General features: G+C 45.2%; 8 protein-coding genes across 10 annotated transcripts; 1 reads left to right on the top strand and 7 right to left on the bottom strand.

Moving 5' to 3' along the window:
• Positions 1 to 732: 732 nt before the first annotated feature.
• On the bottom strand, positions 733 to 2,063 carry LOC105941403 (uncharacterized). Its single transcript, XM_023154368.3, has one exon. The coding sequence runs from the start codon at positions 2,054 to 2,056 to the stop codon at positions 1,334 to 1,336; it is 723 nt and encodes a 240-aa protein (XP_023010136.3). The 5' UTR covers positions 2,057 to 2,063; the 3' UTR covers positions 733 to 1,333.
• A 6,376-nt stretch (positions 2,064 to 8,439) lies between these two features.
• LOC101475631 (uncharacterized) lies at positions 8,440 to 9,438 on the bottom strand. The gene has a single exon (XM_004570656.2). It carries the CDS (start codon positions 9,436 to 9,438, stop codon positions 8,710 to 8,712), a length of 729 nt encoding a protein of 242 aa, XP_004570713.2. The 3' UTR covers positions 8,440 to 8,709.
• Positions 9,439 to 11,777: 2,339 nt separating this feature from the next.
• Positions 11,778 to 13,527, bottom strand: LOC101467261 (uncharacterized). Its single transcript, XM_004570626.3, has one exon. The coding sequence runs from the start codon at positions 13,277 to 13,279 to the stop codon at positions 12,476 to 12,478; it is 804 nt and encodes a 267-aa protein (XP_004570683.2). The 5' UTR covers positions 13,280 to 13,527; the 3' UTR covers positions 11,778 to 12,475.
• A 120-nt stretch (positions 13,528 to 13,647) lies between these two features.
• slc22a15 (solute carrier family 22 member 15) lies at positions 13,648 to 31,774 on the bottom strand. Of its 2 annotated transcripts, XM_024804639.2 has the most exons (13): positions 31,580 to 31,770; positions 30,321 to 30,461; positions 30,099 to 30,231; positions 28,518 to 28,682; positions 28,289 to 28,418; positions 27,491 to 27,551; positions 26,689 to 26,855; positions 21,262 to 21,402; positions 20,306 to 20,391; positions 19,476 to 19,584; positions 19,001 to 19,073; positions 16,001 to 16,159; positions 13,648 to 15,863 (listed from the first exon to the last, which is right to left on the bottom strand). In XM_024804639.2, the coding sequence occupies exons 1-13, from the start codon at positions 31,679 to 31,681 to the stop codon at positions 15,819 to 15,821; spliced, it is 1,512 nt and encodes a 503-aa protein (XP_024660407.2). In that variant the 5' UTR covers positions 31,682 to 31,770; the 3' UTR covers positions 13,648 to 15,818. The 2 variants fall into 2 exon arrangements, 1 of the variants encoding a protein (XP_024660407.2); XR_013101308.1 differs by lacking the exon at positions 13,648 to 15,863 and having other exon boundaries at positions 16,022 to 16,159; positions 18,873 to 19,073; positions 31,580 to 31,774.
• A 44-nt stretch (positions 31,775 to 31,818) lies between these two features.
• On the bottom strand, positions 31,819 to 33,950 carry LOC101466958 (uncharacterized). Its single transcript, XM_004570625.6, has one exon. The coding sequence runs from the start codon at positions 33,750 to 33,752 to the stop codon at positions 32,859 to 32,861; it is 894 nt and encodes a 297-aa protein (XP_004570682.3). The 5' UTR covers positions 33,753 to 33,950; the 3' UTR covers positions 31,819 to 32,858.
• Positions 33,951 to 36,635: 2,685 nt separating this feature from the next.
• LOC101466701 (uncharacterized) lies at positions 36,636 to 37,907 on the bottom strand. The gene has a single exon (XM_004570624.3). The coding sequence runs from the start codon at positions 37,679 to 37,681 to the stop codon at positions 36,860 to 36,862; it is 822 nt and encodes a 273-aa protein (XP_004570681.2). The 5' UTR covers positions 37,682 to 37,907; the 3' UTR covers positions 36,636 to 36,859.
• Positions 37,908 to 38,801: 894 nt separating this feature from the next.
• kif11 (kinesin family member 11) lies at positions 38,802 to 52,158 on the bottom strand. Of its 2 annotated transcripts, none has more exons than XM_004570623.4 (27): positions 51,976 to 52,158; positions 51,720 to 51,830; positions 49,491 to 49,620; positions 48,544 to 48,641; positions 48,355 to 48,433; positions 47,429 to 47,614; positions 47,221 to 47,345; positions 47,044 to 47,134; positions 46,820 to 46,965; positions 46,571 to 46,667; positions 46,233 to 46,328; positions 45,942 to 46,030; positions 45,752 to 45,839; positions 45,300 to 45,373; positions 45,093 to 45,207; positions 44,814 to 44,885; positions 42,874 to 43,009; positions 42,475 to 42,647; positions 42,272 to 42,397; positions 42,015 to 42,173; positions 40,448 to 40,587; positions 40,203 to 40,363; positions 40,003 to 40,121; positions 39,644 to 39,866; positions 39,402 to 39,568; positions 39,193 to 39,303; positions 38,802 to 39,067 (listed from the first exon to the last, which is right to left on the bottom strand). In XM_004570623.4, the coding sequence occupies exons 2-27, from the start codon at positions 51,791 to 51,793 to the stop codon at positions 38,957 to 38,959; spliced, it is 3,186 nt and encodes a 1,061-aa protein (XP_004570680.2). In that variant the 5' UTR covers positions 51,794 to 51,830; positions 51,976 to 52,158; the 3' UTR covers positions 38,802 to 38,956. The 2 variants fall into 2 exon arrangements, with proteins under 2 accessions (XP_004570680.2, XP_076747518.1); XM_076891403.1 differs by having other exon boundaries at positions 51,720 to 51,808.
• A 13,226-nt stretch (positions 52,159 to 65,384) lies between these two features.
• Positions 65,385 to 66,948, top strand: LOC101466115 (E3 SUMO-protein ligase EGR2-like). The gene is made up of 2 exons (XM_004570622.2): positions 65,385 to 65,743; positions 65,854 to 66,948. The coding sequence occupies exons 1-2, from the start codon at positions 65,587 to 65,589 to the stop codon at positions 66,879 to 66,881; spliced, it is 1,185 nt and encodes a 394-aa protein (XP_004570679.1). The 5' UTR covers positions 65,385 to 65,586; the 3' UTR covers positions 66,882 to 66,948.
• Positions 66,949 to 68,330: the final 1,382 nt, after the last annotated feature.

Below are 68,330 nucleotides of genomic sequence, written 5' to 3'. Positions count from 1 at the left end.
AAAAAGCTCCTAAAACAGTCAGTGATCACTGTTGACCTCCCTCGGCTTTTATTACCGCTAATCATTTATTTAAGCTCAGTTTTTAAAACTTTAGGATGTAACTACAGCCCAGCCCATGCAGCAGTATATGAATGACTAACCTCGTAGTCATTCATATACTGCTATTAAAGTGTCTTGTGCCTCACTACGGCACAAGACACTTTAACACCCACTCACACAATGTACAGTCTCAGATTTTCTTATATTTCCAGATTGTTTTATTTTAGTTACTTAATCTATAGAATCCACTCACTTACTATAATGTCCTCCTTGTATATGTTCACTTACTGTATATAATGTTCTCTTTTTGCACCGTCGAGGAGCATTGTGTTGTACTCGTATAACTACTCATGTGACAAATAAAGAATCTTGGGTCTTGAATGAAGCTGACTAACATGAGGAAATCTCTCTTCTAACATGTTTATGGTCAGCGATAAAACTTTAAATTGGAAATGCTCACACAAAGCAGAGTTTTTCTGCAAATCGAAGTATTTTATTCCAGTAAAGTGGAAATTAAAGAAATCTATGAAAGTCAGAGTGGTACGGCTCATCAGGACCGAACAATGAACAATCATTTTAAAAACATGAAATAATTAAAGATAAATAAATACTTTCTAATTACTTTCTAAACACGATCTGTATAAGAGTTGCAGGAAGAAAGGACACTTCAGGCAAGAATCATTTTTCAAAGGTGAGTTTTAAATGCAAAGTTCAAAGAAATAAAAAATCATGGAAAATATTGAACCCTGAAGGCACTTCACAGAAAATATAAATAAAGACAGAGATGAAAAAAACAGTCTGACACAAGAAAGTCAGACATATAAAACCACAGACCTGAGGGGGCGAAACTAACTCGGCGCTACGAACACGAAGGACGGAAAACTGACAAAAACAGGAAGTGAAAACATCAAAGGTGCAGAAAACACAAATCACCATAATGAGTAATGATGAAAGAGGAACTAATATATCAATGACAAGTGCAGACAAGGGAGATACAAAAACTCTAAAAAAGACAAGAAATGATTTAAAGAAAAACTACAAACATGGCCGACCATGATGATCATTAGTGTGGAAATAAAGCAGAAACGTTTTACAAGCTAACAAACATCAACTTTGGTTTAAGGAGAGCAGACAGGCTTTAATCTTCATCAGGAAATCAAAGCAGATACTCGACTTTAAACTGCATCATCATCATCATCACTTTTACTGCATTTACAGACGTGGAGCGTCTCTCGTTTCTGCCTCAACAGGTGGACGACCACAAAGACCCCCGCGACCCCAGAGGTCACAGCGCCTAAACTCCATTTGTAATCTGGGCCTTTGTTAGCGGTTCACTCTCTGTATCGTCACTGACCGTCATCGGTGATGATGAAGATGGAAAGGAAGGCATTTGGAAGAGTGGGTTAGAGAGAGGTTTGCTGTCTCTCGCACTCACTGGATTCTTCATCCTGCAGATGAAATTCGTAACACGCTGTGTTTCCTCATTATTGATGATCTCCATGTTCGTTCCTGACTGCTTCCACTCTCCGTCTCCGATCTTCCAGGAATACTCGACAGGCCCAGCAGCGCTGACGTCTCCGTCACAGCTCAGCGTGCAGCTCTCTGAGGTTGAGTTACACAACAGCGGCATCACACTCACCTCAGGCTGAGGCACTGCTTCGACCGCCACTGTCTTATAAACCTGACTCTGGACCTGGTTGTTGATCTCCACTGAATACACTCCAGTGTCCGCTGCAGTCATGTCCCTGATCTCCAACACTCCTGTGTCAGTGTTCAGAGTGGTTCGGCCTTTAAACGAGATGTGATCTCTCAGCTCAATCAAGTCTTTCACCCACTCAGCCAGCAGGTATTCATCACAATACCACACGATGCTGGTGATCTTTTCAGAAACCGGCTGAGGGCTGAGCTGAAGCGTGTCGCCATCCTCAAAGTACTTCTTTACAATCTGATCCTGAGAGAAGCTGGATGCAGCCAAGAGCAGCACAGCCAGGAGCCAGAAACCAGCCGAGAGCTTCATGTTCACAGATCAGTGCAGGAGTGACAGCAAACCACGTGTCAGAGGTCTCAAACCCTTTTCCTCTTCCGTACAGCCTGTGGTTTCCTACACTGAGCGCAGTCTCAGTCTTTGCTGATTCCAGGATGTTCCTCCCACAGTTTTGCCAAAATGACCCAAATGCAGCGAGCAGACAAAGTAAACACAACGAAGTTTTAATTAAAGTGAATCTAAAAGATCCTGAACAAACTCCTGAACAGACAACAACAAACAAAAGAAGTAAACAAAGAGCAAAGCACAACAGGAAGTGACTAAACAGCAGAGCACAGAACCAAAGACAACAACTTAATGATGAGAGATAAGAAGACACCAGGAAGGCCAATGAAGGACATGCAAGAAGTCTAAACACAATACTCTCTGTTAGAGAACTCCCAGTAATCAGTTAGATATGTGTGTATGATGACATATGGATACATATGAAGATTACTGTTAATCTAGAATAATCATAGAAACAAATGATAACAAAACTCAGTCTAAACAAACTCCAAACTCTCCAGAAGTTTATCAACAACTTCATGTCTAATTAATTTATGTTTTTGCTTTAAACTCCAAATAAAGATAGAAAACATCACATATCTGTGACGTGGTAGCCAAACACATCTACATTAGATATAACTGAGAGTCTGATCACCAGCCAGGCAGCTGCTGCTGGTCGCTGTTCATTATTGTTTCAGAGCCAGAGTTCAGCCAGAGTGATTATTCTGAGCAACACCCGCTCAGCAGCTTTCCTGGAGCTGTCAGCAGAGTGCAGGCGTCAACTTTAACTCGGGTTTGATGTTTCTGGTCGAGACAAAGTTTCATCATCAAGTTCGTCGTCACTTCCTCCTCTCCTTTAGCAGCTGTCTCCATCACTCAGAGCTTCTCTGAAGTTCACTCGTTTGCTGACCCGGTGATCAGGATGTCCTCTCCTTACACCGACTCACTGCTTTATCATCCAATCCAATAATATATATAATCCAATCTGTGCAAATGATTCCAATAATGCTGAGACAGTCGGGGGGGGACCCTGAGGACAGCGCACTCTCAGAATCACTCAAGTCAAATCTAACAGGTGATATTTAGTTTATTTCAGAGTTTTATTTGTTCCAGTTTGGCTGAAACTAAAGTTGTTTCATTCGGCCAAATATAGAAAGAGGAAACAAACTTACGCCGACCAGCACGAGGAAATCTCTCTTATAACGTGTTTGCCTTTACTGATAAAACTCGCTGAAGTCTTGGAAAGCTGCTGCCTTTTCTCACTTCCATGTGAAACAGTTACTGTGACTATTAACAGTAACTCATCTATCAGTCAGACGTGGCAAAAGCACAGACATCCTGTATCTAAGTAGAAGTATAGATAATACCATTAATAAATTCTCCAGCAAAAGTTGAAGTACTGATTAAACTTCTTTACTCGAGTAGTTACAAAGTACAGGCTCTGAAATGTACTTAAAGTAAAAAGTAGCTCTTTGGACGTTTCTACCATCTATCTTTGTGCAAAGCTAACTGTTAACTATTAATTATAATAATAATATAATATTAAGAGATGGTAAATGGACTGATTCTTATACAGCGCTTTTCTCCTCTCCTGGAGTACTCAAAGCGCTCTATACAACATGCCTCATTCACCCACAACCTAAACTACATTCACACTCCGATGGACGCATCGGAGGGCAGCTCGGGTTAGTATCTTGTCCAAGGATATTTGGCATGCAGACTGGGGGAGCCAAGGATCGAACCACCAACCTTCCGATCAGTAGCTGATCTGCACGACCACCTGAGCCACCCAGAGATCAAGATACAACTTTTATTTCAGTCTAAATTTTAATTCTAATAAAGGAGCTGAGCATGAACCGGTTAAGTAGAACATGAGGAGAGAGAAAAAAGGATTATAAAACATATCTTGTTTTCCTGACTTTACCTCTAAACAGGAAAGTGGGTACAGCCAGAGATTAAAATGGGCGTCTATCACAGTGCAGCAAACTAACCTGTTCATCCTGCAGAGGATTTTATGTAAGCGGTAAATAACACAGCTGCTCTACCTCAGTTTGATCTGCATGTTTCAGAAAAAGAAAAAAATACTGTCACGTGTACAAACAAAACATGAGGATTTACATGTGAGCTTTATATGAGCAGTCCTTCGCTTTAACTCTTCTTCCGACGATATGAAGAGCGGACAATGGACTGAATACAGTCCATTGTCCCCCAAAGTCATGTCCCTGATCTCCAACACTCCTGTGCCAGTGTTCAGAGTGGTTCCGACTTTAAACTTGCTGTAATATGTCAGATCAATCAAGCCTTTCTCCCACTCAGCCAGCAGGTTTTTATCGTATTTCCACACGATGCTGTAGATCGGTCCAGAGACCTGTTGAGGGTTGAGGACCACAGTGTCACCAACCTTGAAGTACTTCTCTACAGTCTGAGCCTGAGAGAAGCTGGATGCAGCCAAGAGCAGCACAGCCAGGAGCCGGAAACCAGCCGATGTCTCCATGTTCACAGATCAGTGCAGGAGTGACAAAAACCACGTTTCAGAGGTCTTAAAACTGTTTCCTTTTTGAACATCCTGTGGTTGCAGCACAAATATGTTAAATATGTTAATACGTTAACATTTCTGTTCTGCAGTGTTAGTCAGTGAGTGACTGGCTGCTCCAGTATGGGATCAGAACGATGCCGCCTTATCCCACAGTCCAGCCAATGATGGGATTCACATTCTATACACAGCTAATCCACGTGGTTGACAGGCTGTGACAGCGTCCTTATGTGCCGACACCGGTGTTGATGTGGAGTGAAGCCACGTTAATGACAACGTGTACAACCATTGGAGATGTGAGCAGGACAGACGGAACAACTGACGGAAACAGTGTGGACTTTATACCAGTTTTTAAACTGTGTTGATCGGTCACGTAAAACCAGAGTTATGATAAAATATCTGCAGTGTTTGGTTTTCTTCCTGAATACTGTCGTTGTTTATATTTACTGCAGGAAGAAACGGTAAAAAACGGCGTTTTATAAGGAAAACGCTTGAAATCACTCCGCCTGTGAGCAAAGACAGCCCCCCTCCAGCCTTTCCTATTGGTGGAAAAATGTACCATGTGGACCAATCAAAACATGATATGGCAACATGACATTTAGATGTTTAGGGAGGGGGAAGTTTTAGGAGTGACGGTGTGTTTGAGATGTGAGAGATTTGCGACGTTTAGCACAAGTCGTGTGTAGTTAGTGTGTAGTTAGTGTGTAGTTAGTGTGTAGTTAGTGTGTAGTTAGTGTGTAGTTAGTGTGTAGTTAGTATGTAGTTAGTGTGTAGTTAGTGTGTAGTTTTGTTGTGTGTCAGAACAATGAGGCGCCTGCTGAGTGTTACAGGTGTTACAGCAGTGACACATCTGCTGCTGTCAGGCCTGCAGGTATCAGGCTGTTGTTCTCCTTCATCTCATAGTGGACAGAAATTATTTTTTGCAGCGGCACAAATAATTTGTGTGGCATCAGATTTGATGCAGAACAGCTGATTGTTCTGTAAATACTTTGAAATGTTTGTTTAAAAAAACGCTTTGGCTGCATTTTTAGGTAAACAGCTGCAAAAAACTTTGTTTGCATAACTCAGTTACTTTTTTGAAGAAGTAACTATATAATTAATTTCCCAACATTGGTCATTATTTACTGTATTTTGCAGACAGAGTTACAGACTCTCTCCCAGACTCAGACTCATCATACAAGTCAGAGCTTTATTGGAGTTCAGGTTATTTTTCCTTCCAATAGTGTTAACATGCTACAGGTCATGAACAAGATTTGTTTACATTTTCATTGTAACTGGGCTAAAGCAGTTAATTAAAAGTAGTCTAACATAAATGCTGTAATTTGATTATTTTAATAAACATGTGACTTGGATGGATTCGATGCTGCCGTGACCACAGTGCACACGTCTGCTGTCGCTCACAGTGGACCAAAGGACGCTCAGGGAGTTTGTGTGCTCGCTCAGACAAGAAGAATTTGAGGGAGCATTGTTCACACCTCGTACATGTCCTGCTCCACCTTCACATGTTTCTCTGCTCTGCTCATCACTGTTCTTGACAGTCAGTACCAGTACACTTCTTCTCCATTGCTCAGGCATCCTCTCATTCTGCAGGATTGTGTTAAGCAGTCCGGTTAAAAAGTCTCTTTTCTAGACATCTCTGCACCTGCACAGGTTTCCATGTTTTTTCATCCTCTTCATAGCTGCCCTCACTTGCTTCTTACTAATCCTTACAGTTAATGTTTCCCTCCAGTATCGTCACTGCAAACTGCTGCAGTCTAAAGATTTAAGCCATTGCCTGCCTTGCCTGGTGACGAGCAGTGCCACTGAGTGACAGCGAGGTGCACAGTCTGCACCTCTGTAACCTCACAGCTGGGCGTCATTCGTGCTCCTAGTGAGATACGGCTTAGAGAGCAAAGCCGAGTGCAGCTGAGAGCAGCAGTGCCAGGAGCTGAAAGGCAGCCGACGTGTTCACAGATCAGTGCAGAAGAAACAGAAAAGTCTCTCTTCAGAGATCTTAAAGCTTTTCTTCTTTTGAACACTTTGTGGTTTCCTTCAGTGAGTGTGGTGAGCTTATGGTGAAAGCAATGAAAAAGGAAGTCGGCCCTATTGAAGCAGCGTGTTCACATCCACAGACGTCACACTTTGTGATTTCTTCAGATGCCGTCTGGATCTCATTGTTTGGTCTTTAAAGAACTACAGCTCCCAGATTACTCTGCTGCTTCTGTTTGATTGCTTTTAAGACCCTGATATGTTAGTAGTCGTCTTTACTCGCTTAGCCAGGTGCAGGTGGTTCGGCTGAGATCAGCTGTTCTGTCTCACAGTATAAGACTCTTACTGTAGACTCTACTATTTTTATTCTTTATCATGCTGCTGTAACACAACAACTTTACTTATGGGATCAATAAAGAATCTGTTTATCTAGAAAATACACTCTTAGTGAGCAGAATTATATTCATTCCTATTAAAATGAAGCTAACACAGAGAGAACTGGCGTATGCTGGGTTTAACACTGTGACATCATAGCAACAAGGTCTGTAGTTCGAATCTTAGCCGGACTGGAACAGGTCGCAGTGTCTCCTCAGGTGAACTCCACTGCTGTACTTCCACAAAGTAAAAGTCACAGTTTGATCATGAAACATGTAAACACTCAAATTCTGATAAATTATTGTTGTAACAATCCTGCTTATGGGAAATATTCAGCTAACAGTATCTCAGTGCATCTGCAGCAATCAGCTCTGCAGGTCAGACTTTAAAACCTCACCCTAATGTCAGATCGTGCAGCTGGTTTCGTTCTGCACTCACAGTCAGCGGCCCCATTTCTCGTAGTTTGCTGTGAGCTGATTAATGTCTCTGCTGCAGTCCCGTTTGAAACGAAATGTAACGCTTTTTTATTCATGTCACTGTGCATGTCAGTGTACAACCTGTTCTGTGGACATTTATTCAGTTGTATTATATTTATATAGCTGCAAATCACAACCAGGCGCTTCATATTGTAAGTTGAAGCATTTAACCCGAGGAAATCAGCGCCCAGTTCAAAATGGTCATTTTCATCCAGCGTCCAGTCAGAGCCCGCCTACGTCTCCTTACATGCCCTGTGGTGTGTCATTTGTGTCCAAGCAGAAAACCATCCAACATACGATTAACATGTTAAACTGTTTAAATCTCAGCTCTGTGCAGAGAACGTCCACCTCTGTCACAAAAATGGAGCCAGACTGAAACTCTGAAGCTTCAGCAGATGCTCAACATCTTTGTCTGGCTCATACAAAAACCCACAGCAGTGTTTGAATAAACCAGTGCTTGGACTGGAAAGAGCAAACCTGCACACTGACAGCAGGTCTGAGAGCTTTATTTACAGGATATGTAGGAAAGACCAACACAGGTAACTACAGGAGCTCTGCCAGCCAGGAAACAGGAGTTAGTGGCGAGTGCTTTACACTGACCTTGGTGAAGAGGTTTGTTTTGACGTCTCGCTTGACTGTCTGATCTTCTTCCATTGACCTGTGGACTGGTGCTGCTGAGCAGGAAAGCAGCAGAGAGCGTGCAGGCTGTGGACAGGTAACAACCAGGTGCTGGGTCCTTCAGCCACAAACAAAGAACGACCCCAACACACAGTAAAGGCATAAAAGAGCCAATTACCACCACAGAGGCTGACTTTAAATACTGCTCACTGACAGGAGATGAGACTGAAGCTCCGCCCAGCGAGAACAGCCGGCCCACAGCTCGACCTGAGAGACAACAGACAGCGAGAAGGAAAGAAAACCCAGACGGCCGGGACCGTGACAAAACAGGAAAGAGTTTCAAATGTAAGACAGTGCAGCCAGAGATGTTGAACAAGACAAGATTTTAATGTTACTTTGAGTTCAACCTTACAAGGAAATCAAAGAAAACAGAAACAGATCAAATAAAAATAAGAATGACGGGTAGATAAATACATTTAAAGCTATAAATACACCGAAGTAGACAGTGAAGCAAAGAAATCCCAACGAAAAAAGAACTACAAACATGGACGACCGCACCAGTCTGAAGTGCAGAACAGTTTTACAAAGCAAAGGAATGAGCTGCCCTTTGACGGGCTTCAGTCTTCATCAGGACTTAAAGTGCATTTTCATCGCTGTCAGCAGTTTTTCTTTTACAGTTTCTGAAACAAAAAGCAGACAAACACCGCAACCACCGCCAGGACGGCAGCGCCTACAAGAGTGAGGATCCACCATCTGTAGTCCAGATTTCCATCCTGGTGAAACGGGTTGGTGATGGATTCGCTGCGTCGCTCACTCACTGGGTTCTTCATCCTGCAGGAAAACATCTTCACACACTGTGTTTCCTCAGAATTGATGATCTCCATGATTTTCCCCGACTGTTCCCACTCTCCATCTCCGATCTTCCAGAAATACTCGACAGGTTCGGCCTCTTTAACGTCTCCGTCACAGCTCAGTGTGCAGTTCTCCAAACTCGAGCCACACATCGGCGGCCTCACCGTGACCTCAGGCTGGGGCACTTCTCTGATCCTCACGGCCTGATGAGTCTGACTCTGGGGCTGGTTGTTGATCTCCACCGAATACACCCCAGTGTCAGCTGCAGTCATGTTCCTGATCTCCAACACTCCCGTGTTCGTGTTCACCTCTGATTGGTCTCCAAACCTGCCGTAATATGTCAGGGGAATCACATCTTCCACCCATTCGGCCAACAGTTCTCCGTCCCACTTCCACACGACGCTGGTGATGCGAGCAGAGACCGAGGCAGGTTTGAGGACCAGCGTGCCGCCAAGCTTGAAGTACGAGTGTATAATCCGGGCCTGAGCGAACCTCACTGCGGCTGAGAGCAGCACTGCCAGCAGCAGAAAGCCAGCTGATGGCTTCATGTTCTCAGATCGGTACAGAAGTGAAAGAAAAAAATTGGCAGAGATCTTTTTCCTCTTTTCTGCGCTGGCAGTGATTCCCTGCAGGGAGTGCGGTGAATCTTGTCATGAAACCATTTGTGAAAAGGAAGTCAGTTCCCTGTGTGGTCGCACTGAACTGGCATGTTCTCATCCCAGTGCGTCACACGCTGACATTTTGTCAGTAAAATCCTCCTGATGCTTACAACCATGTGAACGACTTTGACGGTCAGCTGCTTCGCCCTGATGCAGCACAAATACACCACAGTTTGTGCTGGTTGGTGGCAGGTTGCATCCAGTGAGTCACGACCCCATGGCTGGTCACAACCATGGGTTACAGCAGAACTCTGGAAAGAGTTTTCTTCTTCTTCACCTGCAGGATCCACATGTTGGTGGTGCACATTTGTCTTCCTCATAGCTGCTTCTCACACCGATTGGGTGGCGGCGCTTGTTGCCTGTGGGACGCCCTTAAATTATCCCAAATGAAAGACTAATAGCCTGATTTTAATGGCCAACCATTTTGGGTGACGTGCAGCTGGGGTCTGTTAACCTGCTTGGTCTGAGTGCAGCCTTTGAAACTACATCTCATAACATCTTAGAGCAGACGAGCTTCAAGTGGAATTATTGACACACCCTTAAACTGGTTTAAATCTTATCTCTCGTACCAAACTCGGCTCATTCGCTTAAAAAGTCAAATTCCCGTCATTTCCAGTTACTTCCAGTATTCGCTGAGGATCTGTCTTGTACGGAGCCCCACAGGGGACATGGGAGGAAAAAAATTAAGACGGACTTTTGTGAGATCTCGCAAAACAAACTTAGGATCTCGCAAAACTTTTGCAAGATCTCGCAAAAGTTTTAGCCGCATTCTTCGGACGCCGGCTTGAAGCCGACCGGGAGGTCGAGGCACGATGTGCCGGGAAAGCGGTGTTCCTCCTGGCTGTAGTAGATCTCGACCTCCCGTTAGCTTCGAGCTAACGGGAGGTCGAAGGCCAAAGAATGCGGCTAAAACTTTTGCGAGATCCCGAGTTTGTTTTGCGAGATCCCGCAAAACTTTTGCGAGATCTCGCAAAAGTCCGTCTTAATTTTTTTTTCTCCCATGTCCCCTGTGGGGCTCTGAAGTCTTGGAGTCTCTCCAGTGTGTAAATCTGTGTATCTACTTCCTCTTGGTCATATTTTCTATAGTAAGTATTTCCACTGACAGAGACACAGAAGACACAAAACCTCTTTAAAAACAAACAAGAAATGATCCAAAAAAAACTACAAACATGGCGGACCATGATGATGTAAGCAGTTTTTCAAAGCTAAATGAAGTAAAGCCGCATGACAGAGACAGAAAACTAACCATCAGAGTAAAACAGGAAGTGAATAAAATGAATAAAGTTATCAGACACAGCAGGTTGAGAAACACTGAGCGCATAAACTGAACTCTGTAACTGTGACTAACACATTTCAGATGCTGATGTGACTTTCAGGCGACCGCCTTTTAAGGTGGTATGCATCTCCAGAATACACAGCACAGACACACAGGAGAAGTTTGAACGTTTAGCGTATGAGAGTTAATGCAAACTTCACCGAGTCCTCCCCTCACATGTTTACAGCTGAGCCCTGCATGTTTCTGCGCCTCAGTAATAGACAACGGGTATTTTAATGCAGAGCAGGAACATGCATGTGAGCACAAAGCGACTTTCATGGAGTCTTTCTTTCGGTCTTCTGTAGATCAGAGATCCTACACGCCTGAGTCTCGGTCCTCAGACCCCACACAGTCCAGGCAACGTCCAACAGAGTTTGTTATTGCATGAAAGACATTGATCCTCCTGCAGCTCCGGCTCATTGATCTGAACTGCTTCGCTGTTTTCAGAGAGAAAATCAAAGTGTTTCTGATATGAGAACGAAGTGTTTTGTTGGTAGCTGAAGAGGCTTTTTGGGCTCTGGGAGGCTGAGATCTGAATTCTGGAGCTCAGGACTCACTCAGAGAGGCTGCGCAGTCATAAATGAGCCTCTGCTGTAAACCTGGAGTCTGTGTGATAGCTGAGCTGTGGCAGTATCATCTATCATCAGCAGAATACTGCAGCAGCTTCCTGCTCTTTAACAACTGGCATAAACAGAAGTGACTGTGTGGTGATGCTGCAGCGGCATGCAGAGGGACCAGTGCAGAGGGTGTACTGGTAACCTTTGTCAGCAGTCATGCTTTCACTGGGACAGCATGCCCCCTCGTGGTGGCAAGCTTTACAAAGCAAAACATAAAAAAAGCCTCTTAATTTTGGCGCTTCCACCTCTGTGAGGATTCAGGAATGAAAATCTTTGTCTGGAAGTTTCACACGCAGTGACAGAGACAAGTAAACACATTTATTACAGAACAGCTCACATAACAGAGATAATGTGACGGTGTGATCACCAGCCGAGCAGCAAAGCCTCCACTGTACAATCAACATGTGCCACAACTGCAGGACAAAACATTTCACCATCATCATCGTCGTCTCAGCTCTCTGTCTGCGGGACGAAAGCTGATGCTCGTGCAGGTTGAGCACATAACATCTGAATATTTCCACCTTTTTCTGCCTCGTCACAGCGTTTAAAATGCAGGAGCAGTGAGACAGGGATGATGAACCACAGCAGAGCTTTTAGTTCTTAAAGCAAAACACAGGAAAGTCCAGAATCCTGACCAGATAAATAAGAGGGCAGGAATGACGGGCATATGTGGGAAAACACACTAATACCAAGAGAAATACATAAAGAAGTATAAATACACAGAAATAAAGAAGCAAAACTAACTGAACAAAGTAAAAATAGATAAAGACAGGAAGTGAAAAAAACTGATTACCAAAATAAGGTCAAAACAAGGACAAATAAAGACAGAGAAGACCAAAGAAAACTACAAACATGGCTGACTATAACTGTATGCTAAATAATGTTTACTGTAGAAATGCAGCAGAGCAGTTTAACAGAGCTAAACATGAACTTCCCTCTCAGTACAGCTGATGTGCTTTACTCTTCATCAGGAAGTCAAAGGCGACAGTTCATTTTAAACAGCATCATCATCACTTTTTCTGCATTTACAGCCAGTCTGTAGTTTCTGACACCAAAAGTAGACAACCACCACAAAGAGTGCGAGGATCGCCAGAGATCTCATCACAGCACCTAAAGTTGTAACCCAGAGTCCACAGTGCAGATCGTCACTGTTTGCTGGTTTTATTCGGTAGAACACGTTGGAGAAGGCGTTGCTCTCTTTCTCACTAAACAGGTTCTTTATTCTGCAGGAGAAAGTTTCCACACGCTGTGTTTCTGCATCATTGATGATCTCCACGGTGTTCTTTCCAGACTTTTCCCACTCTCCATCATCCTTCTTCCAGAAGTACTTGACAGGCCCAGCTTTGCTAACGTCTCCCTCACACACCAGTTTACATCTCTCAGAGGTTGAGCTACATACCAGCGGCTTCACTTCCAACTCAGGCTCGGGCACTGCTTCGATCGCCACTGTCTTGTAAACCTGACTCTGGACCCGGTTGTTAATCTCCACTGAATACAGTCTAGTGTCCGCTGCAGTCATGTTCCTGATCTCCAACACTCCTGTGCCAGTGTTCACAGTGGTTTGGCCATTAAACCTGCTGTAATATGTCAGAGGAATCTGGTCTTTCACCCACTCAGCCAGCAGGTATTTACCGTATTTCCACACGACGCTGTAGATCCGTTCAGAGACCGGCTGAGGGCTGAGCTGGAGTGTTTCACCAACCCTGAAGTACTTCTCCACAGTCTCCACAGTCTGGGCCTGAGTGAAGCCGACTAACAGCAGCACTGCGAGGAGCCAGAAACCAGCCGATGTCTCCATGTTCACAGATCAACACGGAAGTGACAGGTCTGTGCAGATGTCTTTGGTTTTGTCCCATCTGTGGTTTCCTTTGGTGGGCGTTTGAAACAAGGAAGTGAGCCCTAAAACAGCTTTGCAACCCTTTATGGTCGTTCTGAAGCAGCATCCAGCAGCGTCACGTGACAGCCGGTCTCCTCGGTCAGCCCCGAGTGTCGATATCCACCAACCGACCTGTAACAGTCCTGTTTTTAAAGACCTGCTGGGGATAAATTCTGCTGAAAAGCAGCATCAGGACACAAACCAGAACATTTCTAATGAACCTGAAGTTATACCGCAGAGTGAAACATAATCATCGTTTATCTGCCTCACGGTGAAAAAACGAGACGAGGAAGTTTTCAAGTGTTTACTGTCTTTATCACAGAGAGAACAGTTCATGAGCATCATTTATCTCTGTGCATACAGTCTATGTACAGAGTGCACACAGTGCTTACAGCAGGGAATCAAACATCTGCAGGCAGATGATGTTTAACACTTTCCAAAGTGCTTTTTCACAGTAAAAGGCTGCAGTCGAAGGCACGGCAGGAGGAGGAGGAATGCTGGAACACTTTCATTTAATTACCATCAGCTGAAGGAGAGGACCCCGACGGCCTCTTTCAGCACGAATACAGACGTGAGTGTGTTACACACACCAACATCAATAAAAACAGGAAGTAATCACATTTAAGAGACTTTGCAGAACACAGAGCTTCTTTCCTTTTTTTAAATATGTTTATAGATCATATCGCTGCAAGTTTTCCTCCAATGGCAGCGTCTCTCACGTTACAGAGGAAACGAAGCAGACTGTAAAATGACTGCATCAAACTGGCCTCACAGTCCTGAACGTCAGAGGAAACATCTGAGGACCGGTTTCAGCTCCTGCCCGATCTCCAGGCTGCAGAGCTGCAGTGTGCAACCTGTCCTTAATTGATTGTCCCTCACACCGAATGTATAGTTTGCTTTTTCACTCGTTTAACAGTTCATATCATCTAAAACCTGGAAACAAAAACAGATTCTTAGGACATCAAGTTTTCTTGTTTCTGGTTTTCTAGGTTCACCATCGTCATCGTCACATCTGAGAGATGTTTTTTTCGACTCTCCCGGACGCTTTAAAAGTAAAAAAATCAGCAGATAAATTACTAAGTAATGAAAAAAAGGAAAACATCTGTCCTTGACGTTAAAAACAGCTGGTGATTTTACCTAGATAAACACATGAAAACACTAAGCCCACAGACGATCACATGATCACCATCAGCTGCTGTTTGGGAACAAGGAATAACGTCTGGGTCGTTCCCGTACCAGGCTTCCTGCTCCATCCTCTCTCCCTTCTTTATTAATGAATCTATAAATATAAATTTTCTGTCCCCACACAGATATTCATGGGTGCAGTCGAACACTCAAACACGATTGGTCCAGGACCAAACATCTTCCCCCGACCTGTTCTACATATTCCACGCTCTGCATTTAATGGCTTAATAATAAAAACTATTATGATTAATGCGAATTAAAGTGATGGGAATATAATCCATTCATAGTAAACTGAGCTGCCTGAAGATCGTCCACCATCAAACCCCAAACCAGTGAAAACACGTTGAAAGCTGCTGTTTTAAAGGGTCGGGGGGGGGGGGGGGGGGGGTAAAAGCCTCTGTTTATGAGGGGCAGCCAATGGGAAAGATGTGAGCTTTAGTTTGGTTTCTGCTCTCGTCACGTCTGGAAACAGGCGAGCCGATCCAACAAGGCTTCTCATGAGCTGCTCAAACTTTCTAATTTACCCTTTGAAAGTGAAGTCGCTGCTCGGCTGAGTCGTGGTAGAAAAACAGGAAGCTGAGCTCCAGCTGCTCAGTTCATATATTTACACTTAGTTCTTTGTCATTATTTAATCCATTAAAATGTTTCTGTAAACCTGTAAATAAAAGTGAGTTTGATTATGTAGTTAAATTAAACCAGCCTGGTTTTTATTTGTGTTTGATAAATCGAGGTAAGAGAAGCTGATGGATCGTCTGAGCCTGACACACGTGTGGACGTTTCTGACCACAGAGAAACCTTTCATGACTTTCTTAGTTTCTTTTAGACCTTTTTCCTGACGTTAAATCAGAGTGAAAATAATGATAATAGTTCCTGTCTGGAAGAAAATCACAGCTGACATAAATAATCTGATTATGTGTAAACTGTAGTGACTGTAAGCTGGTGTCCTCTGGTGCAGAGAGTCTTTAACACATTTCCTCCTGAAGCAGCAGAAGTCTAAAAACGTCACTGGAGGAAATGCTGTCGGGCTTCAGGAGCTGTCAAAGGTTTTTGGTCCCTCTTGTTAAATTCCCAGGATCTGGAATGTAAAGCGAATCATGACTCTCAGCCCTCGGTCTCTAAATTCGCCACCGCAGCATTCAGGAATCGACCGCGATGCTGCGTCTTCCTATGAGGTCAGCTGACGGCATTTTCGCTTCCTGCAGTGAACGACGGCTCAGAAACCGTTAATTAACGGGACAGTTTGCGGTTCTGAGCGATGAAGACGAGGCCGCCGGCTTCATTTGTGGGTCGATGCACAGCTTTCATCTTCATACAACAGAGGCTGCAGACAGAGAGGAAACAAGGACATGAGCGAGAAAACAAAATCTGTCTGACTGAACCGTCTGGTTTTATGTTACTTGATCGTCGGCTGTGGCTGTAGAAACAGAAACGTCCCACAAACACCCAGCGGTGCCTCACCTTGCTCTCCAGCACTCGGCCGAGCCCCGGGCTGCCCAGCTCCTCCAGCGTCTCTGCTGCTGGTCTGTTCAGGGTCTCCGGCAGCAGGAGGCCCAAACAGGCCGCCGACAGGCCGCTCAGACAGAACACGGTGAAGGGCATGGAGGTATGGAGGGCCCGCTGCGACACACACAGACACACAACCGGGACCTTTTACTGTCTGAACCCTTCAGCCCGTGTGTTTACACAGTGAATATTTACACACACTGATCAGAAGGTCCAAGAGTGAGATCAAAACATAAATCAAGAGCAAATTGTTTGAAAAGATCCTTAATTATGTCCTGCTGGGGGATAAAATAAAAAAAGTGTGTTTTTTTTTAATAAAAAGGTTGAAAAAGAAGCAAAGCAGCATCAGAGCTAAAAGAGGAGGACTGATTAGACAGATGTGGCACTCCGCCTCGACCTGTGGAGAGATTCCTGCTGTCACATAATGTTGCATGTGCCAGCACAGATAAAGTCTGCACTCAGACTCATTTGGAGTTGTGTGATGTTTATTGGGGACAAAGTGCAGGTAAGAAAGCAATAACTAAGATGTGATTCAATAACGTGTCTCCAGTTCCTACAAAAACACTCCAAGGAATCGGACCTCCTACAAGATTACTGAGAAAATGAAATCACATCCAACTGTGAAACTAAATATTTGTTTTTACTTTGTTGAGCAAAATCTTCTTCTTCAGCAAATCTCTGGATAAGACCGAGTGACACAGATCTTTCTGCAGAAATCTCGTGAGCACGAAAAACGATGGGAGATTTTTAAAAACACGCCGGCCTTTTCCACAACAATGAGAGTCGCTCGTTTTTCCCCTCGTGCCAACATTTCATAATGTAATCTGTCTCGTATCGTTTGCTCCTCCTGAGGTCAGGTTTTCCTGCGTCTGTGAGTGTTGCCTTCACACTCTGTAAAACACCATTAACGAATGAGAAGCTGAGGTTTGTGGGTAAAAAGCCGACCTTCATCCGTTCAGATAAACTCCACAGCCTGGATGAGCCGTTTGATTAAAGGTCCCGCGCTCGGGCTCCGAATATCTACTGCCACGAGGACGCGATCAACACTCAGGTTTATCAATCGTGCTTTTATGGAAAGAAAGGCTCTTCAAAAGACACGGTCGACTTTGCTTTCACAGCTTCGGTATTTTGTTTTTTAATTGTTTTTGAAATGCAAATAAGATGAAAATAATGTAAATTATCTGCCACGGCAACAGGAAACTGCAGCTGTGACAGAAAGTTGCAGACGGTGTTCTTGCAGGAGATTACATATATTTTTAAAAGAAGAACATTAAGAGCTTTTTAGCTGAGATTTCTGTAAACGCGTGTTCATTGAGCTTCCCTGTATCACCACTAGAGGTCACTGTTTATTTAGGTTTGGAGCACATGACAAAACGAGGTCAAAGGTCAGTGTGACACATTAACAGAAGAAACCGAAACAGTCATTTTCTACTTTCATGTGTCACATGTGACTGTTTGACAGGATTTTATTTCCCCGTGAAACTAATATGTTTACACACTTTGCTCCGTTAGAAATTTAACTCGTGTGAAAGCGAAACGCAGCAGGTACGAAGTACACAAAGCACAGCGTGTATTTATAACTCAGACCTGTGGTTAGAGACAGCAGGACGGTGCACGAGGGCGGATAAATCATTACGGATAAACTTTCAGGCAGGAAAACCTGCAACACATTAATCAGGAATGTGTGAATCGGTGAGGTCATTAATAAAACTGCATCAGTCAGTGAATGCAAACGATTTCCTGGAATGAGGTGTGACCTTGTCACTCAGACGAGCTGCATGAACTCCGTTTCCTTATAACTTTGCAGAAACAGCCTAACACAGATCAAGCCACAGCAGGACAATAAGTCCAGCAGACTTTCCAAGATCACGGCTGCGTTTTCCAGCATTTTTGGCCTCTGACGTCGCGCACCCAGAAGGGTGTAGTCAGGGCGACACTTCAGCAGTCAGTGAGTCGTTAAAAATCTCCACCAAACAGATTTTCCCCTCAGCGTCTCGATGGTTTCACTTTGGAAATGCTTCACTTATTGAGACGTAACAGCCAGCGAACACTGAATGCCTCTGCGGCGCTGCGCACACTCCCTCTGAAGTTGAAGTACAAACACTGTTTCCTTCCTTTAACAAAAACGAGCTGCATCCACAGAGACGACAGGGCTGGTGGAGGGGATGTTGGCACACTTGAGGTTTCGCCGTCTATCACTTTTTAAAATTCCCCCGCTTCGTTTCAGAGTACAGAAAGCATGGATGTTTGACCACAGGCTGACATCACACTAACACTGACAGGCTAACCGTTCTCCCAGCTCACCGCGCCCTCCAGTATAAATAACTCAAGACTTTAGCAAGAAGCCGCTGAGCTGTCGAATGCAAAGATTCACACTTTAAGAAACCTGAGCCGGAAACCCCCACAGGCCTCGCTGATACTTTTACTATGTATGAGGCATAAATGCAACCGCACGAAGCAAACGGGGCGACTCTGCGCCTCGTCCTCTCGCCCCTGCACACACCGGCTAAAATATTTATACCAAGATGCACAAAATACATTTCAAAATAAAATCTCCTAAAAGAACAACATTTACAAGCTACCAGATGCCCTTCTTCATCATCACTTTCCCTCCTTTTTTATTATTAAACCCTGTTTTTAATGATCTGATCTCCATGCCAACAACAGCTCCAAACAGGAAATGCTGAAAAAGGAAGTGATACTGTTACCACTGCAAACGGGGAGCTGGTTGCTGCCTTTTCAGGCTCACAGCTTCATGTGAAAACACCAGCCTCCCACAGTCACAGGTCACGCTCACATATTTCACTGTTTTGCATTTTAAACTCACATTTAAACGTCTGCTGGTTCCTGAGAGCTGCTGAGTGGCTCTGAAGATCAGATCGGGTGCTTCCTGCTGCTGGCTCAGGCTTGTTCCAGAGCATTTACTCCTAACCTCTCTCACACTCACAGCCTTACCATGGAAGGAATGAACGGTGCCAGGATTCCTCCAACTCTGCAGGACATGGAACAAACTCCCAGCCCAGCGTTCCTGAAACAAACAATCCGTGCACGTTAAAATCAGTCCGAGCGCACAGCTTTAGGACACGCTGACTTTGAAAACACAGGAATTATCACTTAATTGAAGGTCTGTGCCAGTGTGACGCTTTTAATCTGGCTTCAACCGAAATGAGACATTTACAAACTCTGGAGGCATCTCAGCAGCTTTAATCCCGTCGGTTTCAGATTAAAAGACAAGACGTTTCCTAAAAGTTTCTGAGCTTGTGTTGATGCTACAGTTAGCTTTGACCCAACATACAGAAAAGGAGACGACGCAGAAAAGGCTCAATATTTTGTTCCTGGACGCCGACTGAACGCCCACCCAGGTCTCATTAACAGCAACGTTTTTATGAATGTGACCAACAGAAACTACGTAAATATGCACCCGGCTCACCTGATGACTGTGGGGTAGAGCTCGGACGTGTAGACGTAGGCGATGTTGAACGCTGCGCTGACCATCAGTTTTCCCACAAGCGCCAACGACGTCACACTCAGCAAAGCTCCTGCCAACACAAACTCAAACTGAGAGCTTGTTCTGATTGTTCACCTCACAGCAAAAACTCATCTCGTTCCCTCCCCGAGGAGCTTAATGATGTCACAAACCTGCAGCTCTGAACCCTTAAACTGACGGCTACAAATCTGCAGCACCAAAAAAGTTTTCATGCAACCTGTGTGGTTTATTATTCACACAAGACAATTTATTAAATATTACAATAAAATCTGCTTCATGTTTAAGAATGCAAGCAGTTTATTATCTGATGAAATGTGCATCAGTTCGCCCGCTATTCCAAACACAGCATGTGTAGCCGGCAGCAGAAAGGTGCAAAGATGTGCTGGTTTAACTGGTTTCATGTCTTGCACTATGCGAGGCATAACTATCATTCTGTTCTGCTTACACAACAATCACACACTGTGACACTTCTATCCATGCATATGGAAATCAGTATTTTATGCCAAGTGTTTAACACCTAAACAAGCCTTTTGCAGTTTTTTTCCCCACTGGACTGAAATATGTTACAGACGCAGGTTTCATCTCACTTCCTCTTTACTTCAGAGTGAAGTCACTGATTTGTCAGGCTGACAAAGGCTCTTTCATACATGCACCGGCAGAGCTGCACCTTGGTAGGTGTTACCCAACGTGAGCAGTGCAAACATGTCTGAAGACGACTACTTCCTGCAGCTGCACATATTCCTCTGCAGTGCCGTCGAATATCAGAGCCTCACCTGCATTTTCAGGAATGAAGGTGGTGCAGAGGCAGGCGGAGCCAGCCAGGCACAGGAAGCTTGCCATGCTTTTCCTCCGCCCAGCCCTGCAGGATGAGACAGACATTCATGCAGGAGTTAGTGAGTAAGCAGCAGGAAGACCAACAGAAAACAGGAAGCAAAGTGAGGTTTTTCACACAGGTTCCACAGAAGTTCGAGCGCAGCTTCAAAAAGTTTGACTAACAATTTAAAATCCAAACAGGCTGTTTTTGGACGAGTTGCTCAGAGGTCATCCCTGTATTGCTGTGGCTGAGTCACACACCCTGTGGAAGAAGCTCATTTAAAGCTTGCATCCTCAGTCTTGTTCTGTCGGTCACTACCCACAGCTCACAGCCACGGCTGAGGGCAGGATCGTAGATCAGCCAGTAAATCCACAGCTCCACCTTCACTCTCTGACTAGGCACGCTGGTGTATGAACCCTAGAGAGCTGCGAGGGGTTTGGGGCCTGACTGATCCCAGACCTGTTTCATTGGAAGCTCCTGATAAAGTCTCCTAAGCCAAACTGGTCATTGTGAAAGGCTAAACATGATCTAAAAGACCTCTATGAACCAAGGGCTCATGCTACCACACAGGACCAGCAGCCACCTCCAGGAGAGGCTGCAAGGAGGAGGGTCGGGCAGAGGCACCGGTGCTTCCCTCGGTTAAATAAATAAAATCAATGAACCCTGTTTGATGTAGGATCTATTTTAAATTATTTTCTTACTGCTGTCTACATCCATCAAGTAAAAGCAGCAGCTCACATTACAGCTGAGCGAGGACGCCGGCTCACAGCTACAGTTACACCAAAGGTAGGAGCGTGGCGGGAACCATCCTCTTCACATATTTCACAGGTCACAGTTAAAAATCACACAGCAAGTGTCATCTGTGTGTGTGTGTGTGTGTGTGTGTGTGTGTGTGTGTGTGTGTGTGTGTGTCACCAGTGTTTGTTGATGAAGTATATGCAGAGTGGGTATGCCGGCAGCTCCACGAGGCCGTACATCGCCACATTAACGTAACGGCTACCAGACGTCTCGCCGGCCCCCAGAGTCAGCCCGTAGTACACCAGACTGCAGGCGTACCTGACAGACACACACACACACACACACACACACACACACACACACACACACACACACACACACAAAATGTTTGTTGATAATATTTGAAAAAGACAGAAGAAACAAACGAGTTCATGAACCTGAAACTGTTCAAACTGACGACTCGTTAACAGAGCAAAGAAACGACTGTGCAGCATCAGTTCTGCTGACTGTGCAGCAGACGCCTACTTATTTGAGGATTTCTTTTATTTAGCTACTTCCGCTTGTTACTTCTCTTTAAACTTCTTTTTCTGTGATGCATTTTATATTTTTGGAAATACTGGAAAACCCCCAGTATAAGACCTTCAGATCATTTTTGTTTCACATACATGTGGTTGTTTAAGTGTATTAGAAGAAAAAACTGATCATTGGTATCGATTTCAATGATGCCGTCCTGCATCATTTCTACTTATTTTATGGTTAAATTTAGATCTTGCTTGTTTTAATTTAAGGGTTATTTTGTCTTTTTATTCCTTATAATCCTTCAGAAATGTTTTCACATCAGTGGGATCTTCTGGAGAACATCAGCAGGTCGACTGCGTGAGTCATTAAAAGATGTGTTCACAGGACGAGCAGAGCAAACGTGTTTAAGGTGAAATCCTGTTTGTTGTGCTAACTCTGTGTACGTTCAGAAGCTTCGACCTTTTGCTGTTTGCTATAAACACGTCAGAAGACGCAAAAGGTCTGAAGTGTGGGAAAATCAGTCAGCCCGAGCTGCTCCACTTCTCTAAAAGAATGAATCAGCTGCTGAGGTTAGAGGCCTGCAGCACTCAAGCTGTAACTCAAACTGAGCACAAAAGCAAAAGAGATGAAGTCTGTGAGCGATACAGAAAGTGTAAAAGCTGAGCAAAGATCAGCGTCAGAGCCTTTTCTCAGGGACGAAGGCAGCAGGTGTGACGCACGGATCCAAACATGGCAACAAACCCCAAACTGCAGCGGCTCAGTTATGAACGTGTTTATTTAAAGGTTACGCCGAGCAGCAGCAGAAACAACAGGTTCAACTGTTACTGCAGAGAAAAGAGGAAATGCAGGAGCGTACAGAGACTGACACATGAGAGCACAACACGGCTCAGCTTCCATCACGAAGCGTCACCCTGCACCGCCCGACCGAGTCTGTGTGCATCAATAAGTCAAAGGAGATGAACCGAAGAGAAGTGAGGAAGAGGAGCAAAGCTAAAGCAAAAAGAGGAGCGAGCTGGATGTTTGGAGGTCTGGACTACATGACCTACATGCGTCTACTCCCATGAGATAACATATGATGGTATGACTGCGCTCTTTGTGTTTTGGCCTTCAAGAGGTGCTCCTATCAAAGCGCTCACTCTGTGGAATGTCCAGAAGTGCCGGGAAACACAGACTTCCTGTTCCTGTTAGAATTTCCACAATGACACAGCCTACGTGTGGATGCTTATTCAACCCACAAAGTTTCTCTCTGCCTCCAACACAAGCAGCTTCTTCTTCTTCTTCTTCGTGCTCTTTATTCCTTCACAAGAGGTGAAAGCAGCCCGACAGCCGGGAATCCACCACAGACACGTTTTCTCTAAAGATTAGCTAAAAAAAACAAAACAAAAAAAAACCACAAGAGACGTTGCAACAAAAAGCTGTGGCAATAATCTGCTAAGCCTAAAAATCACACCAGTTCCTTTCTAGGCATTTGCACAGGAAACATCCAACGGCCTCCGCCTTAGCTTACACCCTGCAACCATGGCCACATACAGGACTCACCCTAGGCTGGAGTTTCACCATAACACTCAGCACCATCCAAACTAGATCCAGCCAACACACATGAGACGACCTTTAACCTCTGACATGTCCCTAACAAACATTCCCTTTGCCCCACATTAGGTTTGTTCGGGTTAGGGCTGGGCGATATGGCCTAAAATTCATATCGCGATATAATTTAAAGCATGTGCGGTAACGATATATATCGCGATATATTCTTTTCTTCTGTATAACATATTTCCCACACTATAAGGACTTAAAATCCTTTAATTTTGTCAAAAATCGACAGTGTGCCTTATGTATGAATTCTGGTTGTGCTTACTGACCTCGAACAGATTTTGGCTGCAGAAATCTGTTAAAAATGTTTTAGTACAACTTTGGTAAGCAGCACTGCTTGATGGATTGTCAGAGCATTACGGCTGCCGTAGGGAGGAGCTTCGCGGAGTAATCTGGGTCCAAAACTCCGTCCGTTTCAGGTCCCAAAATCAAACGAACACTAAGAGTTAAAAACAGTCTAAAGTCTTTCATCTTTAATAAAATCATCAGCGTTGCTGCTTTACCAGGTGTAACTATTAAGTTTAACATCCAGGCATCCATGAAAACAGAAGTTATTAAATTTAACGGAGTTAGAAGTTAACAGGAAGTTAGCTCGCTAGTTTCCACCTAAACATTTCATAGCATGTTCTGACTGAGAGATTTTTGAAACTAATTCAAACGTACAGCTCTGCTACCACTTCCAACATAAATGAAGACAGAAAACTAAACAGCAGTGACGTTCGCAGGGTTACTGAAGTTGGACTACCTGGTATATAATGTTGTGCTACGTGATTGCTAGCGACACAGCTATGTTAGCATAACATTAGCACAGTGAAGCTGGAGGATGAAGCCAACTTTTTCTTCCACTCGATAAAAGTTAACGTGACGGATTCTGGTGGTTTGGGACAAATGCAATCGCATAGCAGGATGCTGTACACGGACCAAACTTCAGTCAGGAGCACAACTGAGATTATTCAACCACAATACGAGGTTAGTCATTAATATACTGCAACAACATGGGAACAGAACAGCTGCGAGAGAATTCAACATTAATGAATCAATGTTACGGAAGTGGAGGAAGCGCAGTTTTTGGCTTTCCCCATATTTCAAAAGTGCTTCATCTCTTTGCTATGACTGTCGCCCGCCATAATTTGCAGATGATAATGGTTGTAGCCGCTGCGATGCTTTCGACCGAAACAGGCGCAGTTTGATGACATCATCAACATGCGCTATCGCAATAGAGCGTTATAGTCAAAATCTATCGTTGGCCAAATTTATATCGTTTATATCGCCCACCCCTAGTTCGGGTCACCCAGCAGGAACGCAGTCGCTGCATCCAGACGAATCTCTGGGATCCAGATTAGTTTTAAACGTTTCTCCCATTTCTTTCTGACGTGCATTTAAAATGACAAATCAGAGAATAATCCTAAAAACAGACCGAGCTGCACCTCATGGGACAATTTCATCAAATCTGACCAAATGTGTCAATAAACCTGCTACTGTCAGTGTGATAAAACGTGCTGATCAGCTGATCTTTAGGACGGTGACCTGTAAACGGGGTCCATACCAGCTTTAATGCCCTGACATCTGAGTTCATCTCTAATGCAGATGGAATAACTCTGAATGGATTACACAGGCTGACGATGAAGCTTCTGCAGATGAAAGTAGGTGTTGGTGATACGAGGAAGAAAACCTAAACTTGGACAAAAGATCACAAATGAACAACCTCCTTTGTGGAGCAGCAGATTATCCAGGAGAAAGCACTCTGGGTTTGGATGACGTTAACAAAGATCAACCCAATCACATCAGCTCCTCAGGAGATAACAGGAGGACAGAAAGCCCTGAAGAAGACTTCCAGGCCTGTGCTGACAGCAGAGAGCACGTATTTGAAACAGAATATTCAGTCACTGCAGTGGAAACAGAAGCACTTTCAGTATCAGCAGCATGATGATGATAGAAGTGATAAAAATATGAGCGTCAGTCACAGCGACACTGACGTTACCGAGCCTGAAATACAGACCGACACCAGAGCTCACACACAAACTAAAAGAACAAGAAACGTCTGTGCAGGGATGCATTTACTCAACTTATCAACTATCACCCACTCACTGTGTTTGTTCATAGCAGCAAGATTTAAACCAGCAACCCTGTGCTCATGAGTCATAATCTCTGACACCTGCAGGATGTCATCAAGCAGCGACTTCCAGGAAACGCTGAGTGTGACCCTGAGATGAGGACGAGGTCAGATGTATTTATAGAGCAACAATAAAACAACAAGAAATAAAATGGGACAAAAAGGTTTAAAAGTCAAAGCAGAGAATAAACGATGTCACGCTGGAGCCGAACGCCAAGGAGAAGAAATGCTTTAATAAAGATTTAAAGGAGGCACCGTCACAGCTGTGTGGGTGTGGACATCATTCCAAATGTACGAGCACACGGCAGACTCGTTATTATAAACCCATCACTGATCAATAATTTGTTCCTAATCAGTCACACTGATGGAAAAATGTGGCACTGCTGGATCTTTCATGGGAACATTTGAGTGAAGATGAGGCTGTTACTTACTTAAAACGTATCCTGTAGATGGTCTGATTGTAATCTGATTACATTTCACTCATTAAATCATGTCAAACGTTTAACAGCCACAGTCTGAGTCTGAAAATGACCTGAGTCCTCCTCAGAGGCTCCACCCAGAACCAGATCCGCCCCAAAGTGTCACAGCCTCCATGACAGGTCAGTAAACACTTGTTATCAATCTCTGTCTCTCTTCCACAGCATGTCTTTATCCTGTCTTCCTTCTCTCACACCAACCAATCACAGCAGATGGCCCCGCCCCTCCCTGAGCCTGGTTCTGCTGGAGGTTTCTTCCTGTTAAAAGGGAGTTTTTCCTTCCCACTGTCGCCAAAGTGCTTGTTCATAGGGGGTCAAATGATTGTTGGGGTTTTCTCTGTATGTATTATTGTACGATCTACCTTACAATGTAAAGCACCTTGAGGCGACTGTTGTTGTGATATGGCGCTGTATAAATAACACTGAATTGAATTGAACCATGTCCGGGTCAGATCCCAGGGTGGTGCTTAAATCGGGGGAAATAAACTCGCAGTTAATTGAACTAACTCTGATCAGCTGATGTGGAGCAGAAACAGTTTCTCAGACTTTACTTTTAAACTCAGTCCTGCAACGTTAAAATGACCAAATTTACAGCAGAACTACAAAAGTTAATTTCAGGACGGCCGTCACAAACGCTCGTACGCAGTCGCAGCGCCGGTTTAGAAAACAGGAAGTGCAGGGTTTAAATCCCAGAAGTTACATAGAAACAAAAGAGCCAACATGTGCGCTTCACTCCTGACTCTCAACTTATAAAAACACATCCAAACTCTAAAATTAATTAGTTAGTAATTAAATAGGACATGAAAGCAGGAGAAACCTATGCGGTATTAAAAGTGCTCCGAGCTGCAGTTCCTCTAAAGTCAGTCGAGGGTTAAACGCTCCAACATCTCTCCTTATACTCACCACACATACATGAGCACCATCGTGCGCAGGCGGAGCACCGGGTGGATGATCAGCTGCAGGACGCCGGCGCCTCGGCTTTTGTGGTTACCGGCTTTAGAGACGCCAACGCGCTGCAGCATCAGGTGCTTCACGGCGTTGCCGTTCCTGCTCGCCATAAAACGCAGGACCTACAAAGCAGAACCCAGGATCAGCCACGTGATGCTCAGTGTTCCTGAAAGTGAGCAAAGGAAACGGGACGCGCAGACCCAACGGGTCGATTGATCTGACTTTACTTTAGCTCGCACTTCTCTCCAGTCTTTAGAGGGAAAGTGTCAGGATTCGAACCTGCAGTTCTATCAAATGCAGCTTTGCAGGTTTATCTGCATTAAAAGCATTCACACTTAAAGCTAACTTTTCTCCCTCGACAGAACAGCGCTCCTCTGTTTGCTGTTTCTAACACTGTGCAGGCCTTTGTCAAACCCCTCATTCTCCCTCCTTTTGCTTCCTGCTGGTTTTTCCCCACTGAGGTCAGACGATATCAGCGTCCTCGCCCAAACCTCCTCTGAGTGTAGGAGGAGAAAACATCTAATCACGAGCGCTTCAGACTCCAACCTTTGGAGAGCTTACTGAGGCTAAAAGCTGGTTTCTCAGCTCACTGAAACATTTAAAAGCACCTGATGAACAGAGTAAAGGAGGGTCTGTTCACACGTTTTCAGCTTCTCAGTTTTAAATATCTGTGATTCACACAAACATGCAGAGGTGCATTTTTCTAAATCCCGGGAGATTCTCACAGAGCGGCTCAGGAATGCTTCATCGTGTTTACCTCCTCAGCTCGCTCCGCCTGGCCCTGGGAGTACAGCCAACGAGGGGACTCTGGAAGAGTGCTGCAACCACAGAGGATGAGAGGAGGACATCACTGGGTGTGTTTGGTTCATTTTACAGACACAGCGAGTGCAGAAACATTTGAATGTCACAATCAGAAACAGCCAAAGCATTTATTTCACACAGATTCATTAATGTAAACACATTTCCACGGTGATGAGGAAAAAAACCCATCTGGTGCTGATCAAAAACTCAAACATAATAATACAAGATCCACACTTTGTGCACGATTCCCAGTGTATTTATAACACGGAGCCTCCCTCCCTCCTCTGTATGAAACCTTTCCATCCACATTCCTTACATTCATCCTAAATCACACTTCCAGCTCCTGCAGGAGGGTCCGGAGCTCATCGCAGGCCAAGCAAGATGCATGTAATCTCTCCCAGTCTAACCCAGGGTCTCCTCCTATTGGCTGCAGCTGGAAAACCTCCAAAGGGAGGCGCCCTGACAGTGCCTGAACCCGTTTGGACCATCAGTCTCCACGATCAGAGCTGTAGCTGGAAGCTTCACAGCCTTTGTGTGCAGAGCCTGGATGCCTGTTCTCTCTGTGGTGATTACAGATTAACACTATAAAGCTGAGCGTGTCAATAAACTGTTAACCTTCCTGGTTTAAATCCCAGGGGAACACGAGCTCTGTGTGTTTACGACGTCGCCCTGATGCTTCCAAACATCCAACACAAACTTTACTGGTTTTTCGTGGCTGTGTGGGGCGACTCGTCTCTCTGGGGTGTGTACTCACACAGACAGCAGGAAGAAGAGCACGCCGGACGAGTTGGCCGCCGTCGCCAAGCTCCTCCACGGCTGGATTAAGTAGCCCAGGGCGCCGAACAGGGCGATGCCGACGGCAAACGTCATGCTGGTCAGCGTCCCTGAAAGAAGGAAGACGAGGGATCGAGATTATTAATCTTTAACACCTAGAATTAAAGCCCTGCCAAGTAAATAATGTGACCGTGCCGGTGGTTTCCTACCCGTCATGGCCCAGTAGGACTTGCCCACGTACTCCTGCGTGAGGACGAAGCAAACGAGTCCGATGCCGCCGTTCATCAACCCCACCAGGAAACGAGAGGCAGCAAAGACCTCATAGCTGGGCGCAAAGGCGGTCACATAGCCGAAGACGACCTCAAAGAACAGGCCTGTGGAGGAGGAGGTGGAGGAGGAGAGGGACAACATTTAGTCAGGGAGAAGGAGAAACACACGAGAGATGAGGATGAGGAGGAATTTAAAGGATTTTAATGTATGTCGTCATGTGCAGACACGTCCAACAAGCCTCCGAAGAAACAGAAGAATTCGTTTGACTCGAGGCAGCAGATCCTCTGGCAAAAATTCAGATTTAACGCTTCTATATCTTATTTTTAAAAACAGAACCGTACGAGCAGCAGCACTGACACAATCAGACTGAGGCACAACGAGCAGGAGACCACAAAAGTTTAATGATTTATGGCCTGTTGTGGCACCAAGGACAGAGTCTGCAGCCAAATTCATGCAAATAAAGATCAAAGACTAATGATCTCGTGATTTTCAGATGAAGCCGTGGTCGATTAGTCGTTAACAGATGTGCAATCAAAGATTACATTAAATTTCTGACAGATTTTTGGAGAATCACCGAAAAAAAACAAAAACAAATAGAAAATAACTCAAACTCTCTTCAAAATGTGCCAGTTTATAACACGACTGACTTTCACTTCCTGTTTCTTCCTTTATCTCAGTCGTGCTCAGTAACATGTGAGCTCGTTCAAAACATTTGTGTCCAGGTCCAGTTCAGGGACTCTTAGCCGAGATGAAGCCGAGCACACAGCTAGCAGCTACCTGTCAGTCAAAGAGGCCACGCCCCTAACAATGCAAACCTAAAGACTCGATACATTTGAGACAAATTAGTTACAAAAACTTATGACAGCTGCAGCTCTCTGCTTTTTCCAATTCAATTTAATTTACAAAGCAACACAACAGCTGTTGGCTCAAAGTGCTTTGAGGTGAACACAGAGAAATCCAACAAACCGTCTCTCACTGTAGCCACTAACAACACAACACAGCTGAAAAACACTGTCGCTGTAAACTGGAGCTCTATAAATAAAGTTTAACGTCCTGTGAGCTGCCTGTTGGTTTGCAGCCATGCGAGAAAAGAAGCACGCCTGTGTAGACTGATAACCTTCTCTTTTACTACATAATTATTTATCTTTGTGCATTTGAAGATCTCCAACATCTTCAAGCAGATGCTTCAGAGTCTGGCAGGTGATTAAAGAAACCCTCAGAAATCTGTAGCTGGTGCAGGGCCCGGCCTCCCACAGGAAGCAGAGTGATACAAAACCCGAAGCCTAAAAAACCCAAAAATTAATCGCTGGGTCAGCGAGCAGTTTACGCAGCCACGCGCACTGAATGATGTCATTTTATTATCAGTTATAAAACTGTGGCCTCCGGGCTACGAGAGGAAAAACAAGAGTTTCAAGCTTTAGGGACAAATACAGCAAACCTATAAACAGCAAAACATGAACGCTCACTAACATCACAGACGTATTCATGAACAATGCAACTGTCATCAGCCTCAACCTCACCTGTCAGGTAAACGGGTCTCCGGCCAATCTTATCCGAGAGAGGCCCAAAGACGACGTTCCCGATTAGGAGCCCGGCGAAGAAGAGCGACCCGGCGAGGCTGACCTTGTAGGCCTGCTGCTTGATGAGGAACCACTGAGGAAACACAGAGACAGGAGGCAGGTTTCACCTGTGGGCTCTCAGGTTAGCCGGATGAGCATCCTGCAGGAGTCTGCCGCTCTCACCTCAGTCACGATGGAGTCGACGTTCTCTGTAAAGGTGACGTGCTGGCTCACAGGGACGCCGTCCTGATGCGGCTGCTCGATGCGGTACTCCGGTGTAAAACCAACCAGGACGATGAGCATGGACTGACAGGCCATGTACACCTGAAACAAACAGACACACAGTCTGGGGTCATCACATGCAGACTTTTTATAAAAATTAGAGGCTTTGTTAATGTGGGGTTAAAACTGTTCACACATAGAAGGACCGAAACCTGACTGCATTCATCTTAGACACCTGAGTCACACAGGGGTAATGTCCCTGCTTACACAGGTGAAAATAACGGGCCCTCCCAGTTGTAACACACACTTATGAACACAGGGATGGCTTTTAAAAGGAATGTGATATGGCTAACTGCAAAATCTGTGAAGGACAATAAAAAAAACTATCAATGTAAACAATATATGGACATATATCCTATACAAGCATCATACCAGGTATGTCAGCTTAATCAGTGCAAATCATTAACGTCGGTCCTCAAATAAATCCTGTCAAAATAATGGAAACTGTGTTTTTCTTCAAGCCTGAGTAAACTGAAGTACATCTAGCTAGATGGAGGGTTAGATTAACGCTTAAACCAAACTCCACTTTAAAAAAAAATCTAGTCCGTCGTTAAATGGTTTTTACGTAACTATATATCAAAGTGTGGAGATATTTTTTCTATACTGGGATATTTTAGGTGCTTAGAAAAGCGTCGGCTTTTGTTTGAGCTGTGTCTGCGCCATTTTGGTTGAATAATCGTGTAAAACAAATAACAGGTGCCCGTTAGCGTAGCCAAATCACAGCGGCAATAAAAAGGCTAGCTACGATTATTACAAGTTTAAATACTTGGCCGAATTAAAGGATGGCTGGAATAGATATCTAAAGAAAATCAAAATATGACTAGGAGTAAAGTGCAACTTGACATGACACAAGGAAACATTATTTTAGTAGTTTCTTGCAGGCAATCTGGAGAGCACTTCACTGCCTGGAAAAGCAGCCCTTCTGCACATCGCTAAAATGTGAGCTTGTAGTTACAGCTCGATGTTGTAGTGTTATAGTAATGAAACCGTAATAAAAAAATGTGTTAAATTAAGTCATAAATGTGTCGTTTTGTTGAGGGTCCACAGTTAAATCCCTGAAAGCCACGTATGCGCTACTCAAGCTAACTGCTACTACGTTACTGCGCGCACACTTGCCGCCATTTCCCGCGAACTAAACGCTAATTTTCACATCCGCTCACCTGAGTCAGGACGAGGACAGCCACCGCTCGTTTCTGGTAGGGCCCAAACTCTCCGACGAGCTTCAAAGCGTCTTCTAAATCCATCACAGGTGAGACATTCATGCAGCTGTGCGCGTTCCTGAGTGGAAGGATCTGCGCAAGCTAATATTCCACCGCGCACTTCCGGCTTCGCTTGAGCCGGGCGGCCATTTTATCGCGCTCGGATTTTGGGAGGTAAAATAACACACCATGAGTCTGTGTAGCACTGCCAGGTTTATTTTGAAAGGCACCAGTTTCTAATAAATAATCAAACTGCCAATTTGTAAAGAAGCTGATACGACAGAGTCGGAAGACAAACTTTAAAAAAAAAAGTAAAAAGGGCGCACAGAGTGTAGAGCCATGTCCTATAAAGCCATGTCGGGCATTACAGGAGTACATGATTGTGAGATGAGCTTCATAAAACGTCCTCCATCCTCTCAGGTGCAGAGAAGCAGGGCTCCAGAGTGGATTTAAACATGCGTGATCCAACACAGTGAGTCCAGTGTGCCCTTCAGCCTCCGCGGCTGTGACGGGACATTAAAAGGCACCTTTTTCTCACTTTGCCTCCATAACATGTGACCGCTGCACGTGCACAGACGTCACAAACGTCCTTTTCCACTTTCTGAAACAGTTCTGCACATGTTTGTCCTCAAGGATGACGCCACTAAAATATGCTAAAAACAAAGCTAACAACAGCACACATTTACAAAACATCACTGAATGTAAGTTATCGGGGCTTTAACACAGCGATGTACACGTTCATGATTAAATGATTGCCTCACAACATGATTGAATTTAGCGAACGGCACTCATTCCACTTTGCACTGAACTCAAACATCACATTTCTTTACTGTTCTGGCATTGTCATAATTTTATGTTTCAGAGTGGATCTGTTCTGCTTTTATCATACGTGTAAAAAAGGAGCTAGTCTGCTTGTTTCAGGCAGAGGATGAAATGAAGGGTTAGTACATAAAGGATTATTATTGACCTGTGAATCATGCAAAGCCACCATAAAAGATTCAGAGAATAAACATGAGCAGGACGGATCCACCTTAAGAACACTTTTATACACGTCTTGTAACTGTACTTCCCAGCTGTGGTACTGATGGTATTACTTCAGTATGAAGATAAAATTACTTCTTCATAAACTGACAGTTTGTACACTGCAGGATTATTTTCCTTCTCTCTCCAGATGCAGGCAGCTGTGGAAATCAAACATTTCTCATTTCATTCATATTTTATGAATAATATGGCCACAGCATCACTGTCTAGTGTCCTGTTCAGCGGTCAGTGCATCAATCTCTCCCTTCTCAATCATATTAGTCTCAGTTGTTGTTGCGTTTGCTGCGTTTGCTGCGTTTGTTGATTTCTTGCAGGGCAAACAACAATCAACCTTGTTCTTGAATGGTTTCCAAATAAAGTAGAGCAGTAAAAGTACAGCTGCAACTACCAATAGGATTACGACTAAAACAATCCCCACAATCACCCCCGAACCAGGTGAAGATGGCTCCTTGGTCGTTTCCTCCCGGTAGAAAGGATTGTCTAAGGCGTTGGTCTCTTTCTCACTAAATCGATTCTTTATTCTGCAGGAGAACTTTTTCACACGCTGTGTTTCCTCATCATTGATGATCTCCATGGTGTTCTCTTCAGACTTTTCCCACTCTCCATCATCCTTCTTCCAGAAGTACTCCACAGGCCCGGCTTTGCTAACGTCTCCCTCACACACCAGTTTACAGTCCTTTGAGGCTGAGCTACACGACAGCGGCTTCGCTTCCAGCACAGGCTGGGGCACATCCTCGATCGCCATAATCTTATGAACCTGACTCTGGACGTGGTTGTTGATCTCCACTGTATACACCTCATTGTCCGCCGCAGTCATGTTCCTGATCTCCAACTCTCCTGTGCCAGTGTTCAGAGTGGTTCGGCCTCTAAACTTGCTGTAATATGTCAGAGGAATCTGCTTTGTCTCCCACTCAGCCAGCAGGTTCTTGCCGTATTTCCACACGACGCTGGTGATCGCTCCACCGACCGGCTGAGGGCTGAGCTGGAGTGTGCCACCAACCCTGATGTACTTCTCCACAGTCTGGGCCTGACAGAAGCTAACGTTAGCCACCAGCAGCACCAGCAGCGCTCCGAGAACCACAGACCGACCCATGTCCACTGATCAATACAGGAGTGACAGAGTATCGATGATCACATCAATAAAAACTCACTCGTCGAAATCTTTTCAGGCAGGTCAGTAAAAACCGACGAACGTGAGGCGGTTTGAGTCGCTGATAAAGAAACAGACCTCCGCCCTTCTCTTCCTGTGGAGCAAAATGTCTCAAACCTGCTGCGTCCCTCCCTACTGAGGGCGGAAACTGCCGGTCACTTTCATAATAAAAGCACAATAAAATACTCATGAAGTATTTCAACCTATTTCTACAGTCATTGATTTAAAGCCATATATTCTAACCAGTTTCGGTGATAAATTAAACATCTGTTAATTTTGTAATATTTCTCAATAAATTAATAAAAAAAAAATTCTTTTCTTTGTCAGAAGTGTCAAAGTTAATTTGGAGATCTTTGAGGTGAAAGTCAGTAACAAAAACTCGCCTCGGTTGTATAAAGTTGGATCCAACTGTTGTCCATGGGATTTATGGTTTCCCTTTCTAATCCTTAAAGGCTCGCAGGTGAAAGTGATCAACACAGGTGAATACAACACTCAAACTAACGCCTCAGCACCACGAGGAGAAGAAAGCAACCTGAATGCGAAGAAGAAAGAAGAAGAAAGAGGCAAACAGCTTATTTTTACAGCTATACAACACTGCTGTTGGTGTGAGCGTAACATCAGGTACCAATTCAATAACGTCATAATCAGGAAAATCCTCAGGAACATGTAAAAAGAAAGAAGAGTTTATCAGAGGCGCTGTTTGAGGTTTTACTGCTTTATTGCTGCAGTCAAAACAATCCTCGCTGATATTGTATTTATATTATTAACATGACAATTCATGTTTTATATGTGCAATGAAGCAGAACAGCGACGCAACACGGCTTTATTTTGAAAAGCACGGAATCGAGTTTCCTTAGAAAGTGAAAGTAACTCTAAAGTAGGCCTCGGTCCTATTGTCCCGCACTTATTGTAAAATGGTTTGTCTGTAGCCACATAACGTCTGTATTAAGAACTAAATTAGTCTTAAAGAATAAAAGCGACAATTTGACAGCAACCCCGAGAACCAACCACACACACACACACACACACACACACACACACACACAGGCTCCACGGGGAGGTGTCTGACCTCCACGGGTGCCCGAAGTGTTGCAACCACGATCAGAGCAGTTTGAATTCTCACATAGGAAAGAAACCTATGTGCTTCTTAGGGACAGAATGTGTATGTAAATACATACATATATGTATTTATATGTAAATATGTTTACCTATAAACATGTCTGTATTTCAGTTCATCCACACAGTGACTGCAGGGAGTGTTCAGGGTGAATTTAATATTTACAATAAGAAAAGCATAGATGGTTTTCTGGTTTTCTATTCAGAGATTAAAGAACAAAGCTGTCACATGAGGTAAATGGGATGGACACAAGTTCCAAACCGGAAGCGAGACAGTGAGTGAAAAAAAGGTTTATTTCTCCCCACAATTAAACACAAGCCAAATCAAAACGACGCCACTAACTAGTGGGCGCGCCGTCAAAACTAAGTCAACTAAAGGTAAACTAGACAGTTCTAGAATGCGGCAGAACAGCTGTGGCAGTGGGGAGGAGAAAACTGGGCCGGAGGAGAAAACTGGGCCGGAAGTGACCGGGGCGCTGTAATGAGAGGAGAGCACAGTCAGAGGGGTCCAGCAGTCAGTCAGCGATCCTTCACAGTTAAACTGAGTTGCCTTACTTGGTTTCAGGTGGAGGGGACAGGTGGGGCGCGAGGCCCGCATGAGAGGCAGGCAGGTGAGAGGTGGGCTAGTTGGCAACATTGTACCAGCAGCTGGTGGCCCAGGTCCAGAAAAGCAGAGATAACTGAGGCAAGAAGCCCACTCCAGGAGCCAACTCTGAAGACAGGAACATTTTCACACAGGATCTGGACACAGCAATTACACACCACTGACTAACATGGGATAGCAGATACTCATGCGATGACTGATTGAGTGTGCAGGTCTTATATGCTGCCGGAATAATTGCCCACAGGTGGTCAGCCAGGGAGGAGCAACCAATCTCCGCCCAAAGGAGGAGGGCTGCTGTTGGAAACCTGCAGGTACCCACCCAGACCATGACAAAAGCCTCCTCTCCTGCCTGAATGTGTTCCTGTAAATCTTTGCACATAGGGCCTGTTCTGTGTCTGCTTCCTTTGGAGTCTGTTCATATCTTTTTTATTTATTTTTTGCCATCAGCTTAATAATAATGAGAAGAAGGCTAGTGCCCTGTATTTGGGTCCTCTCCTCTCCCGTATCCATGACAGAAACATCTTTTCAAAATGTGTAAAGCTGTCTCTGATGCAGTGGAATTATAAATTATTATTAAAATTAATTTAAACTCTTTCAGAATGGATAAGTGACATAATGACTTCATGCGCTTGTTATTAATGAAACTGGCTGCTGAAGGACAGATGATGCTGTAAGACCTTCTAAAATCCTTGTTTTTGTGGACGCTGAACTGTAACACTGTATCATATATGCTGTTCGCCTGTTATGATCTGTGGTTTAGGTTCCAATGTTTTTGATTTGTCTTAGAGGTTTATTATTATTATTATTCCAGATAGATAGATAGATAGATAGATAGATAGATAGATAGTCCATGATGGAGAGCAGTCTGTTCAGTGACCTCTGACCTTTGCTGAATCAAACACTGGTCAGCTGTTTGGTCCTGGACAGCCATCAGAGCTGCCTCATTCACAGCCTCTTTCTATGCTCTAGTGCTTTTCATCTAACATTCACAAACATACTATGATGGGGAGCAACCTGAGAGCAGCTCAGAGCTGAGGCTCTGACTCATGCAAAGCTGCTCCAGAAGAATCAGAGGACAGAAAACAAGGAGATTTTTTTTATTCCTTTATTTATCCAGGTGAAAATCTCACTGATATTAAAAATCTGTTACTGGTAGTTGAGCAGTTTCTTTTCACTAGAACACTGACCAGTTCAGAGTTCCTGCTCAGACAGAGGTGGCTGTTAAATAACACAAACATTCATGCTGCCGTGAGTTTATCTGCATGTGTGTCTCTCCTGCAGCAGGTCACAGTTTCTAAGGCACAAACAACAAACCCAGGCTGATGACGCTTCACACAGAGTTACACGTCGTTGACATCTGTGGGACAGAATTCCTGCCTTCGAGCTTCTTAATGGTCTTCTGGATAAATTCTCTCTGACAAAATGCAAACAGAGCCACAGAAACCAGGGCTGCAGCTCCAAAAGCTCCGCCCACAGTGACCGCCACACCTGTCCACCCTGCAGAGTCAGGTGGGCTCCTGTGTCTGTAAAAAGGATTATTGATGGGCTCGCTGTCTTTCTCACTCACTGGGTCCTTCATCCTGCAGGAGAAAGTTCTCACATGGTGCAGCTCATTAACATTGAGAATCTCTATCTTCTTTTCTGACTCCTCCCACTCTCCATCGCCCATCTTCCAGTAGTAGGTGATGTCCTCAGTGTCTGCAGTGTGTCCATAGCAGTGCAGTAAACACCGAGAGGAGGCCTGACTGCAGGCCAGAGGTGTCACAAAGGCCTCAGGCTGGGGCACCTCATCCATGGCTGCAGCTCTGTAGAGCTCGCTCTGAGGCTCGTTGTTGATCTCCACTGAAAACACTCCAGCGTCCTCTGCAGACGCAGCGCTGACGCGCAGGCGTCCGGTCCCGGTGCTGAGCTCTGACCGGCCTCTCAACCCTCCGTAGTATCTCACCTCACTCTCTCCCTCCGCCCACTCGGCCAGCAGGTCGTGGTTGCGTTTCCACACCACGCTGGTGATGCGTTTAGTGACCGGCGGCACAGGCTGCAGAACCAGGGCGTCTCCAAGCCGAAAGTATGCCTGAATAAGCCCGGGCTGGGAGAAGCAGGGCACGGCCAGGAGCAGCAAAGAGAGGAGGCAGAGATCAGCTGATCGCTCCATGTTCACAGATCAGAGCAGGAAAAACAGAGCGAGCACAGAAAGAGAGAAACTCTCCTCATATCCAGAAAAACACGGACATCAGCTCCCAACCCACCTCCACACCTGACACTGAGAGAATGAGCTCGTCCAGAATCCACAACAACAAATGAAGGAACAAACCGAAAGTAACTCTGGGTGCTTTCCGTCCGACCTCAGAGCTACAAAATACCGTAACCGGCCAACACAGCAGCTCAAACTATAATCACGGTCACATGACCTCATTTATTCACAATTGTTTTATTTCACACTTCAAACTCCATCATTTAACGTTTTTCTTCTTCCGCACGCGCACACACACGTACACGACATACTAATATAAATATCATATTTGTATATCGTGTATATAAGCAGTACAAATATTACTGTAAACAGGACAAGGTCAGCGACAGTACCACCTCGCCCTCAACAAGCACGCGCACTCTGCACGTATCAGCGGGGGAATTCCGCAATGACGTCATCAGAGGAAAACCGCAGTAAACTTTGGTGCTTTCCTCTCAAAACATAAACCAGACTTCTTTTTCACTCGTGGAATTCTCGGGGTTTTTCTTTGGTTTCTCTAAGCATGCGCAGTCTGACGTCACGGTATATTTGCTGGGATGTCCACTTATGAATGAGGACTCAAAACTGCCGGGAGCTGCTGTCTCCACCTGTGAACTCCCACTTCTGCTTTTATACAGACGCTCACATCAGCAGGAGTCCATGAACGACTATCAGCACCGGGCTCCTGTTTACTCAGAGTCCCTGTGGAAACGTGAATGTTTTCCACGTTCTGGCCGTGTGCGTTAAAGACACGGCGTGTAACACAGCGTGCTGCTGTCGGCCACGAAACATAAATAGTGAAAGTTCATGAAGCAGCACAGAAACCAAAGAAACCTCACAGGCTGCAGTGTCCTCCAGCCCACCCGACAAAAACATTTGAACTCTTCGTGGTTTTGCTGAACCCACTGTACCCGCCATCGCTCCACGCCACATTTCATAACGTCTAACCAGGAGAGCCACACGTGTCCTGTGCTGACGTCATAACCGAGGACAAAGCCGATGAGCTGGCTGAGTGTGGCAGATGGAATAATTAACAGCAGAATAAAACAAGAATAAATCTTTAATTTTACAAACAATTTGCAGGTGCTGAGACACAAACCACAATAAAACAGTTCATGAGGACACGTTTAAGATGAAAGAGGTCAGAAAAAAGAAGAAACAGTAATAAAGTTATTAAAAATAAAGAGAAATAAGGTTTCAGTTCTGACAGCGGAGCGGCAGTCTGGATTTCTGAGGCGTTGACTCCGCTTCGTTTTCCGACACTTTAGACCGGGACGGGATCTTCATCTCCTTTTTGCCTTTCTTCTTCTGGAAAAGAGGAATGAAAACAAGCTTTAATGTGCATTGGTATTAAACACTTGACCTCTGACCCCCAGTCGCTGCTTCAGCAGCTTTTTCAGTAACAGCTGCACGGCTTCAAACTTCTCCCTCACCTTGAAGAAGGGGACCCGCTTGCTCTCATTGAAGACGAGGTTCTCGTCGATGAAGGACGGCTCTGTGGCCAGACTCTCGTTGCACGTGCTCAGATCGTCCTCCAGCGAGTCCTGATGATGCAGCAGAGAAGAACGAGGCCAAACATCACGTTTATTTACATTTAAATGAAAATGAATCACAGCTCCAAGATAAATGTTCTGAAACTCACCGGGTCAGTCTGCTTGTCCTCCTCCTCCAGCTCCTCCTCCTCTTCCGCCTCCATGGCGGCCTGCAGCTCCTCCTGCTGCCTCCTCAGGCTCTCCAGCAGCTCGCTGCGGCGGCGAGACTTCACCAGCTGACGGGGATACACAAACTCCCGCCGCTGAGGAGTCGCACCTGAAGGCAACAGGAGGTTAATGTCCTGCTGAGAACTTTAACTTTTAATTCAAGGCAGAAAAATAAATCTGTCACCAGTGGGAACGTCTTCCTGCAGCTCGTCCCGCAGGAAGCTGTGGACCAGCTGCTCGCTCGCCTCCACGTGCTGCAGGAGCTCAGCCCGCTGCTCCTCCAGGACGCTCCAGTCGACGGAGGTCTGATCCTTGACAGTCGTCAGAGCTCGCGTCACCTCCTGCTGCTGGTTGGATATATCGGCCTTGGCTGCTCGCAGCTGCTCGGAGCAGCAATCCTCCACGCTCTGCGGGACAGGAGGCACTTTTACTGAGTTCAGAGTCGTCGGGTTTGGTAATAAGATATGACGGTCGTGTCTCTACAGTATTAAACTGAGGGTCTGCTCTGTGTTGGGGTTAGGACAGAAAACCTCGAATTCTCACCTGACGCAGGTCCTGAGCTTCAGAGCCAACCTTCCTCATCAGCGTGAGGTGCTCCTCGGCTCGTTTCTCAGCGTGCTCCTTCACTCTGGAGCTCCACTCGAGGTCACGCTCCAACAGGCCTGCAGGGACACAAACACACTGAGCGTGCTGTGGATGAGGGATTACAGCGAGCAGCAACAGAGGAGAGGAAGAGTTTGTACCGGTGACGGAGCTGTGGATGTGGGAGCAGCAGCCCGACATCTCTTCCAGAGACTGCCGGCTCTCGTCCGCGGTCAGACACAGGGAGGAGACGAGGGAGGAGGCGGAGGAAGACAGGAGGTCCGCCTGGGCCGAGACCTGGTGCTCGACTGTGCTGCAGCCTCTGCCACAAAGACACGGTTTCAATGTTTCAATGAACTTTGACGTGCAGTAGAAGAAAAACATGACCGTTTAGTGCTCGACTCACCTGCTGATGTCCTCCTGGAGGCTCTGCAGGGGCTTCTGCAGGCCTCTGGAGGCCGAGTACAGACCAGTGAACTTCTTCTTGACCTTCACAGTCAGCAGGTTGAGCTGGTCCTGGAGGCACTGGATGGTCTCCTTCATATCCTGACCGAAGCAAACGGAAGCAGTGTCAGAAACACCCGACCCACAGAACCAGCCAGCGCGTGAACACTCAGATGTAACAGGTTTATCTGCCTTTATTAATGCATGAAACTGTGCCACACGAGGGCAGAACAAACAAGGCACGATGCAAATCACACCCATCAACTTCAGAATCTGTCGTCATCCTTGTCATGTATCCCGTGCACTGTTATTCTAACTTTAAATCTCCGCCTGTTTGAGTTGTTGAGGCTGCAGACAAGCTGAATGTGCGCCGACTGCACCTCATGCTCAAACAGATCATTGAATGCTGTTGAAGTGGATTTAAAAATGGAAGCGAAAACCACTACAGATCAGTGCTGCTGGGCTTGAAACCATCACAGGTCCAAAGTTAACGGTCTGCTTCAGGCTAGGGCTGGGCGATATATAGAGTTGGTTTTTTTTTTGTTTTTTTATAAATATCGATATATTTTTATACCAAATATAAGAAGTGACAATATCGTTTATATCGATATAGTCTATGTTGTGTTATAATTATACTTGTGGAGCCGCAAGTTTGCCTCTATGCTGCGTTACTCCCCCTCCCCCATAACTTCACCTGCAGGCGACGACAAGATGGACACGGCAAATCTCCGTTAGCGAGTTAACCAGGCTGCAGCCCAGAGAGGCTGCACGGCCTAAAATTCTTTCATTTTCTCAAAAGTTGACAGCGCGTCTTATGTATGAATTCTGGTTGTGCTTGATGACTGCAAACCAATTTTATGTGCTACACGGCGCTCAGCAATCTGTCAAAAATGTTTCAGCACGACTTTGCTAAGCTACGGAGCTGCACCACCTGATGGGTTGTTGGAGCATTACAGCTACCGAGGAGCCTCGCCGAGTGATACGTACTGTGCTTCAATGTAATATTACTGTACTGTGTGCGTATAAGGACCATAAATGGCACCTGTTCAGAGACGTGGTTACGAAGAGGATTTCAAACTCCAGGCTGTCAGTCACGCAGTAGAAGTTAGGAACAGAGCAGCTGCTTGTTATTATGCTCGGCGTCTGTTAGTTTACATTTTGACTGCACAGTTGTGAGCTCTTTGTTATGCACAAAAACAACAGTTTTCTTTTATTTATGGAGCATTATTATTTAATAAATGCTGATAATTTGAGTAATTTTTTTTTCATGAACATCTACGCTGTTTGTTAATAAAAGTGCCCCTGTGACATCTGGGACACAGCTTTGACTAAGAACTGTTTGTTCTGACTTTATGGCTTAAATTAAAAAAATAAAAATATTGAGATATATATCGTATATCCCCATCCAGCTAAAAATATGGAGATGAATTTTGGGTCACATCGCCCAGCCCTACGTCAGGCCCCAGGACATCTGGCAGCGTCCTCGTCCAGCAGACAGAGGTTCGCTGCCCTCTCTGGTCAGCTCTCACCTTCTGCTCGATTTCCTCCTCCGCCTGCCTGATCTTGTCCTCCAGCTCGTCGCGTTCAGCCTGCAGGGCGCTCAGTCTCTGCACGGCGGCCTCCCGCATTGCCGCCAGCTCTCGGACCAAGCTGTCGAACACCACGCCCATCTCCTTCATTGCCTCCGCCTGAGGAGGAGAACGAGAAGAATCAGATCAGAGCTTTGCCTCCGAGATCGAGCGTACGCCACGTTTGCTCCGTGTGGATGTTACTGTCGTGGACCAACTTTGTCGGCCAGCGCTCGCTGCTTCTCCACCGAAGCTCTCAGGCTGTCGTTGAGCTCTTTGGCTGCTGATAAACCCATCAGAGTTTGGACCACCAGCACCTCCTCCATGTCCCGTCGGTGCTCCTCCTGCACACACACACACATTAGTCACACAGCACTGATCTGAGCGGACAACGCGGCCGTGAGCGCGCTCAGACACTCACCAGCAGCTGCAGCACGCTCTCCTTGTCCTGCAGACACAGCGTCTCGTTCTGCTGCACCTTCTCCTCGCAGCGGGCCACGCTCTCAGCCACCAGCGGCCTGACTCCGCCCACAAAGGATTCCACAGTGGTCAGAGCGCCCTTCAGTGCCGCCTCGTTCATCACGAGCAAACCGTCTGCACAGGAAAGAGGGCGGAGACGCAGGAAAGACCGCAGAGTTGTTTTAAACACCAAATCATCTTTTTCAGTTCAGTATTTCGCTTCAGAACATACTAAAAAAAAAACCCCCGAGTACTAACAGTACAAACACCAGAGTCACCATCAGGCGGGCAAATTTAAAGCAGCCGCAGTAAACCGTCCCAGCCCGTCACCCACGCCTCTGTGAAACCTCTGCGCTCTTACCGACAGCCTGCGAGTAGCTGCTCAGCATGTGGCGCTGTTTGTCTCCGTGCTGCTGGATGCAGCGCTGCACGTCTCTGAAGGAGCCGTCCATGCGCTGGGCGAAGCTCTGCTGCATCTCCCTGTTGTGCTCCTCCACCTGCAGGGTCAGAGGCAGGTTTGTGCTTCAGAACATTTGTGTTTTCAGGAAGCTCCAAGTTTCAGCATCAAGTCATAAAAACCCGGTTTACAGCGCCCTCTGCTCTGTCGGGATTCATGCTTTTAACAGCCAAAGCACCTGAAACCCTCTGAAGTCATTTACATCAGCGGTCTCCAACCTTTGTTGCGTCACTACGGAGCCCCGCAGGGGACATGGGAGGAAAAAATAAATAAATTAAGACGGACTTCTGCGAGATCTCGCAAAACAAACTCGGGATCTCACAAATGTTTTAGCCGCATTCCTCGGAGGCCGCCAGCTCGAAGCCGACCGGGAGGTCGAGGTACGATGTGCCGGGAAAGCTGTAGTAGGTCTCGACCTCCCGTTAGCTTCGAGCTAGTGGGTGTCAGATCTCCGAAAACGTCGGAGCACTTTTGCAAATATGTGATGTCTTGTAAACCGAGCAGGTATCTGACGTTTACATAACTACATTCACGCCTCAAAATATCTTAAAAGTGTATTTTGTGACCCAGAAAGAGTAATATTACAACTAAGTAGCTGCCGCCATCGTTGGAATTCAACTTTTGCGGGGTCTCGCAAAACTCAGTCTTATTTTTTTTTTTCCCTCCCATGTCCCCTGCGGGGCTCCGTACGTCACGGACCGGTTTATGCCCGACAATATTTTCACGGACCGGCCTTTAAGGTGTCGCGGATAAATACAACAAAATAAAACTAGTACCGGTACCGAAAATTTTTTTTATTCATAACACACGTGAAAAGACCCAGGAAAACAGAGTTAACGATAAAAACCATACATTTCACACCTGAGCCTCAACTCCCGCGGCCCGGTACCGGTCCGAGGCCCGGGGGTTGGGGACCGCTGATTTACATGGATTTAAAAAAAAAAAAAAAAAGGTTGATTCTCAGGTTTTAATCACAGTGGAAATGACTCTAATCAGCCCACAGACGTAAAAATAGTCAGATCTGACTTCCCTGTCATTTCTTTCCCAACTGTTCTGTGAAGCAGTTGATGCTTAAAGGTGTATTTTCAGTCACTCACTCCACAGTGAGTGTTTCTTTCTCCTCTAAAAGGAAGTCTGCAGAGGAAACTCCCCACAGTGGTCACAGATAAGAGCGTGTTCCACCCAAAACCCGCTGAGAGTTCCTGCTGTGCACCTGCAGGTTCCCCAGCTGTTCCCCAATCTTATCATCTGTGACTCAAACCTCTGATTTATGACACCTGCTGTGTCATTAGTGCACGGCAGACACAAGCAGCCATGTCATCTTCACTGGAATCTGTTACTCAGACCAGATGAAACATTTAAACAGGAGAAATGTGCTTTTACGGGTTAAACAGCGAGGCTGGTAGTGTTTGCCTCAGCTGCAACTACAAAGTAAATAAGACACATCTGCTTTGATTTAACATCTGTTCTAATCTGTGGCTGTTCACATCAAACATGGACAGTTTATAGTGAGCTGTGTGTGTGTGTGTGTGTGTGTGTGTGTGTGGAAGCTCAGCGGTTTCTACCAGTGGACCTGTAGTCATGAGGACAGATCCCTGATGTGATGAAGCAGCTTCATCCACTCACTATTCAAATTGTGACAGCCAATCAGAAGGATGCCAGCTCAAAGGGGGAGGGGCTAAATGACCCATTTCAGACTGCAGGAAGGCCCAGCGTGAGACCAACAACCATCTACAGGCTCTCTGCCCCGTAATGATACTTCACACTGCGGTGACCAACACGAGCCGAAGCGAGCGCGTCTGCGGACGCCACGTATTCACCGCTTTAACAAAAACAAACGTGACCTTTTTCTTCCTGTTCAGCTTGTCGTGGAGGCCCGACACGTCGCTGGTGCTGGCGTCCGCCGTGCTCAGCAGCTGAAGGACGAAAGCACAAAGTTTCAGACTCGAATCATAAACATCTCACATCTGAAAAAGGGAAGTTTGGTGAAACGGGGCGAGAGTGGAAGCTGAAGATTCATTTTAAGAGGTTTTCAAATAACAGAGAGAGAGAGAGAAAAGGAAGCGATGATGAAGTGACAGAATGTCTAAATATCTCCCCCCGGAGTGGAGCGTCGCCTGTACCTGCCCGGCCGTGTCGTACAGCGTCTCCTGGGCGGAGGAGAGCTCGGAGCAGATGAACGCCTCCTCGCTCAGCTTCACCTTCGTCTCCCGCAGGTCTCTGCTCGTCTCCTCCAGCCTGAGAGGCGCACAGGAGAAAACCACAACTTTAAATCAAACTGCGCCCCCTGGTGGTGGTTTTAATCCCACACCTTAACAACAGCCCTGCACCTCTGCTGCTTTTCGTCCAGGTCCGCGGTGCACTGCTCCAGTCGGGCTTTGCTGTCCGCAAACAGCTCCGTGACCTGCAGAGAGAACACGACCACATGTTCACGCCGCTTCAGGATGTGTAAAACGATGCACCGATGGCGAAGACGCCAAAACAGACACCTCGTAATTCCTTTACAGCCAGACAGTTAGTGGAGTCTTTTCTTTGGCCACGGCAACAAACAGTCTCTGTAAAGTTTGTGTGAAGTGCTTAACAGTGAACTCCTGAAATGCAGATTAATGCAAGACTGCAGCATCTGCAACCGCTGCATTCAATTAAATCTGCAGCTTTAAAATCTGCACAGAGGCTCAAACAGCATCTTCAACTTCTAAAGATCAAAAGTCAACTTTTAAGACCTCAGTAAGTTGAATCAGGCTCTGATTTGCAGCCGTCCGACAGCGGATGAGGATCGTACCTTCTTAAGCTCCTCCTCCATGATGGCGATCTTGTCGTTGTACTCTGTAACCTGCTCCTCGTGGGCGGTGATCTGAGCCACCATGCTCCTGCATGAATTAAAAACATAGTCGTGGTTAGGAGCACCCGAGATGGTCTGTCAGGTCAGCTATTTGGGTAAAAGCAGTGTTGACGTGTCAGCCGAGACCTACTCGTAGTTCTCCGAGGACAGGTAGACGCCGTGCTTGTCCCGGGTGGCGGCCAGGTCGCGTTTCAGACGCTCGATCTCCTCGGTGTATTCCTGAAGGACAGAGAAGGTCCTGAAATCTGGTGTTTGGACTCAGTGTCACATTTTCATTTAGATTCTTCTGGGTCACAGATTTAAAAGCTTCTGATGTGACCGTCACAGATGTTCCTGACTGAGTTCTGCTTTTCCAGGCAAACCTGCGACGGCGCCATTTGAAACCCGAACACATGCTGAATGCCGCGTCGACCTCAGATACCTTAATGAGCGTCCTCTTGGTGAGCTTCTGGTTGACCTCCGGCTTGTTCATGATGTTTTTGGCCCTGCTGGCGTACTCGAGGGTGCTCAGCGTCTCCTGCACGCACAACCGAGACTCGTCAGCACAAATTACACTCAGTGAAACCAACACGGGCTAAATAAACGTGCTCGATCAAGAAACACTAAAATATAAACATGGTTACGTCCATCTTTTATATACAGTCTGTGCTCGAGTGGAAACATTGACACCAACAATAACAGACGTGGGTGACGCGAGACGCTTCAGGATAAATATGATGATGAATCTTTGAAAACATTCATTTTGTTTTTGAAACGCACTTCCAGGTTGCTGGACGACGGCGACACGGTGGCGATGATGGAGGTTTTGGTCCGCCCTCCCAGCGAGTCCTGAAGGATTCTGGTGAGTTTGGACTCTCTGTGGGAGAAAATAAACTGATCAATACAGCTCCTCAGCTCCGCCCCCACGACGACTGTACAAGGTCAGGGGAGGCGGACCCGCACAGACACCCCAGAGAAGACGGACCTGAACGCGACGTCCTCGTGAGACCGAGGAGGGTCGTTTCTCACCTGTACGGGACGTGAGGCCTCTTTTCCACCAGAGCGGTGATCACTCGGCCCAGCGTCAGCAGCGATTGGTTGATGTTTCCCGCCTCGCGAGCTCGCTTGTCCACGGCGCCGGAACGGCCGATGTTCTCGCTGCCGGCGAGATCGACCTGAACAGGAAGCGTTTGGGTCATTTTAGACGCTCTAGGCTGCGCCCCCTCCTCTCCCCCTCATCGCCAGATTATTACCAGATTGAGTTTTCCGATCTTCACCAGCTCCTCTCCTTCCAGAGTGATCTCCTTCATGTGGATGGTGACGGAGAACACCGAGTGGGAGCGACTGTGGAGAAACGGGAAGCGGGTGAGCAAACATAACTGACATGGCGGTTGGCGACGGAGTGAGAGTGCTTTCCTGCGAGCGGGTACCTGGAATAGGCGTTCATGAGCGTGGAGGCGGTCCTCCTCTTTGCTGCTCCGCGCTCCAGGATCTGGTAGACTTCGTCTTTGTTGTGCACCGTCACCTCCTCCAGACCCTTCACCACCACGCCGCGCTGCGGAGGCAAACACAGAGGCGTCAGATTCCCGGAGATTTCCGCAGCGGGCGTTCATTTCATCCGAGCTGCGTGACGCTCACCTTGTTGCGAGGGTCGTCGAAGAGCTGCAGCCGCTCGTTGACGTCCTCGGTGGGGCTGAGGAGGTCAAACAGCTCCTCGTTGTAGATCTCCAGCAGCGAGACTTTGACGGAGAACTCTGTGCCGTTCTCAGAAAGCTTTTCAAAGATCTGATGCAGCGTGCGAGGGATGATGCCGGCCAGCGGGTCCTAGAGACGCAAAAACACGGGAATTTATTTCAGCGCTGAGCGCACAGAGCTGTTTGCACCATTTCCACAATAATTAACAAACAGCTGTGGTGGCGTTTGTCACCCTCGTTCGTTGCTACTTGTGAAACTTGTAAATAAAACAGGTTTTATTTTGGTGATTTGACACATTAATGCATCTGAACTGACGATAAAAAGCCGGCTGCATGTACGCAGCATCCAATAACACCCCCCCCCCCCCTCCAAAGTACAGCTGACAGGTACTGCATACTACCCCTCTGCAGGCTTCCAGAAACTGGCCAATAAGATGAACGAGGGCTTGTAAAGGATGAGCTGAAGGCCTGTACGGAGACCCAGCACAGGACAAAGGAGGATTATTATTAACTATGAATCAAGCAAAGCTGCTCTAGTACAGCCCGAGGCTGAAATGAGCAGCAGGTCTGAGCAGCTACTGATGATCTGAAAACAAGACGTCCAACATCCACGTGCAAAAAAACGGACACGGGGAATTATTCAAAGCCAATTCATGCACATTCAGGATGGATGCAGTCGGACTGCGATCACAAAACTCTGAATTTGAAAACCTGAAAAAGTTCATTAATGTTAGACAGTCAAGACGTTTCCCCTTCCTATACTTCATGCACGCTGCTGCAGGATCAGTTCATTCACACTCTGAATTAGATCCACATGCAGGCTTAGGGTCAAACAGTAAACCAGTGAGCCCATTTTAAAGCAGAGCTCACCTCCTCCCAGGTGAACTGCTCGTCCGGGCTCCTCTCTCCCTCCATGGTGAACGTCTTTCCCGTTCCTGTCTGACCGTAGCTGTCATCAATAAAAAAAGATGGAAACAAAAGAGGTTACAAACAGGTTCATCCGGGACGGTTCATCCGGGACGGCTCACGCCGACGCTCGCGTATCTGGAGAGCACTCACGCAAACACGGTGCAGTTGTATCCCATGATGACCTCGTCCAGGATGGGACAGACGACGCTCCGGTACACTTCGATCTGCTTCGCAGACGGACCGAACACCTGAGGGAGAGAAACGCAGCTGCAGCAATGAGCCAATCCTCATCGAGAGACACTAAGAGCTGCTTCTGCTTCGAACGCAAGTTTTGTTACTTCACCTTAAGAACTTAAGACTAGGGCTGTGCGATAGGACCAAAATCTCATATCTTGATAAAACATTTATCGTCCTGACGACGACATAAAAACACAAAAATGTAACATTTTCTGTAAATTCTGTGAATCTCGGGCAGTTTTAGTGTTTCCAGCTGGGCGTCGCATACCTGGAGTCGAGTGTTTTAACCGATGCATGAAACGATACATTTTTAGACATAAGTTGTAACGGCCGCCGTTTGCTTTCAAAGTTTAAGTCTAAGGTTTATTTTTAGCACCTGACGGCTCTTTTTTGCTTCTCATCAGTAAACTCTCTGCATGCTCTTTCCTGTGATTCAGTTTAATTTGAAAAGTCGCAACAGGATCTTGAGCTTTATTGTGAAAGGTTTACGTAGAAAACAAACAAGCGGAGAGCGGAGCCACGCGATGGTTTTACCGTCGTTGCTGTTAACGACAACGCATAAAAACAGGCGCTTGTCTGTAGTGTGGTTATATTAAATATAAGAGAAAGAGAGAACTTTAAGGAATTAATATAGCCACTACAGTGACCATCAGAACCATGAAAAAAATATTGCTGCAAACAGTTTATTTTACAACACCACGAAACAAACGACAGCGTAATAGGAAACGATAGATGTTTTTATATCGTCATCAGATATATATCGTTATATCGAACAGCTTTACTTAAGACATAACACAACAGGGGAAACGGTCAGCCAGATGTGCGAGCACAGGATGCGCCGTGTCCATTTCTCCTCTCACCATGTCGAACGTGTAGGTCTTCCGTGACGCCTTGTCGTTCATGCCTCCCGTCCTCACCATCACCTCTTTCCGGTTGTGATCGCAGTCGACGACGCCGTAGGACGACTTGCGCTCCATCGTGTTGAAAGGCCTGAAAACGCAGCAGAGGAAAACCTCGGTGACAAAGACTCGACGCCTGAGACTTCTGCAGCTCTGCAGTCATAATAAGGAAGCTTCAACATCAGCTCGAGTCACACGGTCCTGTTTGTAAAGATCTAAAAACCCTCACAGCGCGCCGACACCAAAGCTTTGACTTTGGCTCAGATTAAAATCAGTTTTCTGCTTCTTTCTGTCAGAGCAACGTTCATTTATGTTTTTGAAAAAGTCCCATAATAAAGATTTACTGCTTATTATAATTAAAATACACACAGGGTTTGTACTCTGAGCTACATATGAAGACATCTAAAAAACACATTAATGCTCGTTTAGGTTCAGATGACTAAAGTTCAGTAGAACACAGACGTAAGTATACACAGATCAGTGACGCTCATCCTCTGAGGCCTCAGAGTACAAAAAGGAAATCCATAACATTGTGAGCTTATCATGAACAACGAACCAGACGGTGGGCAGCAGAAGGAACAGATGAATTAACCGATTTAGCACAAATATGGGATTTAAATTAGATCAGTGTCAACATCTGCAGGCCTCAAAACATCTTTAAGAGGTTTCTAAATATCATCTTAGCATCATCTGAGCCTCCGCCACAGACTCGCCTGCACGGGTACGGGAAGATCAAACCGCAATATGACGTTATGGACGCTTATCTCACTCTGTGTCGGTTTCAGAGCTGGGACACGCTAACCAAAAATCCAGAGATAATCAGTTCGTGTTCACACGTGACAGAAAAGCAGAAACTAAAAACATTGAAGCTTCTTCAAAGCTCCTCTGAGCCATCAGTTTATCTTCAAGCCATTTCAAGCCAACTTTCTTCTGACTGGCTGCCCCTCAACTTGGTGGGCGGGGCTTCTGTACTCTGACATCATAGAGAGCTAACATTACAAAAAACTATGTGAAACTGAGTGTTTAGTGCCAACGGAGGGGCTGATGGATTACCAGTTTTCTTTTCGCACTAATAATTGTTAAATGGAACCACGTGGAAGACGACTCCAGTAATCGGATCGGGACTACAAACCCATGTTTGTGTCCCACGACACAGACAATCACACAAATCTAAACTGTCAGGGATCAATTAACAGCCAATAAAACTTAGACAGCTAGAAAATAGCAACAGCATCCAAAACACCCAAAACCTATTTAGTGTGATGTTAGTGCTCAGTGTTTGACATGTGCTTGAAATATTTGCATCTAGACGAGTGGGGGCGTGTCTTTGCTCCACCTGCTGGGTTTTTAAAAACTTATTACACCTTTATTCTGCTAAACCGATGTGTAAGTGAGCTACGAGACCTCAGAAAAGGATGGTTTTATACTCTTTTTTTTTTTTTCCACCTTGGGTTTTAAACCTGTTAAAACAGGTTGAAGTACAATTAAACTGGAATGAACAGGCTTTCACTCAGTCGTGCAAATTCATCCCCTGAATGTTAAAAATGCTAAAGAGGTAAAACACGCTTTAAGGTCTCTTCTAGGAAAATGATGAATAAATTAAAGACCAAATACATGAGCACTGGGATACTGAGAGACTCAAACACGTGAGGCTAGTATGATGGTTATCACTGGATGTCCTGTTTCCATCCTTTTCCTGTATTTTTATCATCATTTTGCATTTCTCTGTGGTTGTGCAAGTATTTTTGCATCATTTGTGTGCACATTTCTGGATTGACTAACATTTTAACACACCCATAAACATATAGAAGAAAGTAAAAAAGAGAGACTCAAATTTTATTGATAAATTAGACGCCACATGGGTTAGGGTTCCCTCAGAGGCTCAAATAGTAACTTTAAGACTGCAAGAACTGCTGATTTTTCCACAGGTAAGCTCAGGCTAGTGTTCTCATTTAGCTTCTGAGACTGTAAAATGTCAGTGACCTGTTTTATGAGTACACTTTTAGCCTTTTTAAGGTCTTCCAGGTAAATACACCCACTGAGGGCAGTTGAACATACAGCTTTAAGGTGGATTTGGTGATGTTTCTGCATCTTTTGCGATGTTTTGAGGATATTTACGACATCTAGAGTATGTTTGTGACTGACAGCAGCAAACACAGACACAGCTGAAACTCTGTTTCCACTCCTTACCTGCATCTGACCACCACCTGGATGTTCCTGCCCTTCTCCTCCCGTTTCCCCCCGCTCTGGACGTTTGAAGACATGGCTCAGAGCTGCTCCTGGACACCGTTATATCACGCACTTCAGATTAAACGGGCACATTAATGAAGCAGCACAGTCATCAATACAGAAATGAACCGCAGGGAGGCGGTTTGTCCGCTTTAAATGTGACGAACCGAAAGAAAAGCGACAAATAGCATCATAATGTTAGCTAACGAAAACTCACCAAATATCGTTTTGCGCGTCACTTCCTCCCCCTCTGCGGGTTATCCGAATATAAATCCAAAGTCTTCGATATCTTAATAAATCGTATAATTCAGCTTTTACGGGCTGCTCTGAAAGCACAGGCCGTTTTCCTACAACTTCTCTGGCGCACTAAAACCTTCGACAGGACACTTTTCAAACTGTACTTTTAAATTTTCATCGGCCAATAGCAGGAGAGTAATGGTCACTACGTGGCCGTCATTGGGTACCACGATCATGTGACACTGCCATCGCAGAGCATCACGGGAGCAGATGTGATATAAATATCGATGTACGTCCAGCAGGTGGCGACATTGTTCTGAGAAATATTTAATAACACGAAAACAAACATGATTTTTATTTATAATTATAAACAACTACTAGAGATAATAACGTATTTTTATGTTCCCAAATAAATAATTAGACTTTTAAGTTTACGATATTTGATTCGGGTTTCTTTCAATTAATGAAAAAAGGTTGAGTTTCATATGGTTAAGCCTGGAAGTGACCCGAATGATGCTGGCGGCTTCCCATGATGCACTGAGTGTTTCTTCATGCGGTCATTTTTGAACTTCTTTGAGGTTGTTTGTCTCTTTTATGCTCTTTGACTATTTTCTTCTGTTTATTTTTCACTTTTTTCGTTGGAATTAAGCATCTCTTAATGATTGTTGTGTTCCTTTCCTCAATCATGACCTTTGCACTTCTCCCGCTTTCATGTCACTTGGTTTTCTGTGAATATCTTTTGCACATATTGTGCAGATTCTTTGGCACTTTTTGTTGACTTAACATCATCTTTTTATGACTCCGTTTCACTTTTATGTTGTTTTTATGTGTTTGATTTGAATCTTTTTGTTCACCTATGTCATTCTCATCTGTGTTCTGTGGCTCTTTTTGCTAGTTTTGCATCTTTTGTGTGTTTATATTCATTTTGTTCCCTCAGTTTTGCTTCTTTGTGGACATCATGTGTTCACTGTGCAAAGGTGTTGGTCTCTATGTGGTTATTTAACCTAACATCACGTCTTTGGTCTGTGGGAGGAAAACCGACTACGTGAATGACTCGATCGTTTCATTGAATATTTTGATGTGTTTCGTTATTTAAGTAGCATTAAAAAAATCAGCCTAACTAAAAGTCCAAAGACACCATAAATGACTTTGCGAAACAAAATGATCCTTTAACTTATTATCATTATTATCATTATTCATGTGTTTGTGTCTTTTATGGGGACTGTGCATTATTTTTTGACTGTTTCAGGTGATTTTATGACTCTTTGAATGCTTTTTGTCATTTCTCTTAATCTTTAACGTTTCCTTCTGAGGAACCTTTTGATTATCTCATGCTCAAATGTGCATAAAAATCATAATAAGTGCTTCATAACATATGATAACACACACAACTGGGTTAAAATCAGACTAGAATGAGTAGAAAAGAGAAAGAAAGAGAAGAAATAATCCAAAAACATGATGTCACTGATAGACTTCAGGCTCCGCCTCCGTTCCAGGTTCATGAAGTGAAGGCAGGCGAGCAGCAATCCATCTGCTGAGGACCGTCCGCCCACTCGGCCTCCTGAGGACAGCGAGGGGGTTGCCCTTTTTGCTCTGGAAACCTCTTCATTGCACACACAGACACACACAGCTTCCCTTTGTCTGATATCTTACAGTATCTCACAGCGCTGTTGGAGGTCCTCTTTGCTGCTCCGGTCGGACTCTGCAGCACCTCTCGCTTCATTTTTCACTTCTGCAGCTGTACAGTGTAACCAGTGACTCGTTTATTTGGAGTAATAGTCACAATCCTGCTACTTTAGAGAAGCTTTATTGAGCCATCTAGGCATGGATGACTATCGTGACAATGAGTCTGCCTGCATCCTCATGCAAAGCACTGCACATGTCCCTCCAAAGCACGGCGAGTTTGGTCATTTCAGCTCCTTTAAATCTCTGCTTCTCTGTTCACAGCACAACTTAAACATCTCTAAGACTCAAACACTCTTTAAAGAAAGTAGAAATCATCTGACCTAAAGAGCTTTGTCCCAGCTTTTGTTGAAGACAACAGTCCAACTCGGATTGGAGTTCATTGTCCTGGACACTGTCTCCAATGATTTTTCTGCTCATCCCATCAGACACTCTTAGCTGTATGTATTAGAAACATGTTGGCTGTAATCCATCACCAGAAACCTTTTTTCCTGCACAGGAGAAGTTAAACGGTGCAGGTCTGGTGGTGCTGAAGAGCTGCACAGGGCACAGGCACCAGCACAAGGTGACAAAACACTTTTTTAGGTGGACGAGTGAGCCAAGCGCCAAGGAACACATCACTAGATCTACAACAACAGCACAGAGGAGGAAGCAGCGAACAGCAGGCGAGAACCATCAGGCCAAGTCAGAGAAATGAAGCCAAACTCACGCAGGACACAAAAGAAAACTGACCTTCAAAGTAAAACAGGAAACAACCAAAAGAGACCAAACACAAGGGTGAAAACTAAGACAGTAACACAGATACGACACAGAGGGGGAGGCACAAACTCCAGACACTGATCATCATCTGGACAGGAAAGTCCACAATATCACCAAAAGCCTCAAACAGTGAGACCAGAACCATAATCAAAACTCCACAGCAAAACACTGAAAACCAAAATGACCAGAAGATTTACAGTCTTACACATTTCCTGAACTCCAGGATTTTAAAAGCAGTAACACTGCAGATGATAACAAATGTTTCAGGGGCCTGAGACTGTGCCAGTGGTACTCTGTGTGTACTGTAAAAGCTGCAAACGCTAATGAGTTGCATCAACTTAGGTAAGAAGTTCAGTCATACATTTCTTAATTTTAAGATTTCTGCTCATGTATCTAAGGTGAAGACATTTAAATTAATACATTTGAACAAACTTGGTTCTAAGAAATTAAAAACATACAAGTTTTTTGATACTCAAAAATCTTTTGCAATGTTGCCATAATTTTTTTAATTTAAATTTTTTGTGGAATTTTTTCAAGTTTTTCATATCAAGATTTGTCGACATTTTCTCTAACCAAAATTACCGTCTCCATAAAGTCAGCAGACGGTAAGTGTACGTCCTAAAAATCTGTTTTTCTAGCGTCTAAGCAGAAGCAGCACCGGACATTTCAGCTGTGCTAAAATCAAGCAGTGAGCTAAAAATGAAACTAATAATATATATCTAATATATTAAACAAAGGTCAGGACATTCAAAGAAACATTTCCCCAAACCAGCTGAGTAAAAACATCAAAGGCACATTAGCTAACATTAGCTAATTAGCACATTAGCTAACATTAGCTAATTAGCACATTAGCTAACATTAGCGAATTAGCACATTAGCTAACATTAGCTAATTAGCACATTAGCTAATTAGCACATTAGCTAACATTAGCTAGTGTAGAAGACAAAGGTCTGTAAGTTTCTCTAACTTTAATCATATTTTGTATATATTTGGTAATAATTTTGATTTGAATTATTATGGAGATGAATAAGCACAAAATAATGGGGAATTTCATTTGACTACAAAGTCATATTTTAGTTTAATATTGATTGTTAAGTAGAAGTGGAGGCTTTAACTAGCTGCAGGCTAATTCCTGTGACTTCAAGCCTGGAAATAAATGTTTGCTTGTTTGTCTTCAACTACGAGCACTTTGTGGAGTATATGACGTGCACGAGGACACGTCTGACATGACTACCAGTGAGTGTTTTCTACAGGACAGCTAACATGTCACAAAATGTGCAGTTACGCATCTGAAAAATTGTGGGGTGTGGTTAACCACTTCCTGTGTTGAAACAATAAAAAGTATCAAAACATATAGCTCACTGCAGAACATAATCTGATTATCTGATTACGCTGTGCTCCAGGTAAGCATACAAGTTAAACTGTCACAAAACCAAAACAGGTGTGGACATGAGTATCTTCCCACATGTTCGCATGCGCATGCGATGTCATGACTCACAAATTTGTGTGATTATGCAACTATGTATACATTACCAGAAAACCCCAATTTTCCCATTTTTTTAAAAGTTGAAAATGATGCAGTTTAATGTCTCATTGCACTCTGAAATTAAAACATTTTGCAAATAAGCAATTGAGTTAAAAAAGAAATCATAGAATCAATGTATGGACCAGCATGTATTCTAAACTTCTGACTCATCGGCGTAGCCACCTTTGGCAGCTATAACAGCTGAACACACACATAAAATTCTTTCTGCAATAGAAATAAAATACTCTTCAGGAAATTCTTCCCATATCTGTTGCACAAGTTCCTGTGAACGTTGACACCTGTCAGTTGTTTTGCTTTCACTTTTCTGTCCAGTTCAGTAAAAGCAAAGAATAACCTGATAATTTTATTTGTTTACCTGATTTTTGTTTTTGATAAAAATGAGATCCAGGACATTTGTTTTAAATAGAACAGTGGCAGTTTAATGTCCTCGTAAGTGGATATCAGGCCCTTGTAGAGTAAAATTCAGTATTTTGGTCCAGACAACCCAAAATGTGATGTCCACATATGTGGACACCAGGTCCTAGAAGATTAAACCTGGAGGCTGTGCTGGACACTCCGTGTTTACAAGCTCACCATCTTCTACTTTTTCCTGAGGCAGTTCTGGCACAGCTTGGACTTTGTGTTGGGTCATTATCTTGCTGTAGGATCAACCCCTCACCAACTAGGTCCATACCAGAGAGTATACACACTTCTTGGACCACATAAAACTCTCCTCTCTCTTCCAACACTGGCACTATTCTGTATTGTACTGTTAAACTCTGAGTATTGTATTTGTTCTGTGTACTATTTATTTATTCTCATTCTGCTGCAGGATGCTGTGGTAGCTGGTTTGGTTCAGGGAGCCTCTCACTCTGTACGAGTCACCGACCCTGGATCAGCAAACAGCCCCAGACTATCACACTGCCTCCTCCATGTTTGACAGTTGATGCCACACACTGTGGAACCGTCCTGTCACCTACTCAACGCCGTACAAAGATCCTGCGTGATGAACCATCAGTCCATAAAACCTTCTTCCAGTCTTCAGTAGTCCAGTGTCGGTGTTTCATGGTCCAGACAAGCCTCTGTGTCTTATTCTGACGTCTGGCTTTCTTGCTGCAGCTCGTCCTGTCAAACCTGCAGCTCGAAGTCTTCACAGTAGAAACTGAGACTTGCTCACTACGACCACTATTAAGCTGCTTGAAGCTGTTGTCCTGTGAGCCGCCAGTCAGACAATGTTAACTCTCAGAAACATGTCCTCTGATTCAGTCGTGTCTTTGGGTCTGCAGACCTGTCACAGTTTGTTTCTGAGTGTGAAGGAAACTGGACTCACTCACACCCTGACTTTCTTTGCAGTTTCTCTGTAGGACAGACCTGCAGTTATAAGTGTTATGATGGTCTGTCTCTCTTCCACTGTTAATTGCCTTTTTGCTCACAACACTCAACTTTCTGCAGTCAAATTCTGTTCAACTGATGCTCACGAGGGTCTGGTACCACAGTGTGTTCCAGCACTGCTTTATGCAGACAGAGGGCGCTGTATGTAATCCAGGAAAGTTGGAACACCTGTAGGAATTAGTAGCACCAGCTTTCATGGTTTGATCAACCTCATAACTCAGTATAATTATCCGTTATTTAATAAATCTTGGCAAATTCCACGTGCTGCATTAATAATAGTAGATAATGTGACACGGCATGCGTCTCAGGCCTCGCTAACATGTCTGTGCATGCGGTGTGGTTTTTGTTACCACAGCAGATCCCCAAACATCGGGGCATCTGTGACTCTGAGAGTTTCTAAGTGCTGGACCTGCATCACAGAGGGCCTCAGATGAGGACACTGGATGTTCCTCTGAAATTTAGAAATACGAGTGTCTAAACTTCTTATGACACAAGAAGAAGATCACGAGTGGAACATGTTAAAATCATCTGCTGAGGCGGAGAGCCTGCTAGGACTTTGAAAAAACCTCTTCACCTAAATTAGTTTGATTCATTTGTAAAAACCAAGCCAGGAGCTCCACTCAGGAAAGTTATTCTGACCTGGAAGGAATCACAGCAGGAAGATGGTCCTGGTGTCTGATGGAGGTAAAAAGGAGACGTTTGTGTGCTCTAGCTTGTCCTGAGCAGCCACCCATAATATGAACGTGCTAATTCAGCTGTCACAGAACAAAAAATCAGGCAAATGTTGCATAATTTCAGCTGTTTTTAAGCCAAATTAACAGAAAGTTTCATTTTTGCTTCTTTTATGCAAGAAACTGATGGATTCGTGTTAAAACATCGATGGTACTGAAGCTGGTTTCTGACGCTGTAGCCATCACTTTGTGTTCAGACTGGATGTGACAGCTCAAAGGTGTTTTCAGCCCTTTGGGTTTGACATTGATTCGTCCCGTATTTATGAAATTATGATGGAAAAATTATCATAAAGCACCAATTTTTAACCCCTCAATGAAAAGTTGTTGCATTAAAACCCATCTGACGCGTCAGGAGGAGGCACTGCTCGGGTTCCTGACCGTCCTCGTGCGCTTTGTTGCGACGATGTCAAACCTTCACCACCTCCATCGTCCTCATCCTCACGTCCTGAGCTGCTGCATCTTCCTCCACTCCCCACAAACTAAATAACCCCTCTTCATTACCATGACAATTTTAACTGCGAGGGTGGAAGCAGAGTGAGGTGGAAACAATCGTATTGTCTCTCCCCCCTCCACGCTCTCCCGCTCCCTCTCTCTCTTTTTGTCATTGGCAGCCCACTCAGACCCCGGGTGACGATGACCCTTTCCGGGGGCGAGCCACGAAGCCGGAGGAGCGGCTAAACTTTTCGATCCGGCGTCCAAACGTCGGGCTTCGTTCAGCTCAGGAAGCATCTCCGTGTCTTCTGTCGTCGATCCGACTCTTGTCTTTCTCTCTCTGGGTCTCCAGTCGCCTCAGGAGGACGAGGAGGACGCCGGCGTCGACCCGGACAGAGCTGAAGTGAGTCTGATTCTTGATCTTTTGTCCAGTGGGGAGGAGGAACCACTGCACCGACTGGATTTCCTCCTCTTACTGGTCGTTCTGAGTTTCTGAAGCTCAGCTTTAAAATCTCTTAGCTGGTCTGAGAGGAGCTTTTAGAACGATCGGATCTGGTTTCAATCGGTCAGTGTGGGAAACTTTAGCATTTTTAGGAGCAGACCTTCAACTTGCTCCTTTTCTGAGAAGCTTTTTCTGTGAAATCTAACATTTCTAATGTTTCTGTCCTGAAGTCTGAGGTGAGCTGATCAGTAAAGTCTGGTTTCACCAAAAGTGATCCATTTGAGCCTGGAGCTGATTTCTTAGTAAATTGTAGATATCAGAGATTATTAAGTTGATCAAATTCAGCACATGTTGAGTAAATTCAGCTGCTTTTAAACCAAATGAACAGAAGTTTGTGATTTTGGATTCATTTATTTGCCTCAAAGTAAAAAAAAAAATCACAATCAAGGACTAAATCAAAATAAAGATCTTCCAGTTCGACTGTTTCAGATAATCAGACAGCAAAAGCTCAGCAGTGAGTTTATACTTGATATATGTTTATAAAGTGTGTGAGACATAACCGCTGTAACCAAAGGCAAACGTTGGGATAAGTGATTATAATTTATAGTTATTTCCAAAACCAAAAGAACAAAAATGAAATAAAAAGGAGCATTTCCTGTTTTTTATGTGAGAATTTCTGTGTTAAATTCAAAAACTGAACATTTAATGAAAAAAATGAAGCAAACATTTTTATTTCTGTCCTTTTGGGAGCAGCTACACGCGGGAGTTTCTGTTTACACTCAGCTGTGTCATGAGCTTAATTTGAAATCAGCAAAAGGGCAAAAATGAGTCGGGTGTGTTGGAATGTAGAGCAGATGTTACTTTTCTTGGTATATTGTAGCTTTTGTAGATTTTAAGGCAAATATTTGATCATTTGTAAAGAATTCAAATCATTTTTTAACCAAAGTGACAGAAAACATTGAAATCTTTGCCTTTTCTATGTGAAAATTTGATCAATTTCTTCATTTTAAGCTAAATAATTTAACATTTGAAGAAGTTTCCAAAACTTTTGGGCTGAAATTCTTGACCGATCCAATATTTACAAAAGATGCATTTGTGAAATGCAAAAACAACCTTCTGTAACAAACTGCTGCTGCTGTCTGTGGAGCTTCAAACCAGATTTAAGGTCTCAAAGTTTTGTTAGTTTTGTTCCTTTTTGGTGAAATTTGCATAATTTGACTGTAAAAAATACCAAATATGTGAATTTTCCTTCATTGATCAGTTAGTAGATAGAAAACTGCCAAAGCAGCTCCACTTCCTGGAAGGTGACTTTTTGACTGAGGAGCGTTAAAGGTCACGAGTCCATCTGTGCTTAATGTGGTTTGAGAAACGCTGTAAAAACGATCTGAAACATGTCTGCGTTACAGAGCTAATTATCCTCAGCGCTCATTCGTGTGCCTGTCTATTATCCAACACTCAGCAGTCAATACATTTCCCATGAATATGCAATCGCCTGTGTGGATGTGTTAGGTGGAGGGTGCGTCGCCTCAAGTGTCCAGACCTGGCCTCATCTGCAGGATCTGCAGGATTTCAGCCCAAAATTAAAATCTGACCAGTTTAACATGAACAATGAGGCCAAATGTGCCGATTTACTCAATCACAACACAGAGTTCGCCTTCAAATTCTTCAATCCTTCCTTTATTTCATCACCCAGCTCCTCGTCTTCCAGCACGATGAGCGCTGCAGGGTTAAACTGGGATGGGGGTTTCCTTCCACAAATGAGTCATCCGCTGTTTGAGAAACACCTACAGCTCCGACGCTAAAGGTAGCGGAGAAAATTCAGATGATTTATGGTGTTTATTTAAAGTCTGAATGTCCAGATTCACCCGGGCTGATTCACGACTTTCAGAGGACGAATAAACCTGCAAATAATCTGCTGTGTGCTCCGGTTAGGCCAGAAATAAATGAAGGGAAGGTTGCAGTGTGAGGGGCATTTCTGGGACAGAATAATGTAGCATGGTGAAAGAGAGGGCTCAGTGTAACTTTCATGGAGGAAAATGACTTTTCATTGATTTCCAGGGAATTAGATGAAACTTTCTTTTGTACAATTGAGACAAAGTGAAAAAACTAGCGTGCAAATGCCAAAGTGTACCTATGTAGAGGTTTTGAAAGTCAATAAGAGGTCTCAGAGGTGACAAAGGTTGCTGGGGCAGCAGCTGATGGCTTCAAAAACCTTCATAAGGTGCAGAAAAGGCCCGTTTGGTGGTTTCTTGGTTTGGTGAAATGGAAAAGAAGGCGGCAGGCGGTGAGCAGGCCGGACCTGAGCGTCGTTTTAGGACTGAGACAAAGATCCATATTAACAAAAACCGCAGATGACAGATGATTAATCGGCGTGGTGGGGTTTGCCGAGCTGCCGGACCCCCGGCTGACACCCCGAGCCGCCAAACACAAAACCAAAAACCCCCCAGAGCCTCGGCGGCCTGGAGGAGCGTGGGCGAAGGGTGGAAGCAGGGCACCGTCCCCACGGAGCTGTGTGAGCTCACATGTGTGTGTGTGTGTAAAGAGTCAGAGCGACAGATTTGAACTGAAAACGAGAGAATCTGTGTGTGTGTCTGTGTGTGTTTGTGTGGGAGTGTTTAAGCATCAGAAAGTGTGTGTGCATGTGTTTCCTGTGAATGTGTGTGTGGACAGAGCAAACCCCCCATCTGCCACAGGGTGGGCGGCTCGCCACACAACGACAATACACACCAACATTTTTGTAACTGTGGGCGTTCAAAAGGCTCGGAGAGCTGCAGCTCAGCAGAAGGCTTTGGCTCCAGCAGCTCTCCAATCAGCACAGCAAACACACGCTTTCAAAGCTCCTGTTTAACCTCCAAACACTAAAAACCATTCGCTTTCTCTTCTGCGGGTGATTCCTGCTGAACACAAACAGAACGTAAGTCACAGATTTGGTCAAACGGGTTCAGCCTCGAGTTCAGGCCTGAAGAGCTGCAAACACATATGTTAACGTGCCGTTGATTAGATTTCTAATTCTTCCTCCGGGAGCTCGAGCGACTCCACAGGGTTTCATAAGACATCTGCCCAGAAACTGCTGAGATCTCCAAAAGAAATGCGTGTGGTAACCAGTCCACATTGAAGTGCAGCGTCAGTGTGTATGCAAGGTCCGCTCAGGTCTGAGGAACATGAGCTTCATCATCAGAAGATCATTTAATCCAAATACAACACAAACAAAGTCTAACACAGAGTTCTGGGGCCATCAAAAGGTTAGAGTGTGCTTATTTAATGGTGGTGTCGTTTCCACAGTCATTTCTCTGGTAAATTGAAGGACCCGTCAGAAAGTGCTTCTATGTTTTCACACGACACTCAGTCGTCAATCCACATCTGTGTCTGCCCACTGTCTCACCTCTAGCACACACTCAGTGTGGCAGAGCTGTAGGGAAGACCAACATGACGACCGGTCATTGGCGGGGACATCGCGTGGGTTTGGTAGCCAGCAGGGTTAAAGAGGACTTTGTCACCGGGATGGTTATGAAGGTGCAGACGGTATCTGGTCTTTGTTTTTTTGTGGATGATGAGGTTGTGAAGAGAGTTGGCACTTCCAAAGCTGAGGCCATAAAAGGCTGGAAGCGTGCTCCAGGTTGAGGAGGAGTTGTTGGACAACTTCAAGCATCAGGTTCTTGTTCGTGAGTGGGTGGAGAGAGGAGCAGCAGAGCTGATTTACCAGTTGATCTACATTCCTCCCCTCACCTATGACCACAATCCGTGGGTAGTGACCTAATGAGATCAAAGGTATCAGAAATGAGCTTCCTCCGATGTAAAGATGAGGAGATTGTTCACTGAGGAGGAGCTCCGGGTAGACCTGCTACTTCTCCACATGGAAAGGAGCCAGCTGAGGTGGGTCAGAACCTGACCAGGATGCCTCCTTGGGGAGAAGTTTCAGGCAAGTTCAACCAAAACGCTGGAGACATCACAATCAGACCTGGAGGAGGCTGCCGTGTCTGCTGCACCTGAATAAGAGTCTGAAAATGGATGGATGGATGGATGGATGGATGGATGGATGGATGGACGGATGGATGGATGGATGGATGGATGGATGGATGGATGGATGCATGGATGGATGGATGGATGGATGGATGGATTGATAGATGCATGGATGGATGGATGGATGGATGGATGGATGGATGGATGGATGCATGGATGCATGGATGCATGGATTGATAGATGCATGGATGGATGGATGGATGGATGGATGGATGGATGGATGGATGGATGGATGGACGGATGGATGGATGGACGGATGGATGGATGGACGGATGGATGGATGGAATACATCACAAATTTCACAGACGAAAAGCAACACGTGGCTGGGTTATTCATAGACTTCACAAAGGCATTTGACTCTATAGATCACGATATATTAATAATAAAACTGGCACGTTGTGGTGTCAGAGGGGTAGTTTTAAATTGGGTTCTTGGTTATTTAAGAGACAGGAAGCAGTTTGTGAAATTAAACTGTTGTTGCTCCTTATGTGTGGACATTGCTTGTGGTGTACCCCAGGGGTCACTGTTGGGCCCAAAATTCTTCAACTTACACATCTTACACAAATTTGTGAAGGTCGGTACTACCAGAAAAAGCGTTTGTGTTTCTGTGCGTGGAGTGAAACTGTGGAACAGTTTGAATGTGGAGTTAAAGAAACGTCCAAACATAAAACAGTTCAAAAAGAGTTATAAAAATATGATCCTCGTGAATTATAAAGAAAGGAAACATGTTGAGATTCAGTGAAATTCTCTGTTTAGAAGATTTCATGATGTGATGACAGAAACCTGTTCGCTAATTTTACTGCAGATTATATCACTGAGGAAACTGACTAAATGTTTATGGAAAAGGGGCGGGGTTAAATAAGCGTGTAATTCTTCCAGCTCCTTTCGACATGTAACTGAATCAGAACAGTTGAAGCAATACTGAAATGTAATAATTTTATTTTGTATAGCATTTTTCTTCTTTTCTTTCCTAAACGTACTTGTTTGTTTACACGATGGAAATAAATTATCAAGCAAACAAACAGATCCCAGCTGATAGATAAACATTTGTGCCGCTATTTCAAAATTCAAGATGCAAAGTGAGCTGCTTCTGTGTTCCTGCACATGCCAGTGTGTTCATGAATGTTCGCCCGATCCTTCCTTCATGTGTGCAGGTCAGCAGTTGTTATAAACCCAAACTGAGCCTTTAAAACCTTTGAAGCTTAAAAGCTTCAGATAAAATTCAGAAATGATCATCAGAAAACTCTGAAACATGAAGCGTGTTTTCAAATCCACATCAGTCCAGTTTGAGCAGCAATAGAAGAGAAAACGAGCTGATTCATATTCATAAGTGTCAAACTTTTCTGTCTAAGTTTGAATTCATTTATTGAAACCGTGTGCAATTTAGAAAATCCTCCAATGAAGCTGTAAATAAGGGCCGAGGGGGCTGCTGAGTGGACTGCTGAGTGGACAGACTCACTTCTGACATCGTTCACAAATCTTTAAATCTCAACACAAGCGGTGTCTCTCTTGGAAATGAGATTTTTAATCTCAATGAGATTTTTTACCTGGATAAATAAAGGATTAATAAATTTTTTTTAACTCTTTACTCTGTGGATGCTAGTTTAAGTTTCAGGTTAACTCAATTTTTCCAGTTAAGTGTGAGTCAGTAGGACTGTCTGGCAATGTCTACTTTCCCCCCCAGTAGCATAAACAAGCTTCCATACCTGCTAAACCAGTAAATACCTTTCATATGTTCATGTATGCTCGGCAGACCGAGAGCTCTGAGCTCACCTGCAAATATTTTTTTGGGGATGAGAGACTCAGAGAAGGTTCAAATGCTGAAACAGAGCCTGAGAGAGAATCTGTTTGGTCATTTTACACGTTTTAACACTTCCTGATCCTCAGCTTTAACTTACAGGACTCTCGGCTGATGATCTGATGTTGCACTTGGACGTTTCTTTTATTATCTCACCCATGTTTGTACAAGAGCAGCGATGAGATGATTCCAATGATTATTCTCCCCCATCCATCTCACACCGGGCCAACCATAGCGGGACTCAGTCAGAGCAGTAATCTGTTCCTGACAAGACAAGAGCGAAAACAAATGGGTGTGCGCAGTCAGTGTGTGGGCTCAGCTGGCACGAAGACAACACAATGCAACCCAATTTAACCGGATACCGCCATATACGTAGGCGGAGCTCCTCTCACCTCACCGGAGAGTCCTTTTATGGAGACAGGGGGACCGGAATTCCGAATAATGGAACATCTTTTCTTCCCCCTTTATATGAAACCAAAACAACGCAAAGCACGTGCGCATGATAGTGATAACATGCTGAAACTGAGCAGTAAATTTTAAATCCACTCTTGAAGTTTTGCGAATGAACTGAACATCATTTATTTGGTCCGTGTTTCGTCACGGGAAGCTCCTATTTCTGGAGTTCCCTCTCCTTTTTTATTATTATTCTTATTTTTAAACCCGACTCCATATTTGGTGAATGACGCAACGGGACACCGGGAGATTCCCTTTATAACCCCGCCGCGCCTCCGCGGAGTGGTTAACGAAGGATGAGAGGCGGACCGGAGAAAATGAGGGAAGACACCGAACACGTCTGAGAGTCGGTGAACATGAGCGCTAAGACGGCGGCTGAAGTCTCGGCGTCTCTCGGCAGCATCCCAGACGGTGCTCCCAAAGATGTGTGCGCAGAAACGGGGATGGTGTTCAAGGAGGAGGCCGTGGGGCCGGAGGGAGCTGAAGGGCGGGACGGTGGTGGGGATGGAGGCGGTAAGCGTTCGTGTGTTTCAAACACTCGAGGATGTGGACGGACAAGTTAGATGAAGGTACTGAGCTTGTTCCTGTGAATGTGTCTGACTGCGCTCTTCTCTGTGTTGCAGGTGATCTCGGCTCACCTGAGCTCTCTCTCCAGGGCCACTTGGCGCAGTACGTGGCCACTTTACGCACGCAGCCGGTGGCGTTTAGCGGCAGGTTCTCCCTGGACTCCGGGAGCGGGGGGCCAGGCTGGGCGCAGGGGGACGTGATCAACGTGGTCAGTGCGGACATCGCCCCCCCGGGACCGGCACAGGGGTCCGGATCAGCATCACCCAACATTTACGCGGGAGAAGCAGCAGGCGGAGGACGAGGAGGAGCGGGAGACGGGAACATGGCGCACGGCCAGCCGGATATCAGCCACATGTACGCGCCCCCCCACCCACACTCACACCCCCACCCGCCCCAGTCCTACTCCTGCAGCGGGGACGTGTACCAGGACCAGGGTTACCTGTCCACCTCCACCTGCGCGGTGTCCTACCACCCGCCTCCCGCCTACAGCTCTGCGCCCAAACCGGCCGCTGATGGCGCGCTGCTCTCCATCGTGCCGGAGTACGGAGGCTTCTACCCGCAGAGCTGCCAGAGGGACATGCACGCCGGCTTCCCGGAGAGGAAGGCCCTTCCGTACCCGCTGGACTCGTTGCGGGTGCCTCCGCCGCTCACGCCTCTCAACACCATCAGGAACTTTACGCTCAGCGCGCCCGAAGGCCCGGCGGCCGCCCCCTTCCCCGGCCACCAGAACCTCCCCCTCAGGCCCATCTTAAGACCCCGGAAGTACCCGAATCGCCCGAGCAAGACCCCCGTGCACCAGAGACCGTATCCGTGCCCGGCGGAGAGCTGCGACCGCCGGTTCTCCCGGTCGGACGAGCTGAGCCGGCACCTGCGCATCCACACTGGCCACAAGCCGTTCCAGTGCCGCATCTGCATGCGCAACTTCAGCCGGAGCGACCACCTGACCACGCACATCCGCACGCACACCGGAGAGAAGCCGTTCACCTGCGACCAGTGTGGGAGGAAGTTCGCACGCAGCGATGAGAGGAGGCGGCACATGAAGATTCACCTGCGGCAGAAGGAGAAGAAGACCCCCGCGTCCTAATCCGAGCCCTCCGAGCCCAAACGGTGCCCCGTAGTCTAAGTTAACCTCAGAAATAGCCGCAAGTCTCTTTAGACAACCCGTTCTCACTCCCAAAGCGTAACATTTTACGCTAGGTGACAAATCGTCACCATATTACGTTTTCGGCTACCCACCACGAGAAGCCATATCATGAAGAAGAAATCAGGGAGAGCCAGAAACCCGGTCCCCAGGTGTGTTACTATGACTACAAAAGCCACACGAGCGGAGCTGGCCGTGCTAGGATTAAATTAACCTCCAAGAACAACATCTCACAACCTGCTTTTAGTGAACACTTTGTCTGCTGTCTATGCTTCAAGCTCTCAGGGATTCAGTCACGTGCCGGGCAGCACAGGTGCGACAGGTGAGTCAGGTGAGAGGGTTACTGCTGCTCCAGCTTTCATTTGGAGTTAAATGCACAAAAACACTCCGTATAAACGCAGAGAGTCACGGAGGCATCACATATGACTTCCGGAGGAGGACTGTGAGGAACCGTTAGTGAAATTCTCTCGGATAACGCGACACCAGCCTTTTCTATATTTGTAAGAAAAATCCTTTAACAACCTTCAGTCCAAGTTCAAGGCTGAGTGTCTTCAGACTGTTGGCACTCAAACGTTCCTCTGCACCATATTTGAAAAGAATGAAAGTCCAACACTTTACAGTTTTTAGGAGAAACCAATGAACGTCAGAGTGAGACACGTGGATGCCGTGGCTCAGGGGGTCTGCGTTTGGCTTCTGACGTTTCTGTATGAAATAAACTCATTTTGCGCTGCTTTGTTGGGCGACAGGAAACAACAGGCCACAGACAGAAGGTTGTTTTATGACATTTTATAGTCGTAAATGAGTAAAATGACTGGCGTGAAGTTAGGATAAACAAAAATAACATTTTATTCAAATACATCAGAGAGAAGCTGATCATGTTATTGTGTTAAACAGCCTGAAACTACTTAAATTATTTCAATATTTTCAAAGTAAAAATCCTTTTTTGGGGAGGGGGGATCAGGACTAAAATAATTTTAAATGATTTTTCAAGATAAAAGCCTTTAATTAGTTGTCTAGACGTTATCAAGGTAATTTATTTCTGTGAGAATGTCAAAATAAGAGACCTTTTTTTGATTGTGTGAAACAAGTTACGTTCGCTTATTTCAAAATAAAAGCCTCCATTAGTTATTGGAAGTTACCACATTTTCTACATTTAATCCTCTAGTTAGTTGGGAATTCATTGAGATTATTTAAGATGACGGTTGTTGTTTTTTTTGTTTTTGTTTTTTAGTTAAAAAAAATCATCTATTCAGTTACTGGAACTTGTCTATTTTGCTAGATTTTCAAAATAAAACAATATAATTTGTTAGAAAGCTTTCATGATGCTCAGAAAGACCTCAGATTGTGTGAAGTTAGTCAAGTGTATTTATCATAGCAGGTTTCCAAAATAAA

Source organism: Maylandia zebra, linkage group LG13 (assembly GCF_041146795.1).
Source record: "Maylandia zebra isolate NMK-2024a linkage group LG13, Mzebra_GT3a, whole genome shotgun sequence".
NCBI lineage: Eukaryota > Metazoa > Chordata > Actinopteri > Cichliformes > Cichlidae > Maylandia > Maylandia zebra.
Note: the sequence above shows the minus strand (reverse complement) of the source record. Positions and strands in the feature narration are given on the sequence as shown.

Excerpts from the sequence above, each read along its gene's own strand:
- kif11 (XM_004570623.4), bottom strand. The coding sequence starts at position 51,793 with ATGTCTTCAAACGTCCAGAGCGGGGGGAAACGGGAGGAGAAGGGCAGG. Across the intron at positions 48,434-48,543 it reads TACAACTGCACCGTGTTTGC|CTACGGTCAGACAGGAACGG; the intron begins GTGAGTGCTCTC and ends TATTGATGACAG. Across the intron at positions 44,886-45,092 it reads TGTACGACACGGCCGGGCAG|CTGCTGAGCACGGCGGACGC; the intron begins GTACAGGCGACG and ends TTCGTCCTTCAG.
- LOC101466701 (XM_004570624.3), bottom strand. The coding sequence starts at position 37,681 with ATGGAGCGATCAGCTGATCTCTGCCTCCTCTCTTTGCTGCTCCTGGCC.
- LOC101466115 (XM_004570622.2), top strand. The coding sequence starts at position 65,587 with ATGAGCGCTAAGACGGCGGCTGAAGTCTCGGCGTCTCTCGGCAGCATC. Across the intron at positions 65,744-65,853 it reads CGGTGGTGGGGATGGAGGCG|GTGATCTCGGCTCACCTGAG; the intron begins GTAAGCGTTCGT and ends TCTGTGTTGCAG.
- LOC101475631 (XM_004570656.2), bottom strand. The coding sequence starts at position 9,438 with ATGAAGCCATCAGCTGGCTTTCTGCTGCTGGCAGTGCTGCTCTCAGCC.
- LOC101467261 (XM_004570626.3), bottom strand. The coding sequence starts at position 13,279 with ATGGAGACATCGGCTGGTTTCTGGCTCCTCGCAGTGCTGCTGTTAGTC.
- slc22a15 (XM_024804639.2), bottom strand. The coding sequence starts at position 31,681 with ATGAATGTCTCACCTGTGATGGATTTAGAAGACGCTTTGAAGCTCGTC. Across the intron at positions 30,232-30,320 it reads TCGACTCCATCGTGACTGAG|TGGTTCCTCATCAAGCAGCA; the intron begins GTGAGAGCGGCA and ends GTGTTTCCTCAG. Across the intron at positions 21,403-26,688 it reads ATGGTGCTCATGTATGTGTG|GTACGCCTGCAGTCTGGTGT; the intron begins GTGAGTATAAGG and ends TGTGTCTGTCAG.
- LOC101466958 (XM_004570625.6), bottom strand. The coding sequence starts at position 33,752 with ATGGGTCGGTCTGTGGTTCTCGGAGCGCTGCTGGTGCTGCTGGTGGCT.
- LOC105941403 (XM_023154368.3), bottom strand. The coding sequence starts at position 2,056 with ATGAAGCTCTCGGCTGGTTTCTGGCTCCTGGCTGTGCTGCTCTTGGCT.